This window comes from Heterocephalus glaber, unplaced genomic scaffold (genome assembly GCF_053883595.1).
Source record: "Heterocephalus glaber isolate CG9 unplaced genomic scaffold, H.glaber_assembly_v1.0 deba00001466, whole genome shotgun sequence".
Taxonomy (NCBI): Eukaryota; Metazoa; Chordata; class Mammalia; order Rodentia; family Bathyergidae; genus Heterocephalus; species Heterocephalus glaber.
This window is the reverse complement of record NW_028258313.1, coordinates 489,921-562,009: the sequence shown is the minus strand read 5'-3', so window position 1 is coordinate 562,009 and position 72,089 is coordinate 489,921. Positions and strand designations below refer to the sequence as shown.

General features: G+C 41.6%; 3 protein-coding genes and 1 pseudogene across 3 annotated transcripts; 3 read left to right on the top strand and 1 right to left on the bottom strand.

Moving 5' to 3' along the window:
• Window positions 1-13,311: 13,311 nt before the first annotated feature.
• Window positions 13,312-14,262, top strand: LOC101720954 (olfactory receptor 14L1). The gene has a single exon (XM_004841923.2). It carries the CDS (start codon window positions 13,312-13,314, stop codon window positions 14,260-14,262), a length of 951 nt encoding a protein of 316 aa, XP_004841980.2.
• A 12,193-nt stretch (window positions 14,263-26,455) lies between these two features.
• Window positions 26,456-27,323, bottom strand: LOC147826509 (olfactory receptor 6N1-like; annotated as a pseudogene).
• A 10,334-nt stretch (window positions 27,324-37,657) lies between these two features.
• Window positions 37,658-38,590, top strand: Or14i1 (olfactory receptor family 14 subfamily I member 1). Its single transcript, XM_087181046.1, has one exon. The coding sequence runs from the start codon at window positions 37,658-37,660 to the stop codon at window positions 38,588-38,590; it is 933 nt and encodes a 310-aa protein (XP_087037172.1).
• A 15,325-nt stretch (window positions 38,591-53,915) lies between these two features.
• Window positions 53,916-54,878, top strand: LOC101721320 (olfactory receptor 2T5-like). The gene has a single exon (XM_004841924.2). It carries the CDS (start codon window positions 53,916-53,918, stop codon window positions 54,876-54,878), a length of 963 nt encoding a protein of 320 aa, XP_004841981.2.
• The last annotated feature ends 17,211 nt before the right edge of the window (window positions 54,879-72,089 follow it).

Genomic DNA, 72,089 nt, shown 5'->3' with positions numbered 1-72,089 from the left:
TGGGAGTGTAGACTGGTGCAACCACTATGGAAATCAGTATGGAGATACCTCAAAGAACTAGGACTGGAAGTCCCATTTGACCCAGCTATTCCCCTGATGGGTATCTTCCCAAAAGAGTTAAAAGAATCATACCACAGTGATATATGTGCACCCATGTTCATAGAGGCACAGTGTGTAATAGCTAAAACTTGGAAGCAGCCCAAATGCCCATCAATTGGAAACTGGATAAAGGAAATGTTTTTTCTCATAAAATGGAGTACTACTTAGCCATAAAGAATGAGAAAATAGAGACATTTATAGCTAAATGGATGCAAAATGATGCCATCCTCTTAAGAGAAATAAATAGGACACACATATGGAAATACTGAATAGTTTCTCTGGTGTGAGAAAGTGAAAGTGTAAATAAGGACTAAAAGGTATAATAAATAATGTGAAATAGGAAGAAAAGGGGCAAAGGGGAAGGGGAAGTGGGAGCGGTAGGGGAAAAGAAAGAAGGGAATGAAATTAATATGAGAAAAAGAAAAAATGGAAACAGTCTTTGTAAATAGGGAGGAATGGAGGGGTTGAAGGGAGGGCAGGGAAAGGGGGAAAAGTTAAGAACCAAGAGAGATTATGTAAAGGTGCAAATTCCCAATGATGAATTTCATTATATTGTATACCTAAAATGTACCAATAAAATTAATTTTAAAAGTATATATATTTCAAGGTGGTTGATACCAAGATCATAAGAGTAAACCTATTGCTCCCACTGCAATACTAGTTTCACTAATAGCCTAGATGTTCAACAACTAAGCTTAGAAGACCAAAGCTAGAAAAGCAACTGGAATAAGAGGACAGCCAATATTATGACCCTGACCTTGCAAGGTCAACAAGGACCCAGGTCCTTTGTTATAGGATATTATAACTTTGTAAGCCTTGCAACTTCCTAAATAGAGAGATTATTGGACCCCAGAGGATAGTTAACCAATGTACAGTGTGATAAAGGGAGGATCACCACCCATGCTTAGGCAGAAAGCCCATTGTCGACCAAGACTGTGACCCATCCTGGCAGGTGGCAGAGGATCAGGATAGATCTGCACATGATTACATTAATGCCCAAGGAGCCTTGACTGAACGTGATACATAGTGAGAGGTTAATTTTGATTTAACACAGGTCTCACTTTAACTTGGTCTTGAACACCTACAAAAGTACAACCAAAATCATATTAAAATAATAGTAATATAGGCTCAACATAAAAGAGGACTCCAGTCACTGACCCCTGCTGAGTCTTCAGCTACAGACAGGTCTAGAAGCCAGCTGGTTACAATTGGTATTCCAATCCCTCAAGAGCAGTGTGTGGATGTGACTCCTTCCCCAATCTTCCTTTTCATTGTGATGCTCATGCTTTGGTCATATGTGCTTTAGTCTCTTGGTAAATTTTGTTTATTCTCACCTAGAGACTGCCAAACTCCCAGTAATGATGCAGTGAAAACAATGATAAAAGTGTGTGGGATCCATTTCCCCATGCAGTCTGCCCAAGGGGACACTTGTGTCATGTTTCATATAACATACTGTACTTTTATTCCAAATCATCATACTAATGTAACCACAGCTCTACAGGAGTTAGACACAGTACAGGGAATCTCTTGGCTCACCGTACAATGTTCATCAGATTCATAGAAGTCCACTACCCTATGTTGGATTCTTTATTTTGTAGTTTCTATTCTCCTCTTTCTTCTTATTTATTATTGCCATTCCTAATCAATTTATTTCAAAGATTTCTCACCAATAGGATGGCAGCCATTTCATGGACATTTGCTAAATACCACATCAGTATGGTCCTCTTTATTCAGTCCAAACAAAACCCTCATGATCACCATCACCCCTAATCAGCAGGATTTCTCAAGAAATCCTTAAGGAAGAAACACACCACCCATTTTCCCTATCTAACCATATAGTCTGGAATTCAGGAATCAGACCACTGCCATTCCAGTCTGAGCAGAGACTACTTTAAATCCCTTCCCTTGCAGCATTTGTACAACTGCTGCAGATGAATCATCATGGGATGATAAGGACCAGTAAGCACACCTACACCCTATAATTCCCAATCATTGTTCATCCCTGCTCTTGACAGACAACACGCCACTCCTTATATGTCCTTAAGTGGATAGCCTCAATGCCTTTGTGCTGAACCATCTCCTCTGAAAGCCCCATTCTGATGTTTACCTGCCACAGACCTCACTTTTTATGCCCATCACCCTATAGAGACCTCCGAGCCTGTATGAGAGTTGCTGGTCTGGTTTCTAGTGCTAGAGTGATCCCTCTCAGGTCTGTAATGAAATAATCCTGTCCTGTTGAGACTGTATCCCTGCTTCTTTTCATTTTTCTTCTAACACTGGCCTTCAGTAACATTTTCCCCACACAAATATTATTAAAGGTTCATAGATATGAACTGCATCTCATACATGTAATTTAAGCAGAATGAATCCTGGGACACGTATGCTGACTGAAAGCACCAGGGATATCTCAACAACCTGTCAATCTTTCCAGTCAACCTTACCTAGAGACCCAGTGGGAAGCATCCAGACTAGGGTGCATGTCCTTTAAAAACTCCAAAGCCTGATTCATCTGCATGCAGTGCTATGCTTTTCATTTCCCTTTTGCCCAATACTACATTTCTGTTTATACCTGCCCTGAGCACATCTACCCATTATCTTCAATATGTAGCTGCTTTTTCTTTTACCTTCAACTGTACACTTGCAATTCTTTAATCATCATATGCAAGAGCCTGGAATCTACCTATCACATCCAACACACAGCATCATTTGGAAACCCAAATGGGAGATGTTGGAAGACATCAGCAGACATCACCCCAACCCAAAAAGAAGGTCCTTCTCCTCATGGGAAGGCCCTTTCTCCTCATTTTTACAGCAAGTGTGGGTGCTTCTTGTAGACACAGGGCTGGGAGATGACCAGGCTGTAGAAAGAAAAGTCTCCAACTTTTCAGGGAGCAGGAGGGCTCCTGCCTATTTGTTTGGGCTGTATTTTGCTGTTGATCTTTTCTATGTGGAAAACCCCTCTAGTAGCCATGGTTTCCAAAACCCTTGGGGAATGAAACTGAGCACAGCAGAAAGGAAGGGAGTCATGAGCCAGTGTCACAGATTTGGCAAAGCTGTCACCAATGAGCAGCTGTGGTGGCCCCCCCTGGAACTGATACACTTCTTTTCTGAACAGAGTCCTCCAGGCAGGTTCCTTGTTGATTCACACGGGCCTGGTCCTCCTGAGGGTTTCCCTGGAGGGTGCAGTGGGCAGCATTAGCTGGACCATGGAGATTTGGTCACTCGGATAATGGCCAGAGACCTTTGTGGGAGCCAGCAGAGCTCGTGGCTCACACTGAGAGGGTGCCCTCCTGAGGCTTCTTTCTCCCCCTGGCCGTTGAAGGAGTGAGCTCTGGGCCCCTACCTATCCACACCCCCATCAGTCCTTCAGAGGACACGAGTTCTCTGGTTTTTAGTGCTCAAGTGAGATAGAGAGCTAAATAGTAGAGCATTAGCCTAGCGCTTCCTTGTGGGGGGAACAGAAAGAAATCTTGTTTTAAAAAGGAGCAACATGGGTGTGTTGTTATAATCTCAGCACTTGGGAGGCTGAGGCAGCAGGACCTCTGTGAGTTTGAGGCCAGCCTGGGATACATAGTGAGTTCATGGCCATCCTGAACTGCATAGAGAGACCCTGTCTAAAAACAAAGAAGAAAACAAACCAAAAAGAAATATCATTTAGGGCTGGCAAAAGCCAATAAAATATATGCTCGAATGTGATTAAATGTTCTTTTCAAATTATTTCATGTCAATTCTTCTATTTAATATTCATTTATTCTTATTAATTTGTAGAAATATATGGATAAGTTTGTATGTTCATACTTTGTGCTTTACATATATTCATATGATACAAATAGATGTTTATATGGGTATGTGTTAAATGCATAGTAAATATTAACAATGTTACAAATAGTTTTTCTAGAACTGACATTTTATGCTAGTTTGTATACGATACATATAACTCACACATCATAATACATAAGTGATAATTTTCTCTAACGATCACTGTTATTGTTTAGTATGATATTGGAGTTTTTAATTGGTGAGATGAATTACAAAAAGGAGATTAAATAATTGGATTAGAGACAAGAAAATGCAGATGTCATTCTTTAAAAAAATGACACATTTGCTGAAAAAGTGAAGCTCCAAAGCTGTCACATCTCCCTTTTGCTTAGACTCATTGCACTGGGTTACTGTTCTGTGCTCTAAGGTTTCAGGGGCAGAGTACTTTGCTGTGCTTATCCAGATGCAGAAAGTGCAGCAGTGCTCGGGCTCCCTCCACTCCCCACCCTGAGTGTCATCTGGGCACCATGTGGGTGTCTGAGATCTGACAGTAGAGTGAATCAGTAAAATCACTAGTGTTAAAATATGCATGCCATGTGACTACAGATTCAATGCCGCTTCTTAAAAATTCTGTTACTCTTCACAGAAACACATAGTACAGGGCAGAAATACATGAAGGTCTACAAAAGATTCCAAATAGCCAAAGCAATCTGGAGCAAAAACTGTGAGATTTAATACAAAAGACCGTCTGACTTCAAATTGTACTCCCAGTCCATGTTAATTAATACAGCACAGTATTGGAATGAAAACAGACACACAGGAAAATGGAACAGGACAGACATCTCGGAATTACATCCATATGTTATGGCTTGTGTTTAGGTGCCTCCCCAGCCCCACCAAAGCCTCATGCATTTCGTAGGTGGCTGAATCTAGAGTGTGTGATTGATTCATGGTAAGGGTAGTCCTGAGGGCACTAGGATTAAGAGTGTGAGTGCTACCCACCCTAAGTAGCCTAAATAATGTAAAAGTAGCAGAAAGATGCTGTTAATGTCCCTTGTTACTTTTGCTACCTTGAGTGTGCGATGTTTCTCCTCTGCGATGCCTGTTTGCCATTGCTGCCTTGGAGCCAGTCTGTTATTGACTGAAACCTTTACAAACTGTGAGCAAATGAACCCTGTCTGTCCCCTTTAACTTTGGGTGTCAGGTATTCTGTCTCAGCCATTAGAGACAAGCAACCAACACCCCACAAACAGCTAACTGATTATAACAGAAATGCCAAGAATCATAGAAAGAAGACATTTCTTGCAAAAGAAATAAGGAACCTGGGTGTCTACATACAAAAAAAGAGTAAAAGTAGGGCTTTGCTGCTCACCATACACAAAAATCAACTCAAATTGGACTAAATATTTATGTTCAAGGCTCAAAAATATGTAACTACTAGAAGAAAACAGGGCAAATGCTTTATGCTATTGGTCTGGCCAATGAGTGCTTAGATACAACATCAAAAACCACACAACAAAAGCAAAAATAATGAAAATTGACACATGGGAGAGACAGTTTACAGTTTGGGAGAAATTATTTGTGAACTATCAGTTTGAAGAGAGAGTAATATCTAGAATTTTGAAGTGACTCAACTCAATAGCAAAAGAACAAATAATCATAACACAGAATAAACAAGTGTATAAACATTTCTCAAAATAAACAAAACGGCTACAAAGTATGAAAAATGTTCAAAATAATTAATTATCAAAGAAATGCTAGTAAAAATCACAATGACCTATCACTTCACTTCAGATGTAACAGCTATTATAGAAAAGGTAATACTAAATCCTGATGGGGCTCTGGAGACAGTAGAACTCTTAGGCAATGCAGGTGAAAATATAAATTATTATAGGAATTATGGAAAAGGGAATATAAGTTTCTTAGAAAAGTAGAACTATCCTGTGATCTAGCAACTGCATTACTGAGTATTAATGTAAATAAAATTAACATGTCCAAATATGTCCATATTCTCATTTTTACTTCTGCAGTATTCACAAAAGTAATACATAGAATTAACGTCAATGTTCATTAACTGAGAAATAGAAAAAGAGAAAGTAAAATGATCTATGAGATGTGATAACAAAATACAGTGAGTGTTTAAATTAAAAAGTATTACGGGAAAGATACATTGCCATGGATCCCCTTCAAAATACTCTGTCTTCCTTTGAACACTCCAGCATTCTTGCCCCTTTCAGCAGCAGTTCTGGAAGTGCGCTTTCCTGAGTGTCTTTAGTTATGCTGTCATGGCTTCCTTATCACACCGTCAATCAAAATGTTTACCTTTCATGATCAATTTGACTTTGGGAGACAATGAAGTCTCCTCTTGCCAGAGTTAGAGAATAGGGTGGTTTAGAACACACCAGAAAGTTTTTATTTGACAGAAATTTCCATCACCCTTTGATTAATGAGGAAGACCATAAAATATGGAAAACATTTAAATTTTAAAATTTTGTTATAGTAAAATACACATTGCCATCAATCACCCCTCAAACCACTAAAAAATCTCAACTACTCACTTTCACTTTGAGCACACTTATTATTCTTAGGAATGTGTCTTTCGCTGTCATGTTTCTTAGTTAATTTAAATATTGACTGCATCTGTCACCACTAGACCACTACTCACAGAAAAACAAATATTTAATGATCTCATTCTTACGTTTTTAGGTCTGATGTGATGATGGTGGGGCTTTCAGAGGTGGCCGGAGTAAGATGTGTGAGAGCGGATTAAGGGTGTGATACTGGGATTGAGGGTGTGTGGAACTAAGTTACTCCACTGACTGGAATTAGCATAGTTATGAGTGTGGCTGAATGGATTTACTGAAAATAGAACCCCAAGCTTGATGTGGGTGGTACCACCCAGCAGGCTTGTAACCTGGATGGGATAAAAAAGGAAAAGTAGGCTTGCTGCTTGCTGCTGCTGTTGCTTTCTGCCTGCCACACCATGAACAGTTTCTCCTCGCTCTACCTGTCTGCCATGGCACCCTGCCTTGGAGCCAGCTGATTATGGACTAAAACCTCTACGAAGTGTGAGCCAAGATCAACCTTTCCTCCTCTAACTTTAGGGATTGAGTATTTTGTCTCAGCATGAGAAAAGTAACTAAAGTATATGTGAACCCTAAACATTCAATCTCACAGAAGTTGAGAGGATAGCCAGTGGCTGGGGTGGTCAGTAGGGTCAGTAGGGTGGTGCTGCTCAGTGGGAACCTGTTGCCCTGAGACAGTAATAAATGCGTGTGGTTTATTGCTCAGCAGGGTTAGTGTAGTTAAAATAATGCATTGTGTATTTCAAAATATCTAGAGTAGAGATTTTGGATGGTATCAACACAAAAGAAAATAAAAGTTTAATTTAGTGAATATAATAATTATCAGGCATGTCATTATAAAATGTATTCTTGTACAACATATAATATTACCCTCCCTGAATAACTATAGATATTATGTAGCAAGTAAAAAAGAAAAGTAAATAGAAAATAATAAAAGCAGGGGGTGTGGATCTAAATGGAGTCCATACAATGCATGTCATGTATGTAATTTAGACATGTGTCTTCTAATTATGAGATTATAGCTGCCAGAAAGCAAAGGGTACCATCTTTGGTTAGCTAGGTCTGCAAAATGTGTATCCTGTTGCAAAAGAAAGTGATTCAGTCTTAGTCTTACACCATGCACAATAATTAATTCAAAGTGAACCAAAGGCCAAACAGAAAGATCAGAAAAGAAGACCAGAGTAGTAAAACATCATGACTATACAGAATGGGATGGGGGATGTTACCAGAGATCCTTGCCGTGGGTCCTGGTCTGCTGCGAGCCAGTACAATGTCCATGAGATAAGAAAGTGGGAAATAAAGACACAGAGCCAGAGAGTTGAGAGAAACTGAGTCTTGGGCTGATCTAAGCTGCTCTGGACAGCAAAGACAAAAGACTCCCAGAACATCCAGTGTTTAGTCATTACAATCATGGGAAGGGGTTAAGCTCAGCAGGCCTTGGGACCCCTGCTGATAACAAGAGTCAAGCAGGCCAGACTGTAGAATGAGAGCACAAGCATATCCTTGAGAGCAAATGTTTAATTCAGAAGGGAAGAATTTAGTTGAGCCAAATTGACATTGGCTGGCAGTGAACTTAGCTGATTGGACTACTTCCAATGTAACAAAGCCGAATTGTGAAGGGCAAGAATCTTGTGCCTTTATAGCCTGTTAATACTGGGGAGAGGCACCTGCCACACATGACTGGATTTGTCAGTTGATTTTTGATTATAACACCAAGAGCCCAGTCACTAGAGGAAAGAAAACAGACAATTTGATTATACACACACACACACACACACACACACACACACACACACACACACACATACCAAGATGCATCACAAGTCACTTGTATAATAAGTTTTGATTTTTTCTATTATAAGATAATAAAAAGGAACATAGATAGCTGATTAAAAACAGGCTAAGGACATGCATGGGTATTTCTCTAAAGGAAATATACTATTGGACAAGAAGCACATGGAAGGATACTCATATCTCTAATCACTAAGAAGAAATGAGTTATGTTGTACATATATTAGATTGGAAATTTCTCATTAAAAAAGAAAAAATAATGAAAAAAGACCAAACGCTTGTGAGGTATGAAACTATTATCCCTTTTGTATTGTTGGTTGAAAGGCAAAATGCTGTAGCCATGGTAGAGAACAGTGTTCATTTACTGAAATTCATAGTTGAACATTGACCTACCACACAATCTGGCAATTCCACTATTGTTGGGCAGTGTGACTGTCCTAGACCTTTAACTTGAGAAGGACACACAGAAGTAGAAGTGAAAGCATAGATTTATTAACCAGGATGTGCACCTCAGGTAAAAGAGCTCAGGGCCCACAAGAATCTAGGTGCCAGAGCCTATCTATGGTTTTTTAGATGGAGGGAGAAACTCTTTGAAATAGCATGGCAATTCACTCCAATTAGGGACAGTTCTTTTTGTTGAAGGGGAGTTTTTGTTAATATATGGACCTTGGAGGAACTTTCATTGTGCCCAAAGCCCATCAGGAGATCAAAACCACAATGTAAATGAGATTATAATTAATTATAATGGAATCACATCACTTTTGGCTGTTGGGGATACAGGAATACTTTGGTTCATAAACACTTCTATTCATGAACAATTTGGTACATCAACTTTGTCTATCAGACATGTGGTTGTGGCTTCCTCTACTCAAGATTGTGGTCACAGACAGACCTGTGAACACTTGCTGTGAAGATTTTTGGGGTGCTTTTTAAGCACATAGAGTACTGTACAGTATTATTCAATCCAGCATGGATCCAAAGAAATTGCAGAGCAACTATGGTGAAAAAAAGAAAGTGCAGAGCAGTAAAGAAGGTGACAAGAATGTGCAAAGAAAGAATGATATGAAGGTTTTGAAGGAAATAACCATAGAATCAAAGAAGGAAATTGTAGTAAAACATGAGCATGGTATCCTGTGACTAGTCTGGCTTTAGAGTACAAGATTGCAAAGGCAACATCTATACTATGTTGAAGAATAAAGATGCCACCAAAGGAGCTGATGTGGTCAAGGGAATAAAGAGGTCAACCAAGCAGAGGTCGCAAATCCTCCAAGAGGTGGAAAAACTTTGGTCAGTGTGGCTGAATGAAAAATAGCTGGCAGGTGATAGTGTTAGTGGACCTATCATCTGTGAAAAAGCCAGAAAAATGCACAGTGATTTACTGCAAGAAAGCCCTCTGCAAGTGCAACAAGTGATGAAATTAACCAAGTAGAGCATGATTTGATAAATTCCACAAGAAAAGTGGCATCCACAGTGTGATAATATATAGTAAGGAGTCCAGTTCTGATAAGGCCACTGCAGAAGCCTACAGGAAAGGATTCACAGAATTCTTGAAGGCAGAAGATATGTCACTTAACAAGTGTTCAACTGCTATCAAACAGGGCTTTTCTGGAAGACGGTGCCAAACAGAACCTATATCATGCAGCAGGGAGAGGCCCTGCCTAGCACAAGCCCATGAAGGACAGATTGAGCCTTTTGGTTTGTGTGAGCACAAGTGACAATCTGGAGATTAAGCCATTACTAAAGTCCCATTCCCAGACCCCTCAACATTCAAGGTACAGAATGTGAACAAGCCCAGACTGCCTGTCTTGTGGAGGACCAATGGGAAAGCTTGGGTCAGAAGTCAGTTGTTCATGGAATGCCTGCAGGAGGTGTTCACAACCACCATTAAGAAATATCTTTATGACAACCAACTGTCTGAAAGTGCCTTCTTCTGATGGACAGACCCCCAGCACACCCTCCAGCCTTGGTGGGTGACATGGATCCTGAGTATGACATCAGTAAGGTCAGGTTCCTCCCTCCCAACACAGCATCTTTTCTGCAGCCCATGGACCAACAAGTTATCTGCAACTTCAAGAAGGTGTACACAAAGGCGCTCTTCACCAGGTGTTTTAGTGTCACTGAAGAGATGTCCTTGACTCTGAACGAGTTCTGGAAGAAACACTTCAATCTCCTCCATTACATCAACCTCACTGACAAAGCCTGGGAAGATGACACTGAATGTAACTTTGAAGGCTCTCATGCACAGGTAGTGGAGGGGATTGTGTCCCTGGGCAGGAGTAGGGGTCAGGACGTCAATGGCAAAGACATAGAGGAGCTTGTTGAGGCCCATAGGAGGAGCTGGGGATGGAAGAACTTGCTGGACTCCAGAGTGAGAGCAGAAGGTGCTTGTTGAGGAGCCTTCTACTGAGGAAGAGGAAGCCAGGGAGGCGGTTAGCGGTGATGTGATAAAATCCATTATGGAAAAATGGACCACATGCCACAGCTTATTTTAGAAGCACCAGACCAACATAACTCTAATAAACAGTATTGAATCTGATAAATGCTAATGTTGTATCTTATTTCAGAAGATTATGCAGCACATAAAAAGACAAGTGACATTAGAAAGATTTTTCTCCAAAATTTACCCTGCAGCTAAGAAGAGACAAAGAATGAAGGAAACCCCTGAAGGATATTTCCCCAGGGTCCTTATGGAGGGGACCCTCTCTCCAAACAATACCCTCCTTCCCAACCACCTTCTGGTCCTCCGTGCCAGAAGTAGCCACAAGCAAGGATAGTGTTCCCTCTCTTCATACTGTGTTTTAATTTGTTTCATAGTTTTATGGTTAAAAAATACATATGCTTCAGAATGGATTAACTTTATTTACATTTAACCTTATGGGAAAATTTGTTTCAGTTCTTGACCAATTCAGTGCATGATCAGAATTGTAGAGCAAATTAAGTTCGTGAACCGAGGTGCCATTGTATGCCATAGCTCATCAGTCCCTGGAATGGCTTAGTCTTCAGAGGTGGGTGCTCTGTGCTTTCTGAAGAACTTATCTTGGGCTGCCTGCAAGCCTATAGCACATGTGCTCTCTTATCTTTCTCAGCTGTGGTCAGTTGTCAAAAGCATGCATTCTGTGGCTTTTGGAGACCCAGCTTCCTCCTTTTCCCTCTGGCATTTAGGATGCCTCCTTCAAAAATGTCTCCAATCTACTTCTTGCTGCCCCACTCCTGAGTGTGTGCATAAAGGTACAGAATGCAAGGACACAATGAGATATTTTTGGTAGATTTTTCAAAAGCAACACTGCTCACAATAACTGAAATGTGGAATCATTCTAAATGTCTATCAGTATGTGAAAAAATAAACAACGTATTTTATAGAATACCAAAATGTATTATAGTTCTGAGAAGAAATATTTGAGTAAGTTTCTACAGGTAAGATTCACTTAAATTTAAGTGTCCTGTACAGTTTGGTATTTTCCTTGGGTAGCATTTCTGTAGATACTAGTGATAAAAAATTAAAAACCAGCAGAAGTAATGGAATATAAAACAATATAATGTGTGGCTTAATATGTGTCACTGATTCTATTTGAATGCAAATATTTTAGTTAGTAGTTGAAAAGCTAATATAAAAGCACAACAATGAATATCTTAAAATTTGAAGTATTCCTAAACTTTTGTGACATTTATCACCCTCTGAGTCATCTTGCATCTGGAGGTTCCAGGTTGCCTGCTGCACTCTCAGAGGACAGGGTTTCAACAGCTCCCTTGACCATTCTTGCCACTTAATTGCACCTCGGTCACACAGTGGTAAATATACATTAGCTCTGGACCAGTGCCAAGGCTGCTAGGGAAGGCTGCAACTCAAATCCCCAGGAATTGTAGGAGGAATAAAGTAGCATTGGCTGTGGAATACAAAGCTATTCTGGGATGAACTTGACCTTTGAGGATAGATTCTGAAGAGCTTTTGCTTACTCATTTCTATGGACAGAGTCAGCTGAGGGACATAAGAGGAAAATGTGTCTGACCCTGTGTGCTTATCGGGATATTCCACTCTCATTTTGTCCTGACTACGATGTTTAACAAATAGTGAGGAAAAATTCCCTGCAAATTTGGGTAACGTTAATGGGTAAATTACATAAAGGTCTTTGCTCTGATACCTCGTAAGAAGGAATTCTAATCATGTCCTATGCATCAACTGAGAGAACTGGTGACATACACTGCAATTAATTTGTTGCAAGAGTTACGAGGACTAGAGGATGCTCCGGTGCTCCTAGGTATTTCTGTGTGTCTAGACCACTGGCACTTATTTTAAACTTAGAGGTAGAGCAGAAAGATAAAAAAATAAAAATATTTTGAACACTGATAAATCTGAGATTGAGGCAGGATCCTCCAGTCATTATTGGGTGATAATTTTATTTGTGATCATAGAATGGGCGAGCTGTCATCGTGCGAGAAGAGTAGGTGAGCACCACACCTCCAGTGAACTAGCCAGGAAAGCACAGTCTGGATACCCTATTGCATCCTGCCCAAAGATTTCCATCTAACACCCGGCAGGACATTGAACATTCCCATGAGACCTCATTCTTGCATCTCCTTAAACTTTCCACCTGCAGTTTAGCATCTTCAACCTCACTTGACAAAACCACACTACCCATTGTTATTTTTCAAAATATGTTTTCAATGACTTTGAGAGAAAGCCAGCAAAATAGGGATATTTGTGCTATTTGTACCTGCTACTATATGAAATATGTTAGCTAATTTACCAGTTCCATCCCACAGCCTTACAGCTGCCAGCTAGATAATCTAAGGCAAGAAAGATGCCAGAACACTTTCTGCTCCTGAGAAACCAACACCCTTCATTTCATTACATTTCTATCCACTCTAAATTGTCTTTCATAGCAAGCATGGTTCCCTTTTCTCATAAGATAGAGAGCTATGTTGTGATTATTCAATAGTATGCTGATGAATTCCAATTTAAACAGAATCAAGTTGAATAAAGTAAAAATGACTAGAGAACCTGAAATGGAGGCTTTCAGAGAACGAGTGCTATCTATTCCTACAAAGAAGAAGTGGCAGGGCTAAGAAATGAGCCGACATGAGGAACTTCACAGAGTTCTTGCTGATGGGATTCTCTGATGACCCAGTGCTCCAGAAGGTGTACGCCATGCTCTTCTCCCTGATTTACCTGGCAGCCCTGACAGGAAACCTCCTCATCATGGTCCTCACCACCACCGACCAGCATCTCCAAACTCCTTTGTACTTCTTCCTGAAGAACTTGTCCTTCATCGATATCTGCTACATCTCGGTCACACTTCCTAACTCCATCATGAACTCTCTGATCAATGCCTATTCTATCTCCTTCCTGGGCTGTGCCTTGCAGGTTTTCTTTCTGATTGTCCTCGGTGGCACAGAGTATGCGCTCCTTCTAGTGATGTCCTATGACCGCTATGCTGCCATCTGCCACCCGCTGCACTATGAGGCTGTCATGAACAGGGACACCTGTGTGCAGATGGTGACGGCCTCCTGGCTTGGGGGATGCATCAGTGGAGCCCTGAACATGGCAGGTACATTCTCTGTCGGTTTCTGTGAGGCCAACAGGGTGAGTCAGTTCTTCTGTGAGGCCCCATCACTTCTCAAACTCACCTGTTCTGGAGAGCCTGTGCTGGAGCATGGGTTGGTCATTGCTGGCTTTGCTGTTTCTTTAGTGGGTTTTATTATGATGCTTGCATCTTATGTTCACATTTTTTCTATGGTACTGAAAATCCCATCTTCAAAGGGCAGAGTGAAAACTCTTTCTACCTGCCTGCCTCACATCGCTGTGGTGACATTGTTCCTGTTTTCTGGGTCTCTCACATATGTAGCTGAAAGTTTTGTAACTTCATCTTCACTGAAATCATTGACATCGCTGCTTTATACGGTGCTTCCCCCCACGGTGAACCCTGTTATCTACAGCCTGAGAAACCGGGAGCTGCAGGCTGCCTTGAGGAATGTGATAGCTGGGGAAATGTCTAGGAGTTTCATTTTAATTAAAAGACGTAAAGTTTAATTGTTAGTGATTTCATCACTGATAATAGTTCTATTCCCTTTTGCTACTCCACAAAATTCTCTAATTTTGTGTATAACGAAGTACTAGGTCAGTGTTTAATCTTCCCTGTTGGAAATTTTCAACTCAGTGGCTCTCTTTTTGCTATTGACTTTGCATCATGGGATTTTACATCAAATTCTGGATGATTTTATATTCTCCAATAATGTTTTATAGCATACTGGGAATTCACAATATTGTCAGGCAGTCACAACAACCACATATTTTATTCTCATTCTGGGAAATACACATCATATTCAAAGTATCTGCAGATACAGTGCAGTTGCATAGATCTCACTACTTGGGTTCAAAGGCTCCTGCTATCCATGCTAACGACTTACTTACAATGGGGCTTGGAACAGTCCTCAGAGGCCTGAGAACTTCAAGGTCCAGAGGCTCCCATGATGGTGCTCAGACTGAAGTCCAGATGCAAAGAGGTCTCGGCTGCAAGGCTTCTCCTTCCATGTAATGAACTCAAAACCCACAATTCTAAAATGTTCTTTTTAAAATGTTTTTTGAAAAGGGTTCTTAACCTCTGTTTTATATTCCATTTCTTTTTGTCTTGTCTCCATTGTCTTTCTACCCCTCTTTAAACTTTGGGGGTTTTTTCATGTCAAATATAGCCTTACTCTTTCTCTTTTTCCACTTTGTGACCAATTAGTTTTATTATAATTCTTTTTATTTTAATGTAACACAAGTAGATATTAATAAAAAGCTATTCTATGAAAAAATAATTCTACATAACAGAAATTATTACAGAATAAAAATGGTAAATACACTTTGCATCATGACCTTAGGAGAATATATTTTAATTGTCAATCTATCTCTCAGCTTATTTTCTAATAATACTGTACCTTTTTTCCATAAAACATTTTAATTATTAACAAAGTATTTCACAGTTGGTACAATTTTGAACAATTTCTTCCTATTTCCCAATATCAATTATTGTTTTTGGTCCTTATTTATATTTTCAGTTTCTCACAGCAGAGGAACTATGAGATACTTACATATGTGTGTTCGACATTTTTCACTGAAAAGTATGCGCCCATTTACAAAAACATGCCTCAAGGTTATCCTTATTTATAGATGAATACTGGTCCATTATATTAAAAATGTCTTTTTTATTCATTCATCGGTTGATGGAAATTTCCCCTTTTTTTCAAGATTTAGCTATTACAACCTGTGCCACTACAAACATGGGTGTGCATATATTGCTGTGGTGCAATGCTTTTAATTCTTTTTCTTCTTTTTTACTTAAATTCTTTTGTTGGTACATTTAGGTATACAGCACATTTACATTTCTCATTGGGAATTGTACTTTTACATGATGCATCTTTGTTCTTATTTTTTCCCCATTCCTAGCCCTCCCTTCACCCCCTCCACCCTTCCCTATTTACAAAGACTTTGTTTCCATTTTTTCATTTCTCATCATTTTTCCTTTCCCTTCTTTCCTTTCCCCTGCCCCTCCCACTACTCCTACCCTTTGGACCTTTTCTTCCTATTTTGCATTATCGATTATTCATTCTAATCATTGGTGCATTTTAGGAGTACAGTATAATGACATTCATCATTGGAAATTTGCACCTTAACATAATCTGTCTTGGTTCTTATTTTTCACCCTTGCCCAGCCCTCCCTTCAACCCCTCCATCCCTCCCTATTTACAAAGATTTTGTTTCCATTTTTCCATTTTCTCATATTAATTCCATTCATTTCTTTCCTTTCACCTACTCCTCCTACTTCCCCTTCCCTTTGCCCCTTTTCTTCCTATTTCACATTATCTATTATACCTTTTAGTCCTTATTTACACTTTCAGTTTCTCACACCAGAGAAATTATTCAGTATTTATACATGTGTGTCCTATTTATTTCACTTAAAGTGTACCACCTCAATGTCCATCCACTTAGCTATAAATGTCTCTAATTTCTCATTTTTTATGGCTGAGTAGTACTCCATTTTATTTTATTTTTTAATCACATTTTCTTTATCCAGTCTCCAGTTGATGGGCATTTGGGCTACTTCCAAGTTTTAGCTATCACACACTGTGCTGCTATGAACATGGGTGCACATATATCACTGTGGTATGATTCTTTTAATTCTTTGGGGAAGATCCCCAGCAGTGGAATAGTGGGGTCAAATGGGACTTCCAGTCCTAGTTCTGTCCATACTGACTTCCACAGTGGTTGCACCAGTGGACACTCCCATCAGCATTTCCCTTTCCCACACCCCTGCCAGCATTTGTTATTTGTTGACTTCATGATAGCACCCATTCTTTCTGGAGTGAGGTGGAATCTCAGCATTGTTTTCATTTGCATCTCTCAAATGACCAGTGACGTTGAATATTTTTTCATGTATTTATTTGCTGTTTCTACTTCTTTGAGAAATGTCTGTTCATTTCAGATGCCCATTTTTGGATTGGGTCTTTAAATTTGGGAGGTCTGATCTTTTTAAGTTCTTTATAGATTCAAGAAAATAGACCTTTGTCTGAGGAAGAGCAGGTGAAGATTTTTTCCTACATTGTGGGTTGTCTCTTCACACTGCTGGTGGTCTCTCTTGCTCTGCAAAAGCTTTTTAATAAGAAGAGATTCCACTTGTTGATTGTTTCTGCCAGTTCATGGGCAGCTGAGGTTTTGTTCATAAAATCTTTTCCTACACTAATGTCTTCAAGAGTTCTACCTAACCCCTGTTCCAGCCAGTTAGGTTCTACCTAACCTCTGTTCAGCATTCCTATTTTAATATTTAAATCTTTAATCCATTTTGATTTTAGTTTTGTGCATGGTGAGAGATATAGGTCTAGTTTTAATCTTTGCCAAGGTGAAACCCAATTTTTCCAGCACCATTTATTAAAGAGGCTATCTTTCCTCCAGTGAGGGTGTTTGGTTCCTTTATCAAAGATGAGATGACTGAGGTGTGTCTGGTGTTGTTTCTGCATCTTCTACTTTGTTGCACTGGTCCTCAGGTCTGTTTCTTTGCCAGTACCATGCTGTTTTATCACAGTAGCTTTGTAGTATAGTTACAAGTTGGAGATTGTGATACCCCCTGCCATGTCTCTGTTACCTAGAATTGCTTTTGCTATTCTGGGTCTCTTCTTGTTCCAAATGAATTTTTGGATTGTTTTCTCAAGGTCTATGAAGTATGCTGCTGGGATCTCAATTGGAATTGCATTGAATCTATATAGCAGTTTTGGAAGTATGGCCATTTTCACTATATTGATCCTTCCTACCCAGGAGCAGGGGATTTATGTCCATTTTCTGATATCATCTTCAATCTCTCTTTTCAGAGTGCCATAGTTTTCAGAGAAGAGGTCTTTGATTTCTTTCATTAGGTTAATTCCTAGGTATTTCAGTTTTTTGGATGTTATTGTGAAAGGAATTATTTGCCCTATTTCTCTCTCAGTGAGTCTGTTGTTCATGTAGAGGAAAGCTATTGATTTCTGTGTGTTGGCCTTGTATCCAGCTACTTGACTGAATTTGGTTATTAAGTCTAGAAGACTTTTGGTGGAGTTCTTGGGGTCTTCTATACACAGTATCACGTCATCTGTAAATAATGACAGTTTGACTTCTTTATCTCCTATCCATATTCCTTTTATTTCTTTCTCTTGTCTAATTGCCATGGTAATGTTTCCAAAACTATATTGAACAAGAGTGGTAATAGTGGACATCCTTGTCTTTTTCCTGATTTTAGTGTGAAGGATTTCAGTTTCTGACCATTTACTATGATACTGGCTGTTGGGTTTTCATAGATGGCTTTTATCAGTTTGAGGTAGAGACCATGGATTCCAATATTTTGTAGGGTTTTTCTCATAAATGCATGTTGGATTTTGTCAAATGCTTTTTCTGCATCTATGGAGGTACTCATATGGTTTTTGTCCTTGGCTCTGTTGATATAGTGTATTACATTGATTGATTTGCAAATGTTGAACCATCCCTGCATCCCTGGGTGAATCCCACTGGATCAGGGTGTATGATCTTCTTGATAATTTTTTGCATTCTATTTGCCAGTATCTTATTAAGGATTTTTGTGTCTATGCTCATTAGTGAGATTGGCCTATAGTTCTCCCTTTTGGTTGGATCTTTCTCTGCTTTGGGGATCAAGGTGATGCTTGCTTCCAGGAATGAATTTGGGAGTATTGCTTCCCTTTCAATTTCATTGAAGAGTTTAAACAGTAGTGGCAGTAGTTCCTCTCTAAATGTCTCATAGAATTCAGCAATGAAGCCATCAGGGCCGGGCTTTTCTTAGTTGATAAGTTTTAATAACGTTTTCAATTTCATTGGTTGATATTGGGTTGTTCAGAAGTTTTAGGTCTTCTCTGTTCAACTTTGGTAATTCATATGTATCTAAGAATCTGTCCATTTCTTCTGTGTTGTCCATCTTATTGGAGTATAGGTTCTGGAAGTAGGTGATCCTCTGGCTTTCTGCTGGGTCTGTTGTAATTTCACCCTTTTCGTTCCTATTTGCATGGACTTGGGCCTTTTCTTTCCTTTTTCTGATAAGTTTCACTGAGTGTTTGTCAATTTTGTTGATTCCTTCAAAGAACCAACTCTTGGCTTCATTGATTTTTTGTATCGTTCTCTTAGACTCCTTTGCATTGATTTCTCCTCTGATCTTTATAATTTCCTCACTTGTATGAGCTTTGGGTTTGTCCTGCTCTTCTCTTTCTAGAAGCTTGAGGTTCAACATCCAGTTGTTTAATTGGGCTCATTCTGTTTTCCTAATATGCATATTCAAGGCTATGAATTTCCCTTGTAAGACTGCTTTCATTGTGTCCCATAGATTCTGATATGTTGTATTGTCATTGTCATTTAATTGAAGGAACTGTCTGATTTCTCCTTTAATTTCCTCTGTGACCCATTGTTTATTCAGAAGTGTGTTGTTTAATTTCCACGTGTTTATGAAATTTTTTGAGTTTCTTTTACTATGGATCTCCAATTTCATCACACTATGGTCTGATAATATACAGGGGATAACTTCAATTCCTTTGCACTTACTTAAACATGTTCTATGTGTGAGTATGTACTCTATTTTTGAGAATGACCCATGTGCACCTGAGAAGAATGTGTATTCTGATTTTGTGGGGTGGAAGACTCTGTAAACATCTGTTAAGTTCATTTGTTCAACAGTTTGATTGAGTTCTAATATTTCTTTACTTATTTTTGGTCTAATTGATCTATCTATTTTTGTGACAGTGGGGTATTGAGGTCCCCCACTACAATTGTGTTAGTGCATATATGACTTTTCATGCCCATTAGTATTTGTTTTGTATAGTTGGGCACACTAGTGTTTGGTGCATAGATATTTATGGTTATCATCTCTTCCTGTTTGATTGTTCCCTTTACAAGGATGTAGTGTCCTTCTTTGTCTCTCTTAATCAGTGTTGGTTTGAAATCTACTTGATCTGCAAAGAGGATAGCTACTCCTGCTTTTTTGGGGGTTTCTGTCACATGGAGTATTGTTTTCCACCCTTTAACTTTCAGTCTATGAGTTTCTTTTTGAATTAAGAGTGTTTCTTGTATGCAGCATATTGTTGGATTTTGCTTACCCATTCTGCCAGTCTATTTCTTTTGATTGGTGAATTGAGACCATTAACATTGATGGTTATAACTGAAATATATTGACTTGTCATTGCCATGACTTTTTCTTTTTGTTGGGTTCTCTCCCCATTTACATTTAATTTCTTGTCATGCCAGGTAGGTTCATTCTGCTTTGCTTCCTGGGGTTGTGGTCCTCAATGACTGTTCCTAGGATATTGTGTAAAATTCTTTGGAGTGCTGGTTTGGTCTTCATGAAGTTTCTAAGGTGCTCTTTGTCATGAAAGTATCTTATTTCTCCATCAATTTTGAAAGATAGTTTTGCAGGATACATCAATCTGGGTTGGAGGCTGTTTTCTTTTAGGGCTTGGAATATGTCACTCCAAGCTCTTCTTCCTTTGATGGTTTGTGTTGAGAAGTCTACTGTGATTCTCATGGACTTTCCTTTGTATGTGATTTGTTTCTTTTCTCTAACTGCTTTAAGAAATTTGTTCTTCTGTTGTGTTTCTGGAATCTTAACAATTATATGCCTATGTGTAGAATTTTTTTGATTAAGGCTATTTGGAGTCCTATATGCCTCACTTATCTGTATGTCAAATTGATTGGGAAGTTTTCTGCCATTTCTTCTGTGTAAGAGTTTTTTATGTTGTCTGCACTCTCTCCTGTTTGTTCTTTGACTCCAATCAGTCTTATGTTATTCTTCTTTGCATCGTCTAGCAGTTGCTGGATTGATTTCTTATGTTCCCTTACAATTTTGAAGCAATTTTTCTTTTCCTGGTCACTAATTGCAATCTTATCTTCTATATCTTAAATTCTGTCCCACATTGCCAGAAGCAATCATAGCTGCTAACACTAGAAGATGGAATGACCACTCACCCCCATGTTTCAGGACTTTAAATTGAGTTGCATTTTTTTGAAGTTGTGAAACAGAACTCCAGACTACTTGAATTTATGTTTCCATTCTTGAAATCTTAATTAGCTCTAGGTAGATGTGATTTTATTTGTCCTTCATCAGGCTGATTTTACTGTTGTTGGATTATTAGGTAAATAACATTTAGATGAGTGTTGATTTTAAAATTATTTCATATACATAATATATCATAGATTCTTATTATTTATAAAAAACAAACTAGGTTTTGAAGAAAGAATATAAAAGTTATGTTTTAAAAAGGTGAAATCTTTCCAACCAATTGTAAAAGGAAGGGATTTTTTTGAATGTTTGGTATATAGAAGACATGATATTAAAGGTATAAGTACAAAGCTAAATATAATTTTTTTCTCATTTTGTTTTGTTTATTTTATATATATATATATTAATTGGTACATTTTAGGTATACAATGCATTTACATTTCTCATTGGGTGTTTGTACCTGTACATGATGTATCTTAGTTCTTATTTTTCCCCATTACCTGTGCGCCCTTCACCCCCTCCACCCTTCCCTATTTACATAGACTTTGTTTCCATTTTTTTTTCTTTCTCATAATTTTTCCTTTCTCTTCTTCCCTTCCCCCTTCCCCTCCCACCACCCATACCCCTTTGGACCTTTTCCTATTTCAAATTATCAATTATTCATTTTAATCATTTTTATCCTTATTTACACTTTCAGTTTCTCACACTAGAGATATTATTAGGTATTTACACATGTGTGTCCTATTTCACTTCGGAGTATGGCCTCAATATGCATCCATTTAGCTATAAATGTCTCTAGTTTCTCATTTTTTATGGCTGAGTAGTACTCCATTTTAGAAAAAAACCCACATCTTCTTTATCCAGTTTCCAGTTGATGGGCACTTGGGCTTTTTCCAAGCTTTAGTTATTACAAACTGTGCCACTATGAACATGGGTGCACATATATCACTGTGGTATGATTCTTTTAATTCTTTTGGGAAGATACCCAGCAGGGGAATAGCTGGGTCAAATGGGACCTCTAGTCCTAGTTCTTTGAGGTATGTCCATACGGATTTCCACAGTGGTTGCACCAGTCTGCACTCCCACCAGCAGTGGAGAAGGGTTCCTTTCTCCCCACACCCCTACCAGCATTTGTTATTGGTTGATTTCTTGAGAGCAGCCACTCTTTCTGGGGTGAGGTGGAATCTCAGTGTTGTTTTCATCTGCATCTCTCAAATGACCAGTGATGTTGAACATTTTTTCATATATTTATTTGCTGTTTTTACTTCTTTGTCTGAGAAATGTCTGTTCATTTTTGAATTGGGTCTTTGAATTTGGGGGGTCTGGTTTTTTTCAATTATATATTCTAGATAGTAGACCTTTATCTGAGGTACAGCTGCTAAAAATTTCTTCCCACATTGTAGGTTGTCTCTTAGCTCTGTTGGTGGTTTCTCTTGCAGTGCAGAAACTTTTTAATAAGATGAGATCCCAGTTGTTGATTTTTTGCTAGCTCCTGTGCTACCTAAGATTTGTTCATAAAGTCTTTTCCTGTGCCAATGTCATTGAGAGTTCTACCTAACTTATCTTCCAGCAAGTTTACTGTTTCTGTCTTGATATTTAGCTCTTTAATCCACTTTGATCCTAGTTTAGTGCACGGTGATAGGTATGGGTCTAATTTTAATCTTTGGCAGGTTGAAATCCAGTTTTTCCAACACCATTTATTGAACAGGCTATCTTTCCTCCAATGAGGGTGGTTGGTTCCTTTGTCAAAGATGAGGTGACTGAGTATGTCTGGAGTTATTTCTGCATCTTCTAATCTATTCCACTGATCTTCGGGTCTGTTTCTTTGCCAGTACCATGATGTTTTTATCACAGTAGCTTTGTAGTATAGTTTCAAGTTGGGGATTGTGATACTCCCAGCCATGTCTCTGTTGCCTAGAATAGCTTTTGCTATTCTAGGTTTCTTCTGCTTCCAATTGAATTTTTGGATTGTTTTCTCTAGTTCTGTGAAGTATATTGTTGGAATTTCAATCAGTATCACATTAAATCTATATAGTAGTTCTGGAAGTATGGCCATTTTCACTATATTGATTCTTCCTACCCAGGAACAAGAGATATCTTTCCATGTTCTTATATTCTCTTCGATCCCCTTCTTCAGAGTGCTGTAGTTTTCATGTAGAGGTCTCTTGCTTCGTTTGTTAGGTTGATTCCTAGATATTTCATTTTTTAGATGCTATTGTAAAAGGAATTATTTCCTGAATTTCTCTCTCAATGGGTCTGCTATTTGCATATAAGAAGGCTATTGTTTTTTGAGTGTTGACCTTATATCCAGCTACTAAATATAATTATTTTAAAGGGTTAAAAATAAGCACTGAAATTCTGCCAACTTCAGAAAATATTCGCAACTCAAATCATAGATTAATAGGTTAATATTTCTTATAAATAAAACCTGTAATATGGAGAAAAACATGATAACATGATAGTAAAAATAAAGAAAACATATGGGGAAAGAATTCATAAATAAAAAATGCAAGAATCTGGTAGATGTTGTATGAAATACCAAACTTTCAATAAAAGCACTAATTGAATAAATAAAATCATTTTTTACATATCAGTTTGGCAAAACCCATAATTCTGAAAAGATCTAATATCCTGTGCATGTAAACCGCTATTATAAGTACAGAGTATTGTAATTATATTAAAGGAAAAGTTTCAGTTACCTATTAAGTGTTTCAATGTTCATTTCTTGGACCAGCAATTACATTTCTGAGACATATTCACGCATAAGGACACACATATACCTACGTACACAAAAAACTCATATTTACAGTATTTGTAAGGTTTATTTGCTACAACACCTTTTTGTAAGAGGAGACATTTTAAAAGTCTGTCCAAAACTAAAAAAGCTGTAAAATATAGAACATTCTAAAAAAATAAAGTGAGAAATTAAAATCTTTTTTATCCCAGAGATTATTGAACAATCTCCACTACATTTAATTAGGATGTGAAAATAGTAAAACCACAATATGGGGTAGATGAAAATAAATATTTCCTCTAGGAAGAAGTATAAATCACTGTTCATTTTATTTGTTTCCCTGAGCTTGCCCTACAATGAAAAATAAAGATACAGAGAAAGCAATGAATGTACAAATGAAAAAGCACTACAAGTTGTTTACCTATGAAACCAAGAGAAATAGGGTATCTAGAAAGAAGGATTGAGATTTCTGAATATTTCCCTTCTTAGAAGAGTTTTGGTTTTGAAACATGTGACATGTATATATTTGAAGTAAATTAGAGCAACATGGAGTAGCTGCCATGACCATATGATCACACACTAGTATGTGACACGGTCAGCAGCAGAGTGAAAGGCACCAGGTGTGAGGAGGATCTGGAGTCCTAGCACTCTGTGGGGTGAGGGCATCCTCCTGAGGACAGTGACACCCAGAGAGGGTCTGGGCCCAGCAAGGAGCAGCACAGCCTGGGTGACGCAGAGCCAGGGTCTCTCCAGAGGAGAGTGGCAAGTGAGGTGGTTTGTGGGGAAGAGCAGGGCAGGCCCTCCATGGCAGGACAACCAAACTCACACTAACTCTGACAAAGAGAGGCCACAGGGACAAGAGAAGGCCAGGCCACATGGTACATCTAGGTCAGGAGAGGGATTTGCCTCCTGTTCTGCAAGCAAGAGAAAAACATGTGTCTCTGTGAAGCAGGGCAGAGGTTGGTTGTGATGCATATTGTGAAACCTCTCTGGCCATGACATCAGACAGCATGGAGGACATTTTGAGAGGAGGGAGAAGACCCTGGATGGGGAGGCTGTGGTCTCTAAAACATGCGCATGAGGGTGTCAGCTGTTGGTGCTGTCACTGAGATGAAGTGTGCTGATGCATTAAAAAATAGATCAGTGGCAAAAATGACACCTGGTGAAGGATTGCCTGTGAGCTGTGATATAGGGAACAGGAATAGGGATATTGCCAGAACCTCTGCTGTGGGTTCTGGCCTCCTGTGAGCCACCATACCACAGGTGAAAGAATAAACACAAGAAAATCAACTTCCAGTGAAGCTGAGTTTTGGGGCACGATAAGTCCTATTGATGGCACCAAAGCAAAGACCCCCAAGTGCATCCAGTATGTATTGAATACAATCATGGGAAGAAAGAGGGAGCAGGGTATGCTTTGAAGATGTCTAGTGAGATACTGCCTAACACCCAGCATGATGGCATGAGGCAGGGCTGTCAGGGAGTCGGCACTGCTTATCTTTATCGGATAGAACAAACCAGTACTAGGACTGGATACAATTAACAGGCAACCCATCATGTCAGTGAGAAGTCATAATTCAGGGGAAAGGGTTTTCATTGGGGTCACACTGACCTCCGCTGCATGTTAACTCAGCAGAGCCCTGCCACTTCACAGACCAGGGCCTGTGGCAGCCACTGAGAGAGTGGCTATACTCACCCAGTCCAGCATCTAACATGCCCATTTGAGTCATGTAGGCCTCCAGTCTGACTCTTGATATGAAAAAATAGCTGAATTATGGAAGGTAAGAAACATGTGCCACTCATAGCTCATTAGTACTGGGCAGGGATGTCTGCCACTATGTGATGGAGGATGAAAAGGAGAATGCTAATGGATGAGGGTATCAGACTTAAACAGTGATCACAATATAGTGTTTTCCCCTTAAGGTTGATAGAATACAGCTGAGTTCAGTCTTCTATGCAGTATGTTCCACAATTCAAGCTTCAGTGTAACAATCACTGATACGAACAGATCTTTTGTATGAAATTTCAGTTCAAAAACATTTCCAAGAAAGATATCAGTAAAATTTATTATCCAAAATATGAATGTAATAATTTTATTGAGGTAAATTTCCACCACATAATAATATATATGCAAAGTAAATGTTTAAAATTATTTATTAAATTGGGAAAGTGCTTACAAATTTATGTTTCCTTTATACACTGACAAGCCAGTTGATATAAATATGTGTATTATTCTATTGTTAAGATCTAGAAAGGTACTTGTAAGTAAATATCTTCTCCATAAACTATTTCTTTTCTGCTTTGCACGTTGTAAATTTTATCCAAATATTTGGCCAGTTTTATAATCAAAATGTAACTGGAAAAATTTTCCTTTGATTTTGCATTCATCAACTCATATATGCATTTTGATTGATCCTGTTACTCTTTTGCATAAAGATCTCATCAGTGTAATTTCTGAAACTCTAAGATGATCTGCTCCAATATATCCCACACAAAAATGTGATTCTCACTATTACCAAATTTGGCTTTTTCCAGAGAAATCACGTTTATTGCAAGCTTTGAAGGTAAGATCTCAGAGTTTCCAAAATAAGCTGTTGGGATAAAAATGAGTGAATGAGAAAGTCCTTTTTTAAATGTTTGTAAATAGCAATTGTGGCATAACACAAATTGTCCCTTGTAAACTCCCTAATACCACCTATAGCAGTAGATTTCCTCTAGTGAAAAAGAAAATATTTAGAACTTTGGAATGAGTAAAGGTTCAGAGGCAGACAGGCTTAAATATATTCTAATGAGTATAATCCAAGATATAATAAACTATAATCCAAGAGGTTAGATTTTTTTAAAATAACACCATTTTTGGGAAAAGGATATTTGCCATCAGTTGGGATTTCATAAAGAAATAGTTAACCACTGATAGTGATGTTTTAATTATTTTGTGGATAGTTTGCACATAACTTTTTCCACATAACTTTTGATATTCGGGTAGAAAGTTAATGGTTGGAAAAGATGTTGCTATTGCATGTGCTGACTTTCACATTTACAAGTATGTGGTTACCAATGGTGACGTTGTACTTGGCCGGAGGGTAGACGTAGGCAGAATAGTGCCATAGTAGATAGTGACTACAGTGAGGTGGGAGGCGCAGATGGAGACAGTTTTCTTCCAAGCCTCTCAGGAAGCCAGCCTAACTTCTGTGGCCACAATATTGGCATGAGGAGAAAGTGACAGGCAGAGAACAGAGAATCACGACAGAGCTACATGTGTATCCCAGGGGCGCCACAAACAATGTGTCCGAGCAGGAGAGTTTGAAAATGGGGTCTGAGTCACAGAAGAAATCGTTGATCTTCTGGGGGCCACAAAAGTTTAGATGAGAGACTAGTATGGTATTGGGGAGAGTAGCAGAGAGTCCCCCAATCCAGGATCTAATTCACAACTGAAAGCAAAGATGAGGACTCATGAGAAGTGTGTAGCATAGAGGGCTGCATATGGCCACATACCAATCATAGGCCACCACAGCTAGCAGGATGCGCTCTGTAGCTCCCAAGGAGAAGAAGAAATACAGCTGGGCAATGCATGCAGGAACAGAGATGGTGACAGCTTCAGAGAGGCAGGTGGCCAGCAGCTTAGGCACTGTGGCTGTTGTGTACCAGATCTCCAAGAAGGACAGATTTCCTAAGAAAGTGTACGTGGGTGTCTGGAGGGTGGGGTCCATGAGAACGATGAAGACAATGAGGGATTTCCCCAGGAGGGAGAGCAGGTACACAGTGAGGAAGGTCACAAAGAGTGTGAGCCACAGGGAGGGAGCCCGAGAGCCCCAGGAAAATGAACTCTGTCACTGTGGTTCAGTTTGCTCTGTCCATACCTCATCTGCTCTGATCTGGGAGGAGGATCAACAGCACTAGAGGATGGTAGATGACCAGGGAGTTAAGAATGGAAAATTAATATTCACTTATTTTTTGCTGTGATGATCTCTAATAACAGCAATTGATGCTGTAAAAATGTGATCCACAGTTATCTGAACACTTTAGGTTTGTCTCATTTGATTTTCAAGATAATTTTCAGTGTGATATTCTAATAATGTCCAACTTTAGGAATAAAAAGCCTCCTGGAGTGAGTAGTTATTCCACAGCTGCATCTGCCTTTTAAGTTCCAATGCTGTCCTTTGGATCCCAGGAATGGCGACACCAGAGACCAAGCTGAGGCCAAATCCTTGGCTGTGAGAGAGCTGGGGTTGCTCTGTCCCTGAGAATGTCACACTCTTTGCAAAGTCCAGAGGGTGACGGGGAAACCGGAGAGGATGCTGGCCTGGTGAGAGCACGGGAGACAGTCACGGGGGTTACAGGTTATCACACCAGAGAAGGCACTGCCCGCAGGCCTAACTCCACATCCCTCATGGACACCGTGAGGGGAGGTGTAAGGTGTGGTGTGAGCGAGTCCTACATGGAAGACGAGGAGCAGAAGGCGGAAAGCACTGCATAGGCAGATGGACTGCACTTAAGTAAACATCCCCATCTCTGGCCACTCTGATCAGGAAATGTTTAGGAAGTAGTTGTTAAAAGAAGTCAGAAATCTTGTGTTCAGAGAAAGACAATCTCAGTCAGTGTTGTCATATATTTAGTATCAACCTACCTGAAGAAGTGTAAAATGTATTCGACCATGGTGGGCATAAGAAAACTGCACTTGCATAAGATGAATATATTTTAAATGATGTAATGCATATGCTATAAAGACAGTGACTTGATATCTTTGTATCAAAGGAGAGCTTTGAATATAATGTGAAACCGCTTGATTTCCCCTCTCTGTATTTCCTCCTTTACATCTTTATTAGCCTATGCCACATGTAGGGACCGAGCAATCACAGTGGACGTAAACATTATATGTCATAAACATAACCTAATGATAATAACAACTCTAATAATGAAAACATGGAAAAGGAAGTTTAGAGGCAGAGGGATTGAAGTGGGTGGGAGGGGTGGGGTTATAAAAGGTCAACAAGCTGTGTTATGCACCTGTTCCTACTCAGCAAGATTAATGTAAACTTCATGTACTGCAAACTTGCAGTAATAAAACTTTAAAAAGCTATTCACAACATTTAAAAGTGAAATCAAAATGTATCAAATAACTGTATGTACTTAAATAGCAACATTTTAAATCTACTGGTAAGAAATTGGTAAAAGTCTTGAAGGCATAGCCATAGGCAAAGACATCCTGAACAGAATCATAATTGAATAAGAAAATCAACAAATGAGACTATATCCAATTTAAAAATAACTTTCTCACAGCAAAGGAAACAACCAACCAAGTGAGAGAAGAGTCAATCTATGGAGTCTAAAAATTCTTACAAAACATACTCAGACAGAAGCATAGTATCGACTCCACGCAAGGAATACAAACACTATGTCCTGCAAACACATGCAAAATGTAGGAGTCAAGGGATCGGTGGAGGGGGAGAGAGGGAAGGGAAAGGGATGACAAAGGAATTAAAGTGCATTAGGTCCGTGTTCTAACTTCCCTAAAGGAATGTAAGAATTGTGTACTACACGTGTGTACTAAGGAATGAAAATAAAAGGGAAAACAGAAATTTGAAATGAAAAAATTAGATATCCAAAAATAAAATAACCAATTAGAAATGAACAATTGAAATGTATAAATTTCAAAGATGAAGACAAAAATAGCTGATATGCATTAAAAAAATGTCCAGCATCTTTGGCCATTAAAGAAATGCAAATCAAACAATACTGAGATTCCACTTCACTCCAGTAAGAATGACTACTAAAAAGGGCTGAAAACTCAACAATGCTGAGGAGACTGTGGGAGAAAGGAACCCTTATACATTGTTGGTGGGAATGTAAGCCTATTATAGCCACCATGGAATCAATATAGGGATTTCTCAAAAAGCTCAAGATAGAAATTCCATTTGATCCAGCTTTTCCTCTCCTGGGTAACTTTCCTGAAAGTAATAAAGATGTCCTATTACAGTGACCCATCCACACCCATGTTTATACCACAACTCACCATAGGTAACTCATGGAAACACTCATATTGAAACAGTTTGCCCTCCCAACAACCGCAGGATTCTGTGTCACATTATGTTTACATGCACATTTCTAGCACATTTTTTTCTAGGTTCTTTTTTTCCCCCAGTACCAGGGATCAAACTCCGGATCCTGCACTTGCCAGGCAGAGGCAGGGCTTCTGAGCTACACGTCTGGCCCAGCACACTTGTTTTTAAAAAGGAAAATAAAGCATCATTAGAAATGGTGGCAACTTAGACGTTCACCTAGGGAACAGGTTACATGAGTGATGACAGTGGCTTCATAAAGAAATTTTGTATAAAGAATTTGTTGAGCTGTGCATGAAAACAGTCTGGACAGACATAGTAGAAAGTGTTCCCTTGTTTTTGTTTAAACATAAAAGCTTTATTGAAGTATGCTTCAGATGCCACGTGATTTTAAAGTGACAGTTCAATGAATTTTAGTACATGTAGAGAGCCCTTCACCACACTGCAAATGTAGAATTTTGTCACAACTTACCAAATGAGTCCTTAACCCATTAGGGGCCACTTTTCATTTCCTCCTCATCCCAGCCCTTGACTGCTGCCTCCACTTCCTGTGCCCATGCACTGGACAGCAATGAGTATTTCGTATAAACGGACCCATACTGTTCTGGACTTTTGTGTCTCATTTTTCTTCACCAAGTATAATGTTTTAGGGTTCAACTAGGTTGCAGCATTATCACAATACATAGATATACCTTGGAGGAGTTAGATTAGGGGTCCTAGAATTTGCTTTTCATTTCAACATTTCTGTTGTTTGCTGCCCTTAGCTTTTGCTTTTTTAAAAAAAATCACCTCGACTTATTTAACAAGATGACATTGTAATGGGGCCCATTGCTGCTTTCTTTTTTGTATCATGCATTTTTTAAACCTTACAAATACCACAAGAAAAGCAAAGGATAAAGAGAACAACAAAAACTCACATACAATTTCTGGATACAAAGGAAGCTTGCCTAACTAAAACAATATTAAATACTGTCCAAAAGTGGATAAAAATGACAGCATATTAATTGGTTCATTTCAGAGATGAAATGCCAGTAATAGGTAATCTATTAATATATTTCTCCACCCACTCAATTAAATACAATTACATCCTCAGCAAATCCAGTACTAATTCTTAATGAAATCTATTAATAACATTAGTAAATTTATTTCCAAAACATGCAACACATGTACGATGTGCATATTTCCAAATAAACAGAAGAAATTTAGGTAGTTATGCAATAGTGTTGTGTGTTTAACATTAAAATATAATATATGTGAAAAAAACAGAACCTTTAAAATGAAAGAAAGGAAAAACCTTCTGAGATGAACAGAAAACTTAAATAATATTGTAATAGGATAATTCAATCACTGTCTGTCAGTATGTCCTTGTTATGTACCAAACCATAGGGTCTGTGTGCATATGTATGTAATTCCTGGCTGTGTAGCATCTAGTGGAAGAGCAAGTCCACAGCAGATTAGTGCATTACTAATTAATGCCATAGAAATAGAGGAGATAAGAACTGACCAATGATGCTCTGAGAAAAAAAGGTAGAAACTAAAAGTTCTCCATAAGGAAAAACAAAAAGATGAGGTTTAAAAAAATACTTAGAAAGCTGAGTCTAATGGATTTTTGAGAGCGTGATTTAAAACAATGTCAGAGGGAAAGAAATCTTTCTAAATGAAGTCTCAAAGCCAGCTGTCATAAAGAAAAAAATTGGCAACTTGACTAGCTTAAATAAAACCTCATGGGAAAATAGAATCACAAAAGATAAAAAGAAAAATCAAACTTGTTTCTATAAATACTTTCATAGTAAAGAAGCATAATGTTTTCATTGTCTGTTTCCTAATACATAGAAAGCCTAAATAAAGCAATGCAAATCAATAAATAGTAGTGAAAAGTTAATAATCTATATCTCACTTGAAACTTAACAAAAATTGTTCATACACTTCTCTTTTTATTAATTTTATTGGTACATTTTAGGTATCCAATATAATAACATTCATCATTGGAAATCTGTACCTTTACATAATCTCTCTTCATTCTGATTTCCCCCCTTCCCCTGCCCTCCCTTCACCCCCTCCACCCCTCCCTATTTACAAAGACTTTGTTTTCATTTTTTCATTTTCTCATATTAATTCGATTCCCTTCTTTCCTTTCACCTACCCCTGCCACTTCCCCTTCCCCTTTGCCCCTTTTCTTCCTATTTCACATTACCTATTACACATTTTGATCCTTATTTACACTTTCAGTTTCTCACACCAGAGGAACTATTCTGCATCTACACATGAGTCCTTTTTATTTCACTTAAGAGAATGGCCTCCATGTGCATTCATTTAGCTGTTAATGTCTCTAGTTTCTCACTCGTCAGAGTACAGAGACACTTTGATTCTCTTACTCCAGTGCTGAGCAGTGGTGACCCAGGGCAAAGCTGGAATGATTTCTTCTGAGAACTCCTAGCCGCTCTCAGGAGTGAGGTGTCTCCTGAGAAGTCCCTTTCCTCCCAAGGACAATATGTGGTTAATTTGGTTTTATTCCCAGGGCGTCTGCTGCCCAACCCCAGCAGAATCACTTAAACCCCAGGAAGCCCAGGCAGCTGTCCATGGTGCTCAGTGTCCTCCTGCAGACAGGGCAGGGCACGGTCCTGCTCCCCAGCTGCACAGCTCCAAGGAAGTGTAAACTCCTTCCTCAAACTGTGTCTCCTCCTGCTTCCCTCTGTACCTCCTCTCTTCCAGCCTCACTTCTGTAAGTGCCCCTTTTAGTCGTGTCTTTACGCTGTGGTTAAGAGGTCGGCTTCAGAGCTCAGAAGTGGCAGGGGAGTGTAGGACAGAGTCAGGGTGTTAAGACTTTATATTCTCTCCTCATCCCCATCAGCACCATCTCCTGACAGCGCACACTCAGCTCAGCCAGCCTGAGTCCTGGGCACTGCACTAGGCTGCTCCTGCCAAGTGTGGGACAGGGCCAGGACACCTGTGTCCCCATCCCAGTCCTGCCCTGTGTAACCTGGGGCTGATTCCTGGAGCTCCTCAGGGCTCCGTCCCACTGTAGAGTTGGAATACAGGGCCACCTTCAGCAACTTGGTGAGTTACAGCAAAGGACACTGGGAACAGCTCTCAGTGAGGCTGGTGCAGGTCACTGCTCAGGAACACTCATTCTCAATACTGAATTTCTCAAACTGAACCACACCTGGTGTGGACCAGCCTGCCAAATCCCTAAGAGCAACCTGTTCTTACAGATTACTGTTGGGGCTGTGATGTTGATAAACTTTTCCACACAGCTCCCCTCAAGTGACCAGCGGAGCTGACTTCTCAGTGATTCATGCTTGTAATCCCAGCACTCCAGGAGCCGGAGGCAGGAGGATCACAAGTTCAACCCCAGCCTGGACAATTTAGCAGCTTAGCTAGTCCTTAAAAGGTTGTGATATAGCTCAGTAAAAAGTTCTGGGTTCAAACTTCAGTACTGAAAGAAAGCCAGGTTAAAGTCGTTGATTCAGGAAAACCTTAGCCCAAATGCCGGCTTGCTGACAGATGGCACAGGGTGTGCCTCAGGTCCCCCTGTGCAGCTGGACTTGGCCTTCCCTGGCTATCCCAGGATGAGCTGGCTGTGTGAAATCTGCTGGTGTTTCAGGGACAAAGAGCATCGCCTCCCCTGCCCACACTTCCTGGTGCACATCGGTAACACAAGGACTCTCCTAGCACTGCTGATGCAGGGTTGCTGTCGTGGTTTTGAGGGGTATGTACCAGCTATTTTAGGGTGAGACAGGAGGCACCTGCTTCATCCTAGTGGAAGTGTGGACTCTGGCAGGCCTGCTCGCCCAAGTTTCTAATCAGAGAACTGATTCTGCCCCTCTGGGGTCTGGGGCACAGCCAAGTCTGGACAGGAGGATCGTGGTGGGCAAGAGGCAGAGGTAGGAGGGCGAAGTGGAGCTGAGTTCACCCTCTCCTGGTGCACAGCGGAGGTGGAGTATTTATTACCAAGCTGCACAGCTGCAGTGCATTCTACTCTCCCTCCACTCCCACTACTCAGAAACCCCCTCAGTTCTTCCCTGTACCTACTCTCTTGAAATCATTTAGTGCTTTCTCTTTCCTTTTCATGTCTATTGTATAAGCATTTATTACAGACTATTTTAATAACTCTGGATGTATTATTGAAAAGAAAACCCTCCCTTTTCTCTCTGCCTGGAATATACCCTCCTTGCCAAAGTTACTCCATATGAAGAAGAGTTAGGTGCTAGGCCACCTTCGCATGCAGCCCTGCTCAGCCCTGATGGGGACACAGGAAAGCGAGACCTCCCAGCCTGGACTCATCTCTCCAAGTCCCCTGCCCTCCATCCCCCCATCTGCAAACTCCAGCTGCAGAGGGAGCGCAGGGCCTGCTGTGCTCACAGGCTCCCTAGGAGGCATGCTGCATGCTTCCTAACCAGAGCCACCTTCCCACTGTCAGTCTTGGCATTTCCTGCATCTCTACCTCAAACCCACTTTGGTTCCCTCAGGACCATGATGCACTTGGTGTCTGCCCGCATTTGGTGTAACAGACACCATCTTGCATATTAAATAGTTGCGCATAATTGCATGTTTCCGGGAGTGCATGACAGGAAATGATTATATTATCACTAGTTAAGTAACTACAACATAAATTGAGAATAGGCATTCTGAAGTGAGCAACTGACTCTATGGGAGAAATGTGGAGTTGTTCTTGAGAATTTACTCTGAATGATGGAAATTCCAGAATAGAGTTAGGAGACAGAATTGAAGAAAAGCAAAAAGGAACATGTTGGGAGGAGGAGGCATTTTTAGCAGAAAATGCAAAAGGTTTCCAGTAAGACACAGAAACATGAGAACCATACTGTTCTGTGCTGTGGTTTTCAGATCCACTGGGCATCAGGATCTTTTTTCAAATGCTAATATTTTTAAATTTTTTAATTTTCTTAGTCCATGTGCAGTACATGCATGCATTTTGCAATCGTCCTGGGGACATGGTTCAAGCACATAATGCATGATTGTTTTTCATCCCCCTTCCCTCCTCTAATTCCCTCCTCCCCATTTTCATTCTTGTTGGTATTACTAATCCTAGCTCATGCTATGGCACATATTGTTTACATTCTTGGACGTTACTAGTTCCTGTCCATGGGACATCTTTATTCTACCTAGTTCCCCTTCCACTCCCCCTCACCCCTCTCCCTTGCTCTCTTGGACCCCTTTCCTATTGTTAGACATCCATCCTCTTGTCCTCTCTATGTCTCCTTCCATCCTTTTCCTTCTCTTTGTTGGGATCTGCCTTAGTCGAATGGAGACACCACCATGATCGTGGAGCAGGGGGCTTGGAGCACGTCGCTCTGAGCCCCTCTCCCAGGTTCTGATTCTGTAGGTCTGCGGTGGGGCAGGGTCTGCACTGTATTTCCACCAAGTTCCCACACAATGGCAGTGGTGCAGAGCCTGGGTCCACATTTTGAGGGCCACCATTTCCGCTGAGTGGTGATCTTGGTAGGAAACAGCTATTTCTTGTAGATCTCAAGGAGAGTCCTTAACAGGGAGAGAGGAAAGGCTCAGCCCACTTTGGATTGCAGGGGCCATGAGCTGAATGCTTTGCTTTAGGTTTGCTGGTAGTTGTTTCTTTGACAGGAAGTATGGGGTGGATTGCGGGAGGATAAAGGGGAAACTGGACGCCAGCATATGCGGAAAGCTCTTTCAAGAAGCATGAAGTTTATGGTAGGGAGAACAGTGCAGTACCAAGCCAAGCAGAAGTCCAGGAGAAAGTGCTTCAGGGGGTGAGGGAGCACTGTCGAACACCGTGAGCACTGAGATTAATTCTGAAGAGCTGATGTTCACTTCCTTTTTAAAGTACTAATACACCCTCAGCCACACAAGACCACGTGGTGTTTTAATTTCTGTGCAGCTGTACCTAACCACGTCTGGTAGGATGTGAGCTCCTGGTGTTTCCCACAGGGCGGCTATCCTTTCCCAAAATCAACTTCAGCATTTTAGGTGAATTTCTGTGTGGTTATGAACATGAAATTCAAAGAGCAAGAAAGAGAGGGGAAAATTTATAGAGAAAATCTGTGGACACTGGAGATTTATCAAGAACAATACAAAAAGCTGAGCTTGTAAAATCAACATCATAGTTCAGGAAAATAATAGTTACAGTCACTGCGCTTATAGTTATAGAACCAAGACTGAAATAACTGTGGAAAACGCCAATCTATTCGACTTGCTCTCAGGGAGGGATCCTCCTAGGTCATCCTCTCAGAGTGATATATAGAGAGATATATATATAGAGAGAGACAGATGTATGTATGTATATATGAACATTAGCGTTTGTGCTTCAGTGAACTACAAGTGCTCCCGGTGCACGATCCTCTGCTAGGGCCCTGTGAAGGAGGGAAACTTTCTTGCTCTGAGACAAAATAGAAAAATAAGTGAGAAAACAGCAACTCCATGGAGAAACACAGGGAATATTTACAATTCTCAGCCATGCAGTTGATAAAATGACCCACAGAGACAGAAAAGAATGGGGACAGAGGAGGCCCAGGTGCAGAGAAACAGAGGGGGGATGGGAACCCAGTCAGACATCCCTGAAAGAGGAGGAAACTTTCTTGTCCCCAGTAATAAATTAGATTTGGCTAAAAACACATCATTCACCAGAGCAGCTCTGATAGGAGACATTGCTAAAGTTGGGGAGGCTATTGATAATTCTAAGGTTCCTGACATACAAAAATGAATAATGAATTTGAAGATTAGATTATACAATTAACATGGTCCATTTTAAATAGACATGAAATTTAGGCAAGTAAAATAAATGGAACACAAGCATACACAATATCTGATAGCTTTCCAGTGTTGCTGTCTCTGGGAAATTAGGCTAGTTTTTCCAACATCTATTAAGTTTTCTCAAAACCTTCGACTGGGATGACAGCATTTGTCATTCATGTCAGGGAATAAATATTTTTAGGAAGAGGATGGGATCATGGCTTTCGTACTAACACAGCAGGAACACAGGCTGTGGAACTCCAGACTGAGCACTGATGACCCTTAGGCAGCTACTCTCCTCTCCTCTTCCCTCTCCAGTCCCCGAGGAGCACTATTCCAGTCGCCTCCTCTACACGACCAACAAATAAGCGGGAACAGCTGGTATTTGTCTCTTTGTGCCTTGCAAGTTGACTTTAGTCTTCAACAATCTGTAATGTATTTCAAAATAACTCAAAGAGTCTAACATGTCCCAGAGATAGAGATGATTAGACTGTGAGGAGATACAAATGTTAAGCACCCTGATTTGACCATTGCACATTGTATACATGTGTCAATTTATAACACTCCTACATGTAAAAATGCACAAATATTGAGTGTCAACGACAAAATACACAGGTCAAAGGATTTAAGTCTGTAATTATGAAGGAACTCGCAAAATATCATAGATGGTTCAGAGAAGAAATCAAAGCACCCCATGAAGGGCCAGGGATGTAGCTCAGCTCAGTGGCACAGAGCCTGCCTGCCAAACGCAAGGTCCTGAGTTCGATACCTGGTACCAAACAAAACAAAACAAAATACCACATGCATAAGGACAGATGAAGAGAGCTGAAAATTACACATAGATGTGAAATAAGTCAATCTACCTACAAGCAGTGAATTGCATTAACTGGAAACAACTCATTTGCATTTCTCTGACAAAAATAATTTACATTTTTAGCAGTTTCCTACAATTTATGGAATTGTAAAATAGTTCAAAGACAAAAAAAAGCAACTGTATATGACTTTCCCTCTAATTTCTTTTTGCTATTGTTTGTTCATTTTCAAAGTTGTTCACAGTTTTCCCCGACTCTGCCTTAAGGAAGGAAGTGGAATATTTGATAAAGGCCTTTGGGAGGCAGATTCTTGTAGGTGCTGAGGATCAAACCAAGGGGCTCCCAGATGCCAAACAGGTGCTCTACCTAAGGCATGCAATTCTGCCTGGAGGCCCTGCCCAGTCTCACATGCAGGGTGCCCGCCCTGGTTAAGTGGCCTCCAGGGGGGCTTCCTGGCATTCCTTCCAGTCTCAAATTTCTGAAAGATGCAAATGTGAGCTGGAGAAAGAGAAATGAAGAAAACAGTGCAGGCTGGACTTTTGGTCGAGTCTCACATCACTTGCTTTATTTTTGCAGACTGGAGTAACGCACCAGAGAGATGGGCAATGCCACGGCAGGGAGCACGTTCTTCCTCAGCGGGTTCTCTCCCGTCCGGGAGCTGCAGATCCTGCACGCTGTGCTCTTCCTGGGGATTTACCTGGCGGCCCTGCTGGGCAATCTTCTCATCATCACACTCACCACCAAGGACCCCCACCTGCACAGCCCCATGTACTTCTTCCTGAGGAATTTGTCCTTCCTGGACCTGTGCCTCATTTCCATCACTGTCCCCAAGTCCGTCGAGAACTCTCTGATGAACCTCAACCTCATCTCCTTCCCTGGGTGTGTGGCCCAGGTCTTCTTCTTCTTCCTCTTAGCCACTACAGAGGTGGCCCTCCTCACAGTCATGTCCTATGACCGCTATGTTGCCATCTGCCAGCCACTCCGATATGGGACCATCATGGGCCACCAAGCCTGTGAGCAGATGGCAGCGTACTCGTGGGTCAGCGGAGGCCTCAACGCAGTTCTGCACACAGCTGCCACCTTCTCTGTGCCCATGTGTGGGCCTCTTGAGGTCCACCAGTTCTTCTGTGACATCCCGCAGCTGCTCTCCCTTGCCTGTTTCTCTAACGTCAGGGAGTTGGTAGTCATTGGGCTCAGCCTCCTGTTGGATCTTGGCTGCTTTGTGTTCATCGATGTTTCTTACTTCCACATCTTCTCCACCGTGCTGAAGATGCCCTCCAGAGAAGGCCGCTCCAAAGCATTCTCCACGTGCCTGCCTCACCTGGTGGTGGTGACTCTGTTTCTGTCTTCTGGGTTTTTTGCCTATTTGCACCCCCTTCCCGAGTCTCCAACATCCTTTGATTTGCTTGTTTCTGTCTTCTACACAGTGGTGCCTCCCACTGTGAATCCTCTCATCTACAGCCTGAGGAACAAGGACATGCAGAAGGCACTGAGAAGACTGCAGCTGAGTTGGTGTCGCCCTGCACATTAGAAGAGCTTTGCCTCGTACATCATGGTCTTTTCATTGCTCAACACAGCTGCCTGAACAGTCAGGTTCCTTTGTCTGAAAATGTTGGACATTTTCAGAATGCTCAGGACCATCTTACCTTGCCCATTACAGTGTGGCTGGGAAGTGGGCCTCATGTGTGATCAAGCGGGTATTGAAGACAGTAGGATCCACATGTTATGGGCCAGATACATGCTGACCTTATTTTGCATATCCTAATGGGACCTTCTTCTCTCCAAGCTGTGAACAGAAGGATGCTGAGACATCAGAGACAGACTTGGCCTCTCCCAGATAAACCGAACACACAGTCACTCTTAGCAAAAGAGAGATCTCAAATGTCATGTGAGCTGGCATGTATAATCTATGATGATATTTAAGGAACTGGAGAGAAGTGATGGACCCAACCTTGTGACAGTGCTAAATGCCACAGAATTATACAAACTTAGAGAGCTAAGTTTATGTTAGACAGTGGTACCTTGGTTCACAAACAATTCATTCCACAATTCTGGGGGAGAGGCTGGATACATGTTCATTCGGGGCAGATGGCTGCAGTCCTGTTCAGTACCCAGTGTGGAGTTCACACACTGCAGCAGAATTTTGATGAATGCTTCTGTTTGGGAACCAAATTGTTTGCAAACAGAAACTTTCATGAACTGAGGTATTACTGAATTAGTTTCCTATCACCAACAGTCCAAAAGCAAAATCTCAACACAGTTCTGTTCTTCTAGCTTCTGCTTTGTTTCCCAAACCCGCTTCATGCTGATCTCTGTGACTGCTTGTGTCCTGGAAGTCTAGTGAGAAGAGATGCAGGCAGGAGAATTCGTCTATACTGTTTATCAATACTTCTCCTTAGGGAAATACTAAAATAAGCTTTTGGGTACGTGGGATGAAATCAAGGGACACAGATGGCCTTGCAACAGATGTGACTGACTATACAGACTATACACTGTTTACAGCAGGATGTAACTAAGCTTTGTTTTAAATGATGGAGAGGATGGAAACTGAAAAAGAAAGATGAACACTGCAAGTGGAGGGAAAGCAGGAAAAAGCCAAATCAGCACAGACTAAGGGCTGGAGAACAGTGACACTGGTGCGAACCACAGAACTGGGAGTGGTCTAGGGCTGGGAGCTACTGGGAGCTTTGTCCTGGAGATGAGGAGGCAGAGCAAAGGGGATTGCCTGAGCAGACAGAGGCAAAGGAGCTGGGCAAAAGCACACAGAGAGGAACTTAACTCTGCCATGAAGGGCAAGGGCTGCTGGGACCTTTCTGTCATGGATCTATGGTGTTTAGAGAGTCCACACCAGCAACCACGACTGTGAAGTTGAAGCCAACGAGAGTTCAGGCCTCTGTACCTGCTGCATATCTAACCACATTGTGTGTAGATTGCTGGCCACTTCTGACCTAATGACAGTTTTCATACCTGGCAGTTTTGTTCATGGGGTTACCTTTGCCTACGGTTGTTGCTTCAAACTAGTTTAATTCTCTATCATGGGCTCCTGAGCACCACTGGCTTCTTTTTATAACGTTCTAATTTGATATTTATTTCTCTGAGGTTCCATATATCGCTGTGATTCTTGTGTTTTGTGTTCATCTTCCACGGCTAGCTTGGTATGTGCCCCAGAGCAGCCATGTAGTTAGTGTTTAACGGGTGGGTGAATGGATACAGTCCCGTGTGGTTCTTCCTAAGGAATTTATCTTTTATTGTGCCCTAAATAATCATATTTGACTAATGATGAAACACTCTAACTTATAGCTGATATGAGAAATTTAAGGAAAATATCTGAATATCTATCAGGATATCCATTTGTGAATGAAAAGAGGCTAAAAGAATTATGGTTAGAGACCCTGTGATAGAACATTTGCTGACTCCAACACATGCGACATTTTAAATAATAACTGGAATTGTTATCGATGTAACTGTCCTGGGGCTGATCATGGGTGATGTGGAAAATAACAAAATAGCATAAGCCTCACGCAATCTCTGAAAATGCATTTCATACTAATATTTACCTACACGAATGTAGCATATGGAAGTGTTCACGTTTTTCTCTGGTGTGACAATACTTTTTCTGCAGGGGAGCACTTCAGACAAACTTAAACTTTTTACTACTTATTAGTCCAATTGTTTAAATACAGGATGACCAAAAATTGCATTTTTGTTAATTTTATAAGATAATATGACAGGAAATATAAAAATGATGACTCTCAAATTTATTCAATATTTTTCTGTGTATAATTTATCTTAAAACAGTCAATATAGAGTCCAACATTGCAATCTGAACAGTAATATCTAGACTTTTTCTAAATTATTTTTGAATTATTGTCAAACTAAAACATATATTTGGTAATGAAAGATTCAGAAATGTCTACTACTTAGATAAATGAGTGATTATCTCAAATTACTTTGTTGTTCACTATTTTTCCAACACATTCATTTCTAAGCAAGTACCACAAAAATATAAAGCTAAAATATTAAATATACTTTTTTGTGTTTATTTGCTTTGTCTTAATGTTTTGTTTGGTATATGTGAAGCAGTTGATTCCAAAAATCCTTTTAAACTGTATATATATGTACTTGAACATTTACTTTTAGGTGAAATCTATAACTGCTATATTAAATATTCAATAGGTAGAACATTGGTTTAATTAATAAGCCCAAGTAGAATAAAAATCCATGCTCATATTAGGCTTAATGCTAATAACACAGAAAATATATCCAGCTTTCGTAAGTCAGCAATACTCAACTATTTTTAAAGAGTTTCACAAATCACAATAATCTGTAAAGAATTTCATTTGATTTGTGTATTTTTGAAAATTTTGGAAATATTTAAATTTGTGTAAGTGTTCACTGATCTCTAAGTGAGAGGAGGGTTTTCTGTGAGCCTTTGAAAATGATCCTGTTCTCAGTTTCCATTAGATCAAGTTGTTAGATTCCACCATGAGTGACATCCTTGAGTGTTTGTCCCCCATGCCTGGCTTATTTGGTTATTATTTTCCAGGTGTATCAATGTGGCTGCAAATGGCAGGACGTCACCCTTCACTATGGCTGACTAGCAACCTGGGCTGCACGCGCACCTTTCCTTTATCCATTTGTCTGTCGTTCAGGTTGACTCCACATCCTAGATACTGTAAATAGCGTTGCAATAAACTTGGGAAAGCAGGTGTTTTCAATATGTGATTTTAATTTTTTTGACTGTATACTTAATAGTGGAATTTCTGGATCTTCACTCTTTTCATTTTTATAGTGTTTTCAATAGTGAATGTACGCATTTACACTCTCACAATAGTGAGTAGGAATTCCTCCCTGTCCACAACAAGTTGTTTGTATTACCATAGCATTCCATTGGTCAGAGGTTGCATTTTATTGTGGGTTTAATTTACAAATTCCTGATGTTTAGTGATGTAGTTTCCATTCAAATCATTTTGAAAAAGGACAAGTGTTCCCTAGTCACACTCATCCTTACCAAATATTTTTTCTATTTTTCAAAGCTTTGAAATAATTGAGTGGTCACAATTTTCATAGGAAGAAGGCTGCTTGGCGCAATGCTGTTTGAAGAGGAGTCGTTCCTTCTCAGTGCGCAGCCCTGTAACTGCAGCTGCAGAGAGTAAGTACGGAGGCTGTTCAGAGAAAGAAGAAACTAGGGAACCTGGGGACAGCTGCTCCCATTGGGAAAGAGACACTTTCCTGAGACATAAAATCCACTAAGCCAACAAAAGATAAGACAAACTGGAAAAATTAAGCACTGTATCACACAGGATTTAATATACAGAAAAAGCCCAACATTCTGTGAATAAGAAATAAAAGAAAACCAGTAATCCCATGTAAGACGGCGAGAGCTACACATAAAGAGTTAAAGGAAAATAAAAGACAACAGATTTTTAATCAATTTGCAAAGACAAATTGAAAATTGTACTAAGATAGCAGTTCTAATTTTCTTTTTTTTTGTATTAAATTCTTTTATTGGTACATTGTAGGTATACAACACAATTACATTTCTCATTGGGAATTGTACCTTTACATGATGCATCTTGGTTCTTATTTTTTCCCCATTCCTAGCCCTCCCTTCACCCCCTCCACCCTTCCCTATTTACAAAGACTTTATTTCCATGTTTTCCATTTCTCATCATTTTTTCCTTTCCCTTCTTTTCTTTCCCCTGCCCCTCCCACTACCCCTACCCCTTTGGACCTTTTCTTCCTATTTTACATTTTCAATTATTCATTCTAATCATTGGTACATTTTAGGTATACAGTATAATGACATTCATCATTGGAAATTTGCACCTTTACATAGTCTCTCTTGGTTCTTATTTTTCACCCTTACCCAGCCCTCCCTTCAACCCCTCCAGTCCTCCCTATTTACAAAGATTTCAATCCTATTTTTCTATTTTCTCATATTAATCCCATTCCCTTCTATCCTCTCCCTGACCCTCCCACTTCCTTCCCCTTTGCCCCTTTTCTTCCTATTTCACATTATCTATTATACATTTAGTCCTTATTTACACTTTCAATTTCTCACACCAGAGAAACTATTCGGTATTTACACATCTGTGTCCTATTTATTTCACTTAAGAGTATTGCCTCAATGTGCATCCACTTAGCTATAAATGTCTCTAATTTCTCATTTTTGATGGCTGAGTAGTACTCCATTTTATAAAAAAAAACCACATTTTCTTTATCCAGTCTCCAGTTGATGGGCATTTGGGCTGTTTCCAAGTTTTAGCTATTACAAATTGCACTACTATGAACATGGGTGCACATATATCACTGTGGTATGATTCTTTTAATTCTTTGGGGAAGATCCCCAGCAGTGGAATAGCGGGGTCAAATGGGACTTCCAGTCCTAGTTCTTTGAGGTATCTCCATACTGATTTCCACAGTGGTTGTACCAGTCTACACTCCCACCAGCAGTGGAGCAGGGTTCCTCTTTCCCCACAGCCCCGCCAGCATTTGTTATTAGTTGATTTCATGATAGCAGCCATTCTTTCTGGAGTGAAGTGGAATCTTAGTGTTGTTTTCATTTGCATCTCTCGAATGACCAGTGATGTTGAACATTTTTTCATGTATTTATTTGCTATTTCAACTTCTTTGTCTGAGAAATGTCTGTTCATTTCAGATGCCCATTTTTGGATTGGGTCTTTAAATTTGGGAGGTCTGATCTTTTTAAGTTCTTTATAGATTTGAGATAGTAGACCTTTGTCTGAGGAAGAGCAGGTGAAGATTTTTTCCCACATTGTGGGTTGTCTCTTCACACTGCTGGTGGTTTCTCTTGCTGTGCAGAAGCTTTTTAATAAAAAGCTGATTGTTTGTGCTAGTTCACGGGCAACTGAGGCTTTGTTCATAAAATCTTTTCCTACACCGATGTCTTCAAGGGTTCTACCTAAGCTCTGTTCCAACTGGTTCAGAGTTTCTATTTTAATATTTAGATCTTTAATCCATTTTGATTTTAGTTTAGTGCATGGTGAGAGATATAGGTCTAGTTTTAATCTTTGGCAAGTTGAAGCCCAATTTTTCCAGCACCGTTTATGAAAGAGGCTATCTTTCCTCCAGTGAGGGTGTTTGGCTCTTTTATCGAAGATGAGATGGCTGAGTGTGTCTGGCATTGTTTCAACAGTTCTAATTTTCAATTGCAAATTTTCTTTTTAAAAAATTATTTCACTGATTTTTAATCTTTATTTTTATGACTACGCATGTGCTGTACATAATGATTCCCTTCCTCCTGGGGGTTGGTGCAGGGACATAACACAGACTCCCAGCCATCCTTCACCCTGTGGCTGTGCATACGTAGTGTGGAAAGCAGGACTCCACACCTGTGTAGAGGACTTTGGGACTATCCAGTTACATGGCACACTGTTGGGGGCTTTTAGCCAGATCTATCTTGAGAATCAAGAGCAAAGACCCCAGTAGAATGATTTAAAATGTTTTGCATTTGGCCAGAAAGGAAGCTCCAGTAAAGCTGTGGACTGCAAATATAGAGCAGAGGAGATCTTGATTACTGATAAGGAACAACAGAATGGAAAAGATGGCCTGAGGGCATCAGAAGAAGCAGAAGGACTCCACCTTTTGCACCCTCAAAATGGCAAACGTGAAAGACTTTGCTTTGAGAAGAAAGCCCCATGCTCCAGAATGCCAGCAGCCTAGGGAAGTTGTTCCAAAGTGGCTGCTTAGGTAAGTTCTTCTTTGAGATTGGCTTCGGAGTGCTCAGTACTCCAGGTGCTCCACTTCTACAGCCAAGAGAACAGGAAACCTGGCTACTGCTCCAGCTGGCAGCAGACCTTGGCATCATCTGTGTGGTGCTGGGTTTAGCTGCATACAGAATGCAAGAGTTGTGGGATCTGGAAGGCTCCACCCAGATTTTAGAAGGCCTGGGAGGCCAGGCATGTGCCCCTGAGAGGGCAGCGTAAGAAGCTGTAAGTGTGAAGCCAAAAGTGCACTGGAGACCCCAGAAGTCTGGAGAATCCAGGAGTGTGGATCATCTGAGGAAAACTGCAAAGAGCGAATGGAGCTGGATCCAAGAGAAACAATGGGAGCCTCAACTACTGGGAGGGCTACAGGGGCAGAGCACTGAAGCCTTTGTAGTTCACAACTTGCCACAGGCTACCTTGGATGCTACACATGGAACTACAGGACTTAATGTTTGCCCTGCTGGATTTTGGACTTGCTTTGGTTCCATTCTTTTGTATCCTCCTGTTTGTAACTTTTGGAATGAAAATGTCTATCTTATGCCATTGAATGTTGGAAGTGTTTAACTTTCTTTTCATTTGTGCAGGGGCTTGCTGCTAAGAGTTTGCATTACATCTCAGGGAGACTTTGAACTATTAGCAATACTAAAACTGTTAAGACTTCAGAAACACTTACAGATGGACTAAATGCCTTTGTGTGAAGGAGTGCACATGCATCATTGTGGGGGTGCAGAGGCAGAATGTTATGGTTTGAGTCTAGGTGTCCCCACAAAGCATCATGTGGTCATAGGCTCTATCTCGAACGTGTGAAGCTGGACTGTGCTCTACCACTGAGTTATACCCCTACCAGCTACATAACATTTTTATTGGTGAATATTAGTAATACAGAATAGTGAGATTCATTTGCTGTATCAGTATATGTATATAACATATTGTTATTTTCATCCATGATACCCCAACACCACTAACTTAAGAAAAGGTCTGCTTGGTTCATAGTTCTTGGGTAATCAGTTCATGGTTGGCTCATTCCAAGGCAGAAAGTGCATGGCAGACCAAAGTGCATTTGGCTTAGTGCATTTGTCTGGGAAGCACAGCAGTCAAATGGTATGAAAAAGGAAGGGACTAGTGACAATATAAAATATGTAAAGTCATGCCACCATTGCCAACTTGGACACATGCAGAAGTATACTTGACTAATCTTCTAGGTGTTTCTCTATCCAAACCAGCTGACAAACCATGATTAATCATCACAATCCACTCCTTGTCAACTTAACAAGGAGATGTACCCCCCTAAACAAAACTTAATCTCCAAACAAATACAATAGCAAGTTTGGATTTTCACCTAATATTATATAATTGTGCACCACTGGAAATGGACTAATGCCTTTGCCAAGTCTGAGCAGTCCCAGAATTGATTAAAAGATCAAGTCAAAGTCTCCTCTGGGAGTCAAGGCAAACTCTCAGATATGAACCTCTGTAAAAATAAAAATGTGGACCTCTGTAAAAATAAAAATGTGGACCTCTGTAAAAATAAAAATGTTACATGATCCAAGATAAAATGGTGCATGGTAAATATTCCTTTTCCAAAAGAAAGGAGTAAGAGACATAAAATAATCAGATCAAAGGAAAACTGAAGGCTGGCAGGACGAACATTCAGTCCTGTCTTCCACATTCTACACTCAGGGCTTGTGGAGGTGAGAGGTGAGTTCCAGCGGGCTTGCATGGCCCCGCCATGGTATCACAGCTCATCTGGCCTCTCTCCTCGGCTGGCTCCACTTACAGCCTGCGTTTTCCTCTGGAGATGGTCCATGTTCCTGGCATCTTCAGGTTCCTCTGGTACCTTTGACTTCATTTCATCACCTTCATGCGCTTACCTCTCTGTGTATCCTTGCCTGCACTCCCAGTATTTCCTCTGAGGTTGGAGTGGAAGCCTTTCTGATCACACAGCTCTTGGATTCTGCATGTTGGTGAAGCCAGCATCACTCAGAGCTCACTCTGATCTGATATCAGAGAAAACAATAACCAGGGCTCCTTGGACCAAGGCAGCCACAGCCTGAGAATGACTGGGTGGCTGAACACAGTAAAATGAATTCCAGGGAAACAACTCTCTGGATGTCCCTTCTCAGTGCCCAGGGGCTGTCCTCTCAATTGAAAAGCTGACACCTTTGCACTCAAGCCTGTGATGGGTGGGGTACTGCTAACTCCAGAGGTGCCCTCAAAACATCTTTCTTCTTCCCCTTGTACAAAGTACTTTTTTCTTTTCAAAGACACTGATCTTTTCAACAGCACACTTCTTTTGGTCTCAACTTTACATATGGTTCCATCCATGCCAAAATTTGAGTTTTTCAGACATTACTTTGTTGCCTTCACTCCTATTACTTGCGATAAACCTGGATAAAAGCAGACTGCAGTATTATGCCACAGCCTGAATGCTGGGATGATGTGAAATTTCTTCAGTGAGATAAAATTTATCCTAAGTCTTTAATCTCAGTCTCCCACAAATTCTCGGGACATGAGCAATGAGCACCTGTAGATTTTTTGGACAAAGTGTAATGCACATGGTCTCTAATCCAGTTCCCTATACTCTTTGTTCCTATATCAAACTTCTTGAGTATGTTCTTTATTATCCACATTCTTCTCAACATTCTGGTCTTTTCATTAAAGAGATATTCAGGTAATGGGAGCACTTACAATCTGAAATATACACAGATTAGTGGCATGGAAAAATTGTTCACTGAAATTAAAGTAGAAAATTCTCCAAATGAAAGAGACACTCTGTAATGGAAGCGTTTATGGCCCCACATCACATGATCAGGGATTTGGTTAGTCTTACTGTTGCTGGGACAAAGTAATGGACACTCACACCTTAAAAGAGGAGCTCTTCATTTGGCTCCTGATTTTACAGTTCTAAGACCGTGATTGGCTAGTTCCAAGGTGAAAGTCTCCTGGTGGAAGGGCGTTTCGGAACAAAGATACTTACTGTTTGTGGCCAGTAAGTAGAGCAGAAGAACAGCAAGAGAAATGAAGAGACCATGAACTGAATACCGACCTCAGGATCATGCTTCGATGACCCACACAGACACACACACAGCCATAAGTGTGCATTACAGATCCATGAGGATTTATAAACCCTACCAAGTCACTCAAGTGGAGAAGTAAGACTGTCACATTCCACCTCTTGTCAACTTGACGCACAAACACATCTCCTTTAACCATACTTAATCACCATATAAAGACAATAATAATTTCATAGTAACATAATAAACTGTCCTGCATACAACCAAAATGCAATAATTTCTTTTTAGAAAATCTCAAAAGTTTCAGCATTTTTCAAAACTGTAAGTCAAAGTCATCTTTGAGACTCAAGGCAAGCTTAGTTATGAACTGCTGTAAAACTCAAGAAGAAGTTACACACTGCCAAGATACAGTGGTGTAATCTAAACACTGCCATTCCAAAAGGAAGAAATTTGGGGATCGAAAGCAACCAGGCTAAAGCAAGGCCATAATTCAGTAGGGCAAACATTAAGTCCTGCAGCTGCATGTCTAGAATCTGGGGCGCAAAGTGCTAAGATGTGAGTTCTGAGGCCTTACTGGTGTCAGCCCCACAACCTTCCTTTTTGGGTGGCACCACTTATACTCTGTGGTGTTCCTCTGCAGCCATTCTGTGTTACTGGCACCTCTAATTTATCTTAGTCTCCACCGAACCTTAGCTTCACAGGTCTATCTCTGAGGGGCAGCTTGCCTGACCTCAGAGCTCTTTCTTTGACCTCTGGGTGGAGGCGTCCACGACCATGAAACTTGTGTTCCTCTTGCCTGAATAACCAATATCATAAGAATGGCACTGAAGCCTGACACCACCTCAGATGTTAGCCAGTACCTGGATGGCTGAATATGGTAAAAGAACTCTGAGGAACTAACCCTTAGGGATCCTTTCTCCAGGAGGAAGCCCAGGTCTCTTTTCCCAAATGAAATGTTCACACTTTTGCCTCTTGAAGTTGTCACAGGGTGGGGGTAAGATGTGTGTGCTGATCCCTGATATGCAAACACAGCATTTTTTAACTGCTATTCAAAGAATGAGTTATTTTTTAATCTTCTCGACAATACAACTCCTTGGGCTACTACTTTATAAGCAGCCGCTTTGGGTTCGAAATTTAAGTATTTTAAATATTTCTCCTTCTAGTGTGTATTTATACTGGAGACAGTCATTTCCCTCAGAGTTCTGTTGTCGGGTGCTGCCCAAGTAAAGAAAAGACATGAAAATCTCTTTTTCACAGTCCAGACTTCTCTGCCTCCTCCTGTCTCAGTAGGAAGACAAATTTGGGCTGGCTTTAAGGTGAGCTCTGCCCCTCTGTGGCACAGTCTCCGGCCGGTCCAAAGTGCAAACTGGCCCACGGTCACCTGCTCCATCTCAGCATAACTGGGAAAAAGGCCAGCAAAACACCTGGCCTGTCAGTCAGACCTCAGTGTGAGTCTGCAGAAATATCCAGGCTCTGGCTGTGCTCACTCTGATTACCAGAGCAGGGCAGAAGTGCTCAGGCCTGCAGGGTCTCACTGGGGTGGGACAAATGAGCACCAGATCCTGTTGAGCTCTGCAGCTGTGCCCCCGTGCAGACCCCCTCTCCACAAATCTTCACACAGCTGAACTCTCAATGGTGACAGACTTTCTACTTCCTGCCCCTCCTCTTTTTGTTTTTCCCTGGTGCCCAGTTCACTGTGCCTGCTGAGTTTCACACCATCCGTCCATTAACCTGAGGCTCCCCAGCCTGGAGTTCAGCTTCCTGCCAGTCAAGCACTGGAAGGCTTCCCTGCATCCCATTATCTCAGCTCTTCTCTGTCACAGTCAGCATTTTCATGGGCCCTCACTTGCTGTTAGGAACGTTGCGCTTGTTGTTGACACTGTTTCCCACCTGGAGATATAAAAGAATGGGGGTTTTCTGCTCTCCTGTGCCCTGTCCCAAAGCAGAAGGAGATAGATCAGGCAGCTCCTGACCACAGTCCTGCTTTTTCTGCTGAGGCAGCCACAGGTTTTCTTGGAAGGCTCCCTGACCAGACACTGTAAGCACAGATGAACACACTGATAATGTTCACTGCTGCCCCCATTCACCAGGGGAACTCAGATATTCTTTCTGATCAGGCTATGTCTCTAACCAGTAGCAAATTCTGCACTCGCAACTATATGCTGTGGTTTTTCTCTTCCTATCACATGGTGGGAAAGTTCCTCTGAGGACTGTTTTCATTCAGGGCCAGTGTGTGTTAGTCCAGTTACTTTACTTATCTTACTAAATACCAATGTTCCCAGGTTTCATGTGGCTACTAGCTCACTCAACCTTCAAACTACCGTTTCCCAATGTTTCTCCTCTCCTTCCAGAGGCACGCTCCTGATGGTTTGGACCAGATTCCTGCAGCCTCTTGGCAGAGCCAGCTGCCCCTGGGCTGCTGTCTGAAAGCTCCAGCAATACAACTTTCCAACTGTGATCTCCATCTGGTGAATATATTACACATGATTGTTAAATTTTCATTAAACCAGGTTTTGGTTTTAGAGTTTTTTTAAATCTCATGTTAGCAGTTAAAGTAAAAAACAAATACATTATAATCAAATTCAACACTGAAATACAGCCAGTAATAAAGAGTGGAAGAGATGGAAATATGAAGAAATATAAATGTTAGCACAGCACTGATCAGTGGTGGTGTCTTGACATCTTGATTGAATTTCATGTATCTGAAAGAAAAATACCTTGAAAATTATGCATATGTATATATGTATTTTATATACATATATTTCCTTCATTTCATATATATATGGAAATGACTTTATAAAATGAAAAAGCAATTGCTGTACGATGACTAATTGATTTTTATAGATCAGATGTTATTGACAATTGGGATAGCTATGATCACTATTTCTTATTTTCTAAAAAACAAAATTTCATAACAAAATAATAAGAGAATAACAATCATCAATGCACAGTGTATCATTATCTTCAAAGTTGTTACTCAGAATACAAGACAGACAAAAAACATTCTCTCTTACAAAGAAGAAATATAATAGCACAAAACTTTCAAGATTGTGAATTTTACAGGAACAAAAGTTTTTAAAAGTATATAAGAATAAAATCAGAACCATGGGGAAAGTACCTATTATCCTCCACTCTTCTCCTAATTGCTTTCTTCTCCAAAGTCCAGAGAGAATTTCAGACAAAACTTTGATCCAATCCCATGAAGAGCATAGTGAAACTCAAGGTGACGTTGTTGCCCCACCTTGCTGTGCACACTTAACCTGTCCACACCCTCCAGCCTGCCAGGTGTGGCTGCAGGGCCATCTGAGGGCAGCTCACCACACAGGCAGAGAGTGCAGCAGAAGCAAAGGGCACCCACTGCTCTGGACTCATGGATCTGCTGCTTAGACTTCCTGCTAGATCTTGATGGTATTTCCTAGTTTTTCTCTATGATTTGTTTTTTCTGGAAAAAAAATGTGCTTTCTTCTTAAAGCTTTCACACAGCATTTATTTATAACATTTCTTTACTGTACCATAGTAAGAAATAAGAATTTGATTTCCAGTTTTTTATGAACAAACCAATACATGTTTCTCCCTTATGTTTAGATGCTCATATGATGTATTTCTTTCCTGAGACTGAGCTTTTACAGAGAGAAACTGACAGTTGCACTCCAAGAGGGGACAACGTTGGAAAGTTACAGTAAGACAAGAAATACGAGACTCAATCATATTTATGTTTCTCTGAGGAAACTGACAGTGCTTGGCTGAACACAAAGTGTGGACTACAGTGGAGGATGGGGTTTCCAAGAGAACGGGGAGTTACTTCTTAGTGTCCCACGTTTGGGCAGACATGAGACTTTTCTCAGTTTAGTTCTTCAGTGTTAGGCAAATACCCAGAGAACCTGACTTTGAAATCTGCGAGGGAAAATAAGGTAAGTAACTGACAGGCACTCAGGGAAGAAGAAATGTGGGGAAGCATTAGAACTCTGCCCAGAACGATGATGTCAAGTTCAAAGAGTGGTTCATTGTCACTTTACAGCACCATTACTGATGCCCCCAGTTAACCATGCCCTAAGCTGTGTAGTTGAAACTCAAGGAGTTGGACAGAGAGGCAGAATGAACAGGCAGATCAGTCCCCATGAGTGACAGAGATACAGCGTCCCCGGTCGGTCTGGGGTCCACGGTGGCTGTTTTATGGCTTCGTGACCGTGAATTCCCATGAGCAAGGAGCAGCAGAGATGCTCCCAACACACCTCCACCCTCATCTGCCTCCTGCTCCCCTCTGCTCCCTCAGCAATCAGCACCTGGGGATCACACGCTGCTCACTATTTCATACTCAATCCACTGTGTGCACAAATACAGATTACATCAGCAGCGTACTATGAGGTTTCTTGGGAAGTTTCTAAATTTGTACAGAGCTCTCTTTTCTTCTGATTGTGGAGGGAGGATTTGATAGGAAGGAAACTGTATCATCTACCATCTACCATCTGTCTGTCTGTCTGTCTATCTACCCTCTATATTGTTATCCATCTTCTCAATGTGTCTCAGATTTTGGATACTTATATCAGAGCATTAGTGTGTCATCTACTGCATCATCACCTCAGAACATGATGCTGGTAGTGAGCTGAATATCTGAGCTAGTTTCTGAAATTATTACGAGGTCATAAAATGTATTTGAAACCTGTACTTTTTGAAGCAATCATGCATGGAGACAGGTGATGAGCATGAGGCTACAGGAGGAACAGGCAGCTGGGACATTTCAGTGTTGCTTAGTTTTCCTCTCTGCTCTCCATTTTCCAAGAAAAATTAATTATGGCAGTTAGGGAATCCTATAGTGATTGCAAAAACAGCCAAAGTCTTCTTTGGGAAATACCAGAGACCCCTAAATTCTATTTCTTTCATTCTGAGATTTAATGAGAATGGTAAGAGCTTTATGGAGATGAACTTTTAGGAAAGTACATATTCTAGACCAAAAAAGGGGTTATCCATGAAGCTCTATTTAATCAGGGTTACACTAATGCACAGGTCCTACATTTGTTTATATACACAGGTTCATATTAATATGTCTATATCAATAAATTTATGCATGTATATAAAATAAGCAAATATATAAACCAGAAAAATTATCAATCCAAATCCTTTTTAAGGATGAGTTGCATGCTTGACTTATTTGTTTGCAGATTTTTCCCCAGTACTCTGAATACCAAAGTATTGAATGTATACAGTGTTACATGTAACATAAGAGTAGTAACAGCCATCCTAAGATCGCCTCTGCAGAATCTAGTGTAGATGTTACCCCAGAGCACGCATGTTTATTCATTTGTGACTAGCACTCATCTGAGCACTTTCCTTACATTGCCTCACTTAATCCTCACTATGTCTGAACTCAAATATTGCTCTCTTTCTCTTTAAGGAAGAGTGGACGGAAGATGGGAGGAGACAGGGCCAGCTCGAGCTGAGGCTGACGTCTGCCCAGAGTCTGGAACCCTTGTCCCATGACCCTTGGTCTCCGGGTTCCAGGCCTGTGTGAGGGTCCCACCCTGCTTGTGGGAATGTGAGCATCATTCCACACAAACACAGGTCCTCATGGAATGGCCTGGTCCTACGGGCAGAGGGAGTTTAAAGGTTCAGTGTGAATTTCACACACACATTTTATGTCAGTTATTTTAAATATGTCATATTTAGAATATACATCAGTGCATTTTAATACCTAATCTTAAAAAAATAACGATTGGATTTGTTTCCTACTTCAATAATGAAAACTCAAGGAATAAGAAATTTGATTTCTCTTATTGGCAATGGTTTTGTTGTTTATGTTAATAAAGAGCAATGATTTTGTAAATATTCTGTACTTGTTGATGAACTAGTGTCATCAAGAAGTTCCTAACCTTGACGTGTGGAACTTCACTATCGGTTACCTATTAATTTAAATAATGGTTGTGAGCTCTTAGCTTCTTTTTGCTTGTTGAGACACAGGTAATGCAGTGTATCCATCAGGCCCCAGGCCTGTGGGGCTGCCTCTGCTTGTGCAGTCAGGTTCGTGCGCATCTCTGCAGGATGCTCACTAAACAGTCTTCAAGAGGGTCACTTTGCCTTAACCCTCAACTTCTCTTCCTGGTCCAGGTGGAACCCCATGGACAACCCCACCTGGATGCCCAACCGCACTGCATGGGTGGATTTCATCCTGGTGGGGCTCTTCCCTCGGTCCAGACACCCAGCTCTGCTGTGCCTGGTCCTCTTTGGGATGCTCCTGATGGCCTTGTCAGGAAACGCACTGCTGATCCTCCTGATATGCGCCAACACCCGCCTCCACACACCCATGTACTTTCTCATCAGCCAGTTGTCCCTCATGGACATGGTGTACATTTCCACCACTGTGTCCAAGATGCTCATGGACCAGGTCACGGGTGAGAACAGGATCTCAGCTCCTGAGTGTGGAGTGCAGATGTTCCTCTACTTGACCGTAGTTGGCTCAGAGTTTTTTCTTCTGGCAGCCATGTCCTATGACCGCTATGTGGCCATCTGCCATCCCCTGCGTTACCCCATCCTGATGAGCCACAGAGTGTGTCTCCTCCTGGCATCTGGCTGCTGGTTTCTGGGGTCAGTGGATGGCTTCATGCTGACCCCTGTGACCATGACCTTCCCCTTCTGCCGCTCCCGGGAGATCCATCACTTCTTCTGTGAAGTCCCAGCTGTGATGAAGCTCTCCTGCTCAGACACCTCGCTCTATGAGGTGCTCATGTACCTGTGCTGTGTCCTCATGCTCCTCATCCCCGTGACAGTCATCTCAAGCTCCTACACCTGCATCCTCCTCACTGTGCTCAGGATCAACTCAGCAGAGGGCCGGAAGAAGGCTCTGGCCACCTGCTCCTCCCACATGAGCGTGGTGCTTCTCTTCTACGGTGCTGCTGTCTACACCTACATGCTTCCCAGCTCCTACCACACCCCCAAGAAGGACATGGTGGTGTCTGTGTTCTACACAATACTCACTCCTGTGCTGAACCCCTTAATCTATAGTCTTAGGAACAAGGATGTCACAGAAGCTCTGAAGAAAATGCGCAGTGTGAGACCTGCCTTTCACGACATGGTAAAATAGGGAATGTATGTACTCATGGGTTCACTTCCTCCTCTCTGCTCATCAGAGATTTCGGGTCTTATGGGACCATTGTTCCTCAGACTCTCACATCATTAGGTCTCTACTTACATCATCCCTTTTTAGGGAATTATTTTACTGTTCCTGACTGTTCTCCACCTGTGTCCTCTTTGTCCACTCAAAACCCTTGTTAAATTGTGTTCTGTTGATGCTATGTTTTCTAAAGTTGATAACTGCTCTGTAACTATAGAAGAAGTGTTGTTCATATTGTTAGGAAATACACGTTGGAATATTTGGAGGAAATTATCATAAGGTTTTCAACAGATACGGGAAAAAGAGAGGGCGAAGTGATAAAGTATAAGCGGTTGCAATATTAATATTGAGTGAGTCTAGTTAATGGCATCTGAGATTCATTGAACTATCATTTTTAAGATAATTTATGTAAATTTGAAATTATACCCAAAACATACTATCCTGCCCCAAGGCTTCAAAACCTTACATCCATCTCATAAACAATGAATTTAGGCCAACTCTAAGAGTTGAAAAGTCTTAACAGTTGCAGCAAAGTCCAACTCCAAACTCTCTTCTGCTACTCAAAGTAAATGCTTAGTTATGAACCTGTGTAACACAAAATAGTTAAATGCTGGTGATATCTAATGTACATGGTAAACATTCCCATTCCAAAAGGAAAGAATAAAGAAATACGCCAAAATAAGACTAAAACCCAGGAGGGAAAACCTTAAATCCTGTCCAGCACCTGGGCCAGGCTGTGTTGTTATGTAAGGTCCAGAGGGCTTGGGCAGCCCTGACTTTCTGATATTGCCAGTTGTAGCCTACAAGGTCTCTTTCATGGGTGCCTCAGTGCACACCCATGGCTTCCCTCAGCAGATCTTACTCACTCCTGAGGTCTCCAATTTCCTGGGCTCTTTGCTGCACTTTTGCTTTCAGTCTTACAGCCTTACACACCACCCTCTGAGGGTGCCTGCACACTGCCTGGCCTCCCAGGCCTTCTTCTGAAATCTGGGTGGAAGCCTGCATGACCCATAACCCTTCCATTTGGATATCTGTATAACCAGCACCACATCAATGATGCCAAGGTCTGCCGTCAGTTACAGCAGTAGCCAGCCCACCTTGGACCATGCATGCAGCCTTTGAGGGTCTCAGCATCTAAGCACTGTGAAAAGAATCTGGAGAACCAGTTCCCTAGGTGCCCTTCCCACACAGGAGGCCAGGGGATACACTTCATTAGTGAAATGTTAGAGTTTCACACTTTTAATGTGAAAGATGGGGTTTTGCTGATTCCTAAGATGCCTCTAAGCCATCTTTCCTACAGTCCTGATCCAAACTACTTGGCTTCTTTTTAATGCAGATATTTTTTCAACATCTATCCTTTTCTTTGCCCCAACTTTTCAGGAACTTCCTTTTGAGCAAAACTGAAAATGATTCAAACAGTGTAGTTCTGCCATTTACTCCTGATTTTCACTGGAGATTTAGCTAAAAGCAGCCAGCAGTACCCACGCCACAGCCTGAATGGTGGGCCAACTCAACATTTCTTTGATTAGATTAATTAATCTACTGCAAATTGATCTCCATCTCCAACTAAGTCTCCAGACATGAGCAAAATGTAGCCAGTTTTTCTGCCAGAGCATAACACATGACCTGGAGTCCAGCTCCCGATGGAGTCCTTGTTCCTAATCGAAACCTCCTGAGCCTGGCCTCCTGAAACTGTGTGCTTTTCTAGCAGCATGCTGGCCTTCAAATATCTGATGAGAATCTCCCATCAAACTCAGCTTACAACATGCTAGGTCTTCCGGGCATCTCCAAAACTTTCCAAACTCCCCTTGAGAACTAGGACTCTAGGCTTCTGTACCACATGGTCAGATACAGTCACAGCAATGATCCCTCTACTCTGGTACCAACATCTGTCTTACCACTTTCTTCTCATGGGATAAAATACCCAAGAACCACACATCAAAAGAGCTGAGGTTTATTTGGACTCATGATTTCAGTCCACACTCTGCCGACTCCAAGCCAAGAACAGGATGGCAGGTTGGTAGGGCAGAATAAAGGTGCTCAACTAATAGAAGCCTTGAAGCAAAGAAAGGAAAAGGAGGCAGAGATGAGAATGCACCCTTTCAAGTCTTAACCCCAGTGACTTGCCATGCCTCAGCTCCAAACATGAGAAATTAGGTGTCATTTTAGATCAAAACCATAGTAACAACTCAGTAATTTTTTAACTCGGTAATTTTTAAAACAAATAACTTCATGATAATGTTGATCTGAATTTATTTTATTCTTGCATATGAAAAAACTGAATCTGTGATATCATTTTGAATAGTAAAGCCAGATGAACAACTGGGGCATATTTATTCAAATACCACTTGTATGCAATACTACATTCTGAGCCATGCAAAGATAAATAAATGAAATAGAACCATGGAAACTGAGAAACTTGGTTGAGATAATGCCTCATATAGTAGAATGAACGTTTTTTTAAAAAAATCAGGGTGTCTGCAGAGCAAGAATACATATCAATTCAAGGGCATGACCAGGGGACCTTGCAGAGGTGTCCTAAATTCAGCTGAATGATCTGACCACCTCCTGCTCATGGGCCTCTAGCTGCTATCACCCTGCACTGGACTCCAGGGCTGTCAACTTCCACAACAGAGCTGTTGTTCTGTTTCCCTCACATTGAATGATCAGGCTCCACATCTTTCTTCTACACTGCTCTCCTCAATGATTATAACCTGATGGCTTTACTCATTTACAAAACTTATTGTCTGCAAAACTTTAATCCTTATTTATTGGCACATGTATATATTTGCTGTGTCCTTCTACCATGAACCTATTACTGTGTCCAAGCAGAAAATTTCTCTCTCTTATTTATATTTCTGCATCATTGCTAAATGCCTGGTACATGACAGACACAGAATAAATACCTATGAACTTGTTATTGTTTTTAGAGGACAAACTAAGCCTTTCATCTATTTCTTTTTTAAATCAATTTTTCTGGTATATTTGCAATTCAAAAGATCACATCCACTGTAGGGATTTTGTATCTGTACATAATATATCTTAATTCTTTTTTTCCCACTCCCTGCCTCTCCCTACACCAACTCCTCTCTGAATTTACAAAACTTTGTTTCCATTTTTTCCTTACATTCTTTCTTTTTATTCCTGTTACTTTCTTTCCCTCCCTTCTCCCCTTCTTCAATTCTCATTTGAGTGGTTTTTTTCCTACTTCTCAATATCTAGTTTCCTTGGGTTTCTCAAACAAGAAAAAAATGTGATATTTAAACGTGTGTCTAATTTATTTCACTTACAATTATGTCCTTAAACTGCACCCATTTACCTAAAAATGATTCAAATTTATTCCCTTCTATGGAAGTGTAGTAATGCATTGTATATAAAAACCACATTTTCTTTATCCATCCACTTGTTGATGAACATCTGGGCTGTTTCTGAGCTTCAGGCCTCACAAATTGGGCTGCTATAAACATGGGTGCACATAAATTGCTGTGGTATGATGAGTTTAAATCTTTTGGGGAGATACCTAGAAGAGGACTACCTGGACCAAATGGAGCCTCGAATTTTAATTTTTTGTTTTCCATAATGGTTGTACCAATTTACACTCTCACCAAAGTTGAAGCCGGGTTCCGTTTCCCCACAGCATCACCAGCATTTATTATTGATTTCTTGATGATAGCCATTCCATCTGGAGTGAGATGGAGTCTCAGTGTTCTTTTAATTTGCATTTCAGAAATGGCAAGTGATGTCAGTCACTTTTTTATATATTTATTTGCTGTTTGTACTTCTGAATTTGAGAAGTGTCTATTCATTTCAGATGCCCATTTTTTATAGAGTCTTCAAATTTGAGGGATCGGATTTTTTGAGTATTTTATATATTCTAGATAGTAGTCCTTTGTCTGAGGAAGAGATGGTAACTTTTTTTCCCACTCTGAGCGTTGTCTCTTCATTCTGTTGGTGGTTTCTTTTGCTGTGCCAAAGCTTTGCAATATAATATTGTCTCCGTTGTTGATTCTTTGTAATATTTTCTGTGGGATCAGGGTTTTCTGTGAACTTGTTACTGAAGAGAATGAATCCCTGTAATTATCCCACAATTTTTTGAATTTTTTTGCCACATTCACAATCTAATTTTCAAATGAACAACTCATTTTATTTTCAATGAACAGAAATTTTATGTTTCATGTCTCTCATATTCTTAATTTCCTCTGAGCAATTTTAACTTTCTAGGAAGAGAGAAACCCAATGTTAAACCCAATTGTTAAACCCAATGACTAGATTAGTAATGTTTAGCTAAAACCTCTGCAAAAACTTTTTTCCTCTGTGCAAGAAGCAAATGTTTCAAGTAATATCAAATTTCATAAATCTCTCCTTTGCTACATTTGTATTTTTTAGTTATTTTAATTCTTCAATATTTATTTTTATGCCCAATTAGTTGTAGACATTTCTTAGGTAAGAATATTTATCAAGATTTTAAAAGTTTGTTTACTCAATTTAAGTCACTTTGCTTAAATTGGCATTTATACGAACTAGATTTGCCTTATACAAAAAATTTTATGTCTTCAGTGTCAAGATTCTTTATACATGCTCAGAAAATGATAGAAGATTCAGGTTCTCCCTGATCAAGGAGTGTACTGAGAATGGGTGCATCTTGTTCAGATGTAATCTGCATTCATGCATTCCCATTAAAATCACCAAGTAATGCAAATTGGTATCTGCTCCTTCTGGAATAAATAAAAGAGAAAAGGTATTCTTGACATTTAATTATGTATAATTATGTATTACATAAACATGTGCAAAAGTACGACCTGGAAGAAATATGCACATATACCAGTATTCTGAGGTGACTTTGTTAGGATTTCACGTGGGTACTAGGTATTAGAGTTGAATTTGATCTTGGATGTAGCATATTACAAAATTCATTGGGATTAACAATATAGACTTATGAAAGAGAGATTATATCTTATAGGCCACACTAAGGCTTGTCTCCTCTAAAATGGCCATACGGCCTCTCCACGTTTTCATATGAAATCTTGCGTACCATTAGATTCCAACGTTGACCCAAGTGAAGACCGTCAGAATTTCCCTGCAGGCCTCCTGTTCTTTGTACACCTGAGAGGCCAAGGCAAACTCAGTTCTCTTCTAGGCTGTCACCGTCTGGTACACCATGGCTGTCATCATCAATATGGCTGTCATCTTATTCTGCTGTGTGGATCTTTGTCTCTAAACACATGCTTGTTTTGCTTAGTAACCCCTCCATTGCCATTGGTTGTGTCCTTTAATTGCTCTGCCACTGCCTTTAGCCTCTGCTCTACCACCTTCATGCACTGACCACTCCTATGGAAGCCATCCCTTGTAGCCTGGCAGACTGGCCTGACTGAATCTCTTATCCTATCTCCTGTTAGACTCCTGTGTCAATCATGACATTCACACAGTCTTCCTAGGCCATTCTCTGAAATATCACTGAGAAGGCGGGTTTAGTTAAAATTGTAACTTATACCTAATTGTTTACCCTGATGGTTATACCTGTGATTCTGTTGAAAATACATATACTAATGCAGTAGTATTTAGAGGGCATGTCAGTATTCAAAGTTTATTTGCTAAGATGAGCATACTACTTGCAGGACTGAATTTTGAAGAACACACATTATTTCTTCAGGAGCATGACTAATGTGACCTGCACATTCTCGAAGTGGAGTCCAGCTCTGGATTCAGCCACACTAGCAGCAGAGAGAGAACTCCCCTGCACTGTGCCTGATGCTCTGGGCACGCGAAGCCTTGCATTTCATGTGTGATATGAGAAACCCAACCTGAGTACAAAGAAGTGACTCTACCTGAGTGTGTTGTGCTGTGGTTTTCATTTCTTTGGACCTTGGAGAAGATGAAGCACCAGACTGAGGCTCCTCAGGAAGCCTTTGTTTCTGGCGGTGGTGGGGATGTGGATTCGTTGAGACAGGTAGCTCTCTAATTTGAGTCAATCTACCTGTAATTACAAATGTGAAAAGCTGTCGTACTTGTTCTTTAGTCTTAATAAAGAAAAGGGAATTTTAAATTTAATACAAATAATAATAAAAAAACAAAGTAGGTGCCTCGTGAGTTCTGTGTTATGTCTTTTCTTATGAATTTGTGGAATCAGAACCCTCCTTAAATCCAAGTGAGTATTTGTAAATGGGGTTCACATAGTAAAGCAGGCTTCCAGAAATTAGGCACATTAGTTGGAAATTTCCGTTCAGGTTAAAGAGCCTTCTCGGTTAGTTGCTCTGTTGTGGTGGAACCGCCAGCGATACCAGGTACTGACACGAAATTGCGAGATTTATCTGTCTTCTGATTGGGCAGAGTCCCCGACGCCTGCTGGGCCTCACCTGGAGGCAGAGTCCCTGCGGCCCTGGCAGCCAGTGTGCAGAGAGAGGCTGTGCTGCAGGCTGAAGTGATGCTGTCTGCCAGAGGCGCCCGGTTAGATAGAAGGCTTAGCTAACCAGGGTTTGCAAGGGGTAATGGGGTGAGGAAAGCAGATCATGGAAACCTGACTCGCTGTGCTGTTTTCCCTGCACACCGAGTCCATGGTGGGTGCCCGGGCTCCAGGGCAGCATGGACTGGCAGTCGGGCCCATGCGCTGCATCCTCCTCCTCTCCACGGCTGTGCTCTCCAGCTGCCAGGAGGAGACCCGAAGGGCAGCTTCCCTGTGAGGCCTCTGGGAAGCGGAAGCAATGCTCCTCACTTCCGCTATGGCTTTGGGGTCAGAGTGAGAGGGGTGGAGTGCACAGGCTCTAAGGAGAAGAACTCTGAGAGTCTCCCTAATAACAGTGACGTCTCTGGGGTAGTTTTTGTCGGTCACTCTGCTTTCTCTCCAGCTTTAGCGTACTTTCTGTTAAGTAAAGGTCAGACTTCTTCAGTCCTGCAGCTGCCACCCAGGCGGCCCAGGAGCCCAGGCAGCTGGAGAACTCAACTCAGGCCACAGGGGGACCTAGCTGTTAACGTTTGCACACCCAGGGCAGGCCCAGGCATGCTGGCTCCAGGGGCACCATGAGCACAGCCTCCGCCTTTCTCACTGCAAGACTCAGAGCGGTGAAAATTAACTGTAGCGGAGGTCCCCAGTAGCGTGGAATGCGCCGAATCAGCCCTCTGCAGACAGGCAGGTCCGTGCACACCCTACCGAGGTCCCAAGTCCCCCGGAAGACGCCGAATCACCCCGCTGCAGAGAGGCAGCCACCTGGTTCCACACTACAAAGACGCAGAGGACACCAGACCACAAGACCAAGGTACTGAGTCCCGCTGCTCCCAGCCCAGAGGTAGGGGCTTCTGAGCCGTCGTCCCACTGCTCCTGGTCCAGAGGAAGGGGCTTCCTGGTCACCATCCCTCCCTCTGCACCCAGCCCACAGGAAAGGGCTTTTGGGTCACCATCCCTACCGCTGCTCCCGGCCCCTGTCCCACCTCTCCCAGCTCAGAGGAGGTAATCCGTGCAGGTGCTAACAGCCCTCCGCCCCAGTCAAAATGAGAAAGCACATAAATAAGTCTCAAAACCAGATTTCCAGATCACCTACAGCAACCCCAAAGGGAAACGAGATGGAACACTCTGATACTCAACCACCTGGACCCACTGAACTGGCAACAAAAGGGGATCTGGAAAAAATGAAGTCAGAAATAATTTCTCAGATAACAGGAGAAATTGTGCCCCTAGTGCAAGACATGATTAATAAATCTAGAGAGGAGCTGAGGAACATGATGGAATCCCAACATAAGAAAAAAATGGAATCCATAAAACAGATGCAAATAGATTTCCAGGACATGAAAAACTCCACTGAAAGTCTACACAGCAGAATGAGCCAATGTGAGGACAGAATTTCAGATATAGAAGATAAGATTGCAATTAGTGACCAGGAAAAGAAAAACTGCTTCAAAATTATAAGGGAACATGAGAAATCAATCCAGCGGCTGCTAGATGATGCAAAGAAGAATAACATAAGACTGATTGGGCTCAATGAAGAAACAGGAGAGAGTGCAGATGACATAAAAAATCTCTTTGCAGAAATAATGGCAGAAAACTTCCCAAGCAGGGGAAAAGAGCTTGACATACATACAGATAAGTGAGGCATATAGGACTCCAAATAGCCTTGATCAAAAAAAAAATCTACGCATAGGCATATAATTGTTAAGATTCCAGAAACACAACGGAAGAACAAAGTTCTCCAAGCAGTCAGAGAAAAGAAACAAATCACATACAAAAGAAAGCCCATCAGAATCACAGCAGACATCTCAACACAAACCATCAAGGCAAGAAGAGCTTGGAGTGACATATTCCAAGCCCTAAAAGAAAACAGCCTCCAACCCAGATTGATGTACCCTACAAAACTATCTTTCAAAAATTGATGGAGAAATAAGATACTTTCATGACAAAGAGCACCTTAGGAACTTCGCGAATACCAAACCAGCACTCCAAAGAATTTTACACAATATCCTAGGAACAGTCATTGAGGATCACAACCCCAGGAAGCAAAGCAGAATGAACCCATCTGGCATGACAAGAAATTAAATGTAAAGGGGAAGAACCCAACAAAAAGAAAAAGTCAAAAACTGAAATCCTTCACACTAAAATCAGGAACAAGACAAGGATGTCCACTATCACTACTCTTGTTCAATATAGTTCTGGAAACATTAGCCATGGCAATTAGACAAGAGAAAGAAATAAAAGGAATAAAGATAGGTAATGAAGAAGTCAAATTGTCATCCTTTGCAGATGACATGATACTCTATATAGAAGACCCCAAGAACTCCACCAAAAGCCTTCTAGACTTAATAACCAAATTCAGTCAAGTAGCTGGTTACAAGGTTAACACACAAAAATCAATAGCTTTCCTCTACACCAATGACAGACTCACTGAGAGAGAAATAGGGCAAATAATTCCTTTCACAATAGCATCCAAAAAACTGAAATACCTAGGAATCAACCTAACAAAAGAAATCAAAGACCTCTTCTCTGAAAACTATGGCACTCTGAAAAGAGAGATTGAAGATGATATCAGAAAATGGACAGACATTCCCTGTTCCTGGGTAGGAAGGATTAATATAGTGAAAATGGCCATACTTCCAAAACTGCTATATAGATTTAATGCAATTCCAATTGAGATCCCAGCAGCATACTTCATAGACCTTGAGAAAACAATCCAAAAATTCATTTGGAACAAGAAGAGACCCAGAATAGCAAAAGCAATTCTAGGTAGCAGAGACATGGCAGGGGGTATTTATTCTTTCCCTCCCGATCATCCATCATCGTGGAGGACCTGTGGCTCAATCCCCTGGCCCGCTACAAGAGCAAGAAGCCACCTGAAGAGGGAGCAGGACATGCAGGTGAGCAGGTGAGGACATGGGAGTTGGGACACACGTGGCCCCCAGGGTCCCAGGTGTACAAACTGAGGCCCAGAGGAAAGTGGGAAGTGACCAAAACCAGCCCATCCAGGTGGAATGAAACAAGCACACTGGCAGACAGAGGGGCAGAACAGTGCCTCTCCGCGGAAGCTTCAGCCCGGGCAAGCCTCATCCTGCAGAGGTGCAGTGAGAAACCTCCGTGCCTTGCACAGAAGCAGAGCTGGATCAGTGTCACTTCCCTGCCTCTTTCCACGGCGCCCAGCACCACACCCTGTCCTCCTGTAAGGCTCTGCAGGTAAGACTCACCCAAAGAACTCTCTGGCGTTCCTCCCAGCAGTGCCTCCATGACGTTTCCTCGCCATGCTCCCATACTTTTCTTTCTTTCTTTCCTTCTTTCTTTCCCTTCTCTCCCTCTTTCCCTCCCTCCCTTCTTTCCTTACTTCATTTCTCTCTTTCTCTCTCTATTTCTTCCCTTCCTTCCCTTCCCTTCCCTTTCCCTTCCTTCCTTCCTCCCTCCCTCCCTCCCTTCCTTCCTTCCTTCCTTCTTCTGGCCAAGAGAACCTCTGTAATATTCTCATGCATCCTCACCTCCCATACAGGGACTACTTGCCATGGGGAAAGTGTGATGGAGAACACTTTTTAAATCCATGGTAAAAAGAAAGGCAAGAAGCTACAAATTAGGAGGCAAGAGAGCCCATCCACGAATTTGAGATGGTTCCGTGAAAATGAATGTTGATGTGCGTTTGTGTGCTGTGTTTCAGTGTGCTGCCAGATTGTGAGTGGGGTCCGATGGGTAGCCAACTTGACTTGTGTTCCCTCACAGAAATACTTTAGTTTCAGGGTGTGAATGTTCAACAGGATCTGGACCTCACAGGATGGACCAGACTGGACCCTGAAAGTAGAACAGGTGCTGACTGCAGGACATCTGGAGAGGTCTGACCTGAAATTGGAGCGAATAAACAATGTTGAGTTTCCGCATCTCTGTGTGTACGTGTGCAGGGTGGTGGCCGGAAAACAAATAGGTCAGGTCCATGTGGGGATTTACATTTCTGTGCCCAGGAATCTCTGATCTCTGAAGAGTTCCACCTGTAAAGTTGGAGGGAGTGGGGTAAGTCATGGTCTGAGTTTCCAGTGGAGGACACAATTGTTTCTGCAGAGTGGGGTTCTTTTTGGAGGACAAAGAGAAAAGAGAAGCCAGGAAGGTGGAAGTTTATGGGCTCTTCACAGCACATGTGGTTAGTTCCAGGCCAGGCCCTAGCGCCAGTGCCCTGACATGCTCAGTGTCCCATTTCCCAGGGTAAGGGTTACCTGAGCATCCTCCCTGTCCTAAGCTAGGAAGCAGAAGCCCAGGGAGACGAAAGCCTTAAAGTTCCTTTTCCTGCTGGACCATGTGTCCTCCCCAAGGCGCAAAGGCATCATTCTCTTTTGGTGCATGGAGCCTCCCAGGGTCCTCTTCTGGCCCACCGAGCCCCCCGGGGCCTGACTCTCAGAGCGTAAGGTCAGGGTCCCGAGGTGTCCAGGAGACACATGGGGAATGAGCGGGATGGCAGGAGGATGGGTGTGTTTCTCCCAAGGGTGAGTGAAGGGTTGCGGCTAGTTGTGGTTGAAGAGGGCTTCTCACCTTCTCCCAGTGTGAGTGACCTTGTAGGTCTAGAGGACCCGGCTCATGCTACAGGGGCAAAGAGACAGAGAGGAGGGAAATGGGGCCAGGTGGCTCATCCTCTCTGTCCCCAGGGTCAGCCCTAGGGACAAATCCTAGCAGCCTCACATTCCTTTCTGGGTTTGGGGGATGCTTTTGTCCAAGACTCCCACTTTGGCTGAAGACACACCGTGAGAATGGGCCGCCAACTTAGGTGCGCACTGCTCTCCTGTGGTACACTCCAGTAAGGATGTCTTCCGCTCAGGATTGACACTCCGCCCCCGGCTGCACTCTTTCCAGAAGTTGGGGGTGTCCTTCAGTTCCTGTGGCCTCTTCAGTATGCTCTGCAGAAGGCCACTGAGGGAAAGACATAGAGCTGCATCTCGCGGGGGATGTGTGTCTGTAGCTCCACGCAGGCAGGGTGAAGGCCACAGCACTGTCTCATGTGGGGGCAACACAGTCCTCTCTGTCTGTGGACAGAACAAGGAGTTGGCTGTGGTGGTGGAATGGGAGTTTAGTGTTCTGCCCAGAACTCCCCGCGCTAGTCTCAGCGAACACTGCTCCTTGTGTGTTCTCCTGTAAGTGAAAGAGTAAGCAGTGTTCCTGTTCTTTTCCCGGGCTGCACTCTTGTCCTTGTCAGCTGCTGTTGGGAGAAGAGCCTGTGCCCTGGACAGGGAACACGAGGACTACCACACAGCCGGCTCATAGGCAGGTGGCTTCCCGGGCTAGCTGAGGAGGAAGGACACTTTTTGCAGTAGGATGTGCTGGCACGACCCGTCAGAGGCGCCAGCCAGGGTCAGATTCTAGCCTACCTCCTGTGCTTTCTGGGCGTGAGGTCCAAGAGTTCCACCCCAGAGACCACATAGCTCATGACTGCCTGGGAACAGCTCCCCAATGACTCAGGTAAGACTTAGAGTAAGCATGCAGAGAGGTGGGTCAACCAGAGAGTGTTCCTGCCAGTCGGGAAGGGCAAAGGGAGATGGGGAGGACTTTGGGGCTCTCTCTCTCGTCTTCTTGTGCATAAAAGCTTCTGCACATGTTGCTGTTGCTCCTCCCCTCTCTGTTGTGGTGGCAGTGTCAGCATCTGTTTTGGTCTAGCTTCTGTTCGTTATTGTTTTGTTTTGGATCCTTCTGCAGTTTCTCAGTCTAGGGCACTGTACCACTGAACTCCATAACCAGCCATTATAATTATTGTTCCTTTGGAGAGGGTGTCTTGATAAATCTCCCAGGCTGTAGTGGCACTGGCAGTCCTCTGGCCACTGATTCCTGGGTTCCTGAAGTTTTAGGAGTGCGTATGCACCATTGCTTAGTTTGCTCAGAACTGCCAAGGATGGCAGTGTGGGGTCAGCATGGTATACCAGGCCGCTCCTCTGGATGGGCACGGAATGGGCTCTCCAATTGGGCTGGCCCCCCGGTGACTCTGCCAGGCCTGGAAGCAGAGCAGGGTCTCATTCCTGTCTCAGGTGAGGTGTGCCAGGCAAGGGAAGGCACAGTCCCTTGTGGCTCAGCAGAGTGGCCTGTGTGTGTTTGCTGTGCCCCGGGCTCCGGAGTCCAGCCAGGGTTTGCAGCCTCCTTTAGCACACATGGCCAGCCCTCCTGGGGCTGCAAAGGATGTGGAGTCAGGGAGAGACGAATCCATGGCCACATTTAATCCACCACAAGTCAGTGTGCTAAAGCAGGGTCACAGAATTAATGCTTACCAAGCAGGGGATGGTGCAGGGGGGCAGGGGGGACACCCCAGGTGGGAGACATTGAAAGGGCAGAGGCTGGTGATCTGAAGTGTCTGTCTTCTCCCAGTGCAGTGGGTGCCAGGTCCTATGATTTGTCCAGTGCCTGGACACTCCCTCCTGCCTGTTCCCCACCCCCATCCCAGATACGGTCCAAATGTTATGTTTCTTCCTTTCTGGGTGTGGGCACAACACAGGAACCCATTCCAGCCCCTCTACCGGCCCTTCACCCCACCTCCACCTGTTTGTCAGCTTCCTCCAGGGGAATGTGAGTCCTTGTTTGTGACAGCAGTAGCCACAGCCACTGCCAGCTGCAGACCCCGATTGTTTGCCTGCAAGCTGGTTTTCTAAAGGTCAAGACCAGGTTCTTCTGTGCATGCACCCCTCCTTGCCTCTCCAGGCCTTGGGCAGGCCGACCTGTCCCAGAACGCCCAGAGATCCTCTGGGAAGCTTACTACCCCAGGACTGGGGCCCATCTCAAGTTCTTCCTACTTGAGATCGAGGGGTGACCTCAGATCACGGGTCCCCAATTCTGTTGTTCCAGTATGACATTGTATATATACCCTGTTGTCTACAGAAAGCGTCTTCATTTGGCAGTCATTCCAGTTCTAGAATAGATGGAGTTGAGAAAACCTTACCCAGAAAGTTAGATGTCTGCTTCCTGCCAAAAAGAAATAAAAATAAACAAATACACAAATAAATACAGCAGTAAGTAGCCAGCTGGCTAGCAAGCATGCAAGCAACAGAAAGCAAAACCTCAACAAACCAGTCCAAAACCAAATGCAACCTTCAGGAATAAAGAAGCCCAACTCTGTTCCTAAACCAGAGGAGGAAGTTGCACAGAAGAAAAAGATATCCCAGAAGAAACAAAAGCTAATGGCATGGGAAAAAATTAGGCATAAAATAAATGGAAATTAAAAAAAAAGAAGAAGAAGAAGCCCGACTCACGTAATTGGCAAGAAAATTGGTGGCTCCCAAGACCACAATGTGAGGTGAAACAGGAAAGACGCAGAATCCAAATATCACATGGTTACTCTCACTCTGGAGAAACCCCAAATATAAATAAAGGTAAAATACAGTTGTCGGGCTCATGGAAGGGTGCACAGAGCGGGGCAAAGAGCATTGGAATGGACACAGAGATTGTATACATAGGCATCGACTTTCCAAAAATGAATGCAGTAATATGTAGTGCCAACATATACCAATTTAAAACTCTGTTCTACATGGAACAAGCAAAACGCCACCAATTCACAGTGTGAACTTGTGGTTAAAGCCAAGGCATCATGTATTTAACAGATCTCTGCTCCTTTACCAATAAATAGAGATGCAGCTCTCGGTTTTACAATAAAGAAAGGCGATCCCCGCTCACCTCCACCTCCACCCCCCACCCCACCACACTGCTGGTCCCAGGGCTCCAACCCTAATGGTAAGAACCAAGCAGCATTGTTGTGAGGAAGGACAAGTCAGGCCAGCAGGCGGGCTGGGGGTTCCGGGGTTGAGGTCGGCTCAAATCCGGGCCCCAGCAAGGGCATTCCAATCTCCATTTCTCCTCTCTGCAGCACTAAGATTCCCTGCAGTTTTGTCACCAGGTAACACTCAGAGTAGGGGATGTACGTCAATGCTGGAGCTTGCCTTAGAATGCACAAGGCCCTGGTTCAGTACCCACCAGCAGAAATAAGTACTTGCAATAGGAAGAAAAGGGGCAAAGTGGGGGGGGGGGTGGAATTAATATGAGAAAATGGAAAAACAGAAACAAAGTCTTTGTAAATAGGGAGGGATGGAGGGGTTGAAGGGAGGGCAGGGGAGTGGGGAAAACATAAGAACCAAGATACATCATATAAAGGTACAAGTTCCCAATGATAAATGTAAATCTATTGTATACCTAAAATGTACCAATAAAAGAATTTAAGGGGAAAAAATGTCAAACAAAACACAACAAAACGGAAAGATCTTCTTTGTTCATAATTAGCAAAATTAATATTATTTAAATGACTATATTACCATCATGAAGTACAAATTCAATCTTATTAAAATATCTACAACATTCTTCACAGAGCTGGAAAAATCCTAAAACTCATATAGAATCAGAAATTATCCAGAATAGCCAAGCATCCCAGTGCTGAGTCTCAAGTCACACTGCAAAGCCGCGGTAACAAAAATAACATGGTACTGGAACAAAAGCAGAAATGTACACTGATGGAAGAGAACAGACTACAGAGAAATAAACACAGGCGTCTTGAGCTATCTGATTTTTGACCAAAAATGAAAGATTTTATATTGTCAAATGCATAGAGGGGTTTATAACTTGTTAAAGAGGCTCGGCGGACAGAAAATGGCACAAAGGTGGGAGTACAGTCTGACCACCCACCGTGAGCTAGGCCATCCCAGTAAGGAAGAGCAGCTGGCGAAGGAGCCTTCCAAAGGCAAGACAGGTTTCTGCGGGCATCGGGGTTAGGAGAATTTGTTTTTCAAGATAACTTAATGAATCCACATGGCAGCGTAACACGAAGCAAGCTCTCTAATTGTGGGGAGACCCCAGGGTTCCTTGGAATTGTGCGTCTGTGTCCCCTGGTAGGGCAGGTCTCGGACCCGCCCCAGTGACTCCCTGCACTGCGTGCTTACCTACCAGTGCTAATTATCCAGACGCTGCTCTCTGCTGAGGGACTCTTCCTCCTTTTCCACGGCAGCAGTAGGAGCAGAAAGGAAGAGCTGAAGACACAAGTGAAGGCGTCCTCCAAATTCTCTGCAGAAACCTGGAAAGTGCGTCACCTCCCTGGGGTTTGGTTCTTCCCTCCATTCACCCAAAGTCTTCAGGATGGTTCCGCAGCTGCAAACGATAGTGACCATCTCCGCTGTTGCCAGTGTGGGGGAAGTACACAAACCAGCTCCAAGTTCTCTTCCATCCCTCAGTGAGGATGAAACTTTTCTGGTACATTGTAGCAGTACCTAGGTCTAATCAAACAGCCTAGCTTTTTTAAAATTCATTAAGTTTATTGGTACATTTTAGGTATGCAATTTGATGACTTTCATCATTGGGAGTTTGCACCTTTACATGACGCATCTTGGTTCTTATTTGTTCCCCTTCCCCGGCCCTCCCTTCACCCCCTCCATCCCTCCCTATTTACAAAGACTTTGTTTCCGTTTTTTCCTTTTTTCATATTTATTCCTTTCCCTTCTTTCCTTTCCCTTACCCCTCCCACTTCCTCTTCCCCCTTGGACCTTTTCTTCCTATTTCACATTATCTATTATACATTTTGATCCTTATTTACACTTTTAATTTCTCACAACAGAGAAACTATTCGGTTTTACACATGTGCGTCCTATTTATTTCACTTAAGAGGATCGTCTCAATGTGCATCCATTTAACTATAAATGTCTTTAATTTCTCATTCTTTATGGAAATGGCCCAGCTTCTAATATTGATTAACAATTGATCGACAACATAACCAATTTAGCACTATTGTATTTTATTATAAATTATACATTTATGATAAATTTATTGCAAGAAGAATATAAATAAGATGAATACTCATCATTCACTACATCCATATCAAAATTTCTTCCATTTCTTTTTCACATATATGTATAAAATACATAATTTTTATCATTATGATCATAGCATAGTTTTGGTTTGTGCTTTGTAATTTTATCAGCTTCATAAGATTTCCCACATTTTTGTACGCATTTCAAACTGGTATCATTTTGAAAATACTAATGGTGCTCCACGGGTTGAATCTAATAAAATGTACATATAATATTTCCCTGTGGCTAGATATTTTCTGTTTTTTCCATTTTGTGCTACTATAGTTATGTGGAAGACATTTGTGCAAACCGCTTTATTCATTAATAATTTTTTAAACATGAGCTCACAGAAAAGAAACTATAGGATCAAAATGTTTTCTAAATATTACATTAATATTTAAACCACAAGCATGTTTGGATACATACAAAAATCTGAGTATGCAAAATTTGTGGATTCATATTCTTAAAAAGACAATTAAAAATACTTAGTGACTCTACTTGTAGGCTTAGCCCAGAACTCACCACATGCTGAGCTCTCTGACAGCCTAGGGAACAGGGGGCTGATTGGACCTGGCTGCCCCGGCCGTAACCTGGCCAGCTCAAGTCTCCAGGGCAGCAACTGTTCCTGAGAACTCCCAGTGCCTCCTCAGGGGTTTCAGTAAATTTCTCTCACTGATGGTGGATCAGTGGTGGGTGGACAAATGCCTAAGAGAGTCTAGAGTTGTGTATTTTAAAAGATAGCTCTGAAACGTAGGATTTGGACAAATGCCATTCCTTGGTTTAAATCCTGGCCTCCTTCTGCCACAGATGTGACAATGCATACTTTGTATGGTTGAAATGAGTATGCAAAAAGCTTAGCTCAATGGCTGACACAACAAATGGGGCCATTATTATGGGTACTACTAATAATAATGATAATAATTACCCTGCCCAAAGGCT

Excerpts from the sequence above, each read along its gene's own strand:
- Or14i1 (XM_087181046.1), top strand. The coding sequence starts at position 37,658 with ATGGGCAATGCCACGGCAGGGAGCACGTTCTTCCTCAGCGGGTTCTCT.
- LOC101720954 (XM_004841923.2), top strand. The coding sequence starts at position 13,312 with ATGAGGAACTTCACAGAGTTCTTGCTGATGGGATTCTCTGATGACCCA.
- LOC101721320 (XM_004841924.2), top strand. The coding sequence starts at position 53,916 with ATGGACAACCCCACCTGGATGCCCAACCGCACTGCATGGGTGGATTTC.